Source organism: Pleurodeles waltl, chromosome 6, assembly GCF_031143425.1.
Source record: "Pleurodeles waltl isolate 20211129_DDA chromosome 6, aPleWal1.hap1.20221129, whole genome shotgun sequence".
In the NCBI taxonomy this organism is placed as follows: Eukaryota; Metazoa; Chordata; class Amphibia; order Caudata; family Salamandridae; genus Pleurodeles; species Pleurodeles waltl.
Window position 1 is genome coordinate 309,927,624 of NC_090445.1, and position 72,089 is coordinate 309,999,712.

Consider the following 72,089-nt stretch of genomic DNA (forward strand, 5'->3'; position numbering starts at 1 on the left):
CCTCACTCACACCTGCATGCACTACATCCTCAGCCACTACCTCCATCACCAGCACGCCCATCACCACACACCGCTCACGTGCACTCCCCACCTCCACTACCATTCACACATCCCCTGTGTCCTCTACCAGTGTGTCTGTGAGCCCTCCTCCGAAAGTACACAAACGCAGGCACACACCCACCCAACAGCCATCCACCTCACAGCAGCCTCCAGCCCATGCACCTTCATCCAAATTCAGCAGACGTACACCTCCTACAACCACTACCTCTACCTCCACTCCCAAACCCCCTCCATTTACCCATCCCAGTGTGTCTAAAAATCTTTTCCTGGCTAATATTGACCTCTTCCCTACACCTCCCTCCCCCGTCCTTCCCCTAGGGCCAGGCTTTCCATGTCCCAGCCCAGCACCTCAGCCAATAAATCCCCAGGCATAGTGGTGCCAGCAACTGTGGGGTCATGGAGTGCGCCAACCACCAGGGCTGCCAGTGTGCCATGGAGTGAGGGCAAGGTGAAAAAGGTGTCCACATCCCGGAGGGAGAAGCCGAAAACTCCTGCCACCAAGGTCTCAGGGCAAACGAAAGGGGATAGTGGTAAGACAGATGCACCACCATCAAAGGAGGGGAAGGACCAGAAACTGAGGGGCAGGTCAGGAGAGGGCATGGTGGCATGGTGGCACCGACTGAGGGACCAGTGTCACACCTTCTGTCCACGTCGATGCCAACCTGTACGGCGGAGAAGACCACCACCTGCACCACCACAGACCCGCCACCAGCACCGCTGCCACAGACCCCGCAGCAGGTACAGCCGCCACAGACCCCGCCACCAGCACCGCCACCACAGACCCCGCTGCCAGCACCGCCGCCACAGTGCCCGCCGCCAGCACTGCCGCCACGGAGCCTGCAGCCAGCACCGCCGCCAAAGAGCCTGCAGCCAGCACCGCCGCCACAGAGCCCGCAGTCAGACCCGCTGCCACAGAGCCCGCACCCAGCACCGCTGCCACAGAGCTCGCAGCCAGCACTGCTGCCACAGACCCTGCCGCAAGCACCGCTGGCACAGAGCCCGCCGCAAGCACCACTGCGACTGACACTGCCGCAAGCACCGCCGCGACTGACACCGCTGCAAGCACCGCCAGCGTCCCCGCGACATCTTGAGCCAGTGGCACCACCGCAGACATGGCTGCCATCCCCAGTGGTCAGAAGTCTGAGGCTGATGGTGAGTTCCAGGAGCCTGGGCAGCTTCCATGAAGCATCACTGTCATCTCAGTTGTCACCTGCATATGGAATGCGAAGCCGCAGCAGTGTGGGGTATGTCTCTGTCTCCATGGCGTATCAACCTACCTGTACCTCAGCAATCTCGTGGCACACACACCCAGGTGAGTGTATTGTTGCGGCCACAATTCACGTGGAGCACTCTGGGCACAAAGCTCCCTCCAGAACCAGTGGAGTATCACATCCACTACCTCAGTCCTTGGCAGGATGAAGCAATCTGGGCACAAAGCTCCCTCCAGAACCAGTGGAGAAAGGCATCCACTACCTCAGTCCTTGGCAGGATGAAGTACTCTGGGCACAATGCCCCCTCCAGAACCAGTGGACAAAGGCATTTACTACCTCAGTCCTTGGCAGGGTGAAGCACCCTGGACACAATGCCCCCTCCAGAACCAGTGGACAAAGACATTTACTACCTCAGTTCTTGGCAGGATGAAGCACTCTGGACACAATGCCCCCTCCAGAACCAGTGGAGAAAGGCATTCACTAACTCAGTCCTTGGCAGGATGAAGCACTCTGGGCACAATGCACCCTCCAGAACCAGTTGAGAATGTTATCCACTTGAGAGACTATTTCTTTGCACTCCCCAGGATTAAGCAGTAGGCAACCCACCAACTGGAAAGACTTGGAAGACTGTGGCTATGCACTCCCCAAGACAAAGCAGTGGGCAACCCACCCACTGGAAAGACTTTAGAGACTGTGGCTTTGCACTCCTCAGGATAAAGCAGTGGGTAAACCACCCACTGGAGAGACTTGAGAGACTGTGGCTTTGCACTCCCCAGGATAAAGCAGTAGGAAAACCACCCACTGGAAAGACTTGAGAGACTTGAGAGACTGTGGCTTTGCACTTCCAGGATACATCAATGGGCATGGAGCCCCCTCGTGGAGCAGTGGCGTTGTGCGTTCATCAGGCTGAGCCCCCCCGCTCCCCCTGAGGTGGCTGTATATTTTCTATGTGATGCCCCTCCAGTGTTCTCTTCGTTTGGAGTCAGGTATCTAGTGTGGGCCTCGTCCATGCATTTTGGGCCTAGTGGTCCACGGACAATGATTGGTGCACTATCCGGACTTGTGTAGTTGGTGTACATATTTTTATATACTGGATTTTGAGTTTTGACTAATGGATTTTTCATGATTACAAATGTTCAAATCATTTCCTTTTGTCCTTGCGTTATTCATGGGGGGTGGAGGGGTGTATATGTAATGTTGTTGCATGTGTTTGTGTTTATGGTGTTGTGGGTGAGGGTGGGGGTGTTGCGTGTTACGTGTGTCACTCTCTTTTCCCTCCCACTTCCCCTGTGTTGTACGTGCAGTACTCACCGTGGTCGTCGCCGCTGTCGTTGGAGATCCTGATAGAGGAGCAGGAAGACCATCGCCACAGTATCTGCAGTCCGGGCTCCATGGCGTCCTGGTTCATCGTGGGGTGTGGAGAGATGAAGTGATTTTCCCTTCTGTGTACTGTTTCCGCCGTGTTTTTATTCACATTGGTTCCGCCCTGGAAAAGGTGTCGGATAGCCATGTTGTGATAGGGTGGGCGGTACATTGTCTTCCGCCTGTCTGTTGGCGGTGTCCGACGCGCTGTTTGTTTGTACCGCCGTGGCGGTCGGAGGGTTAAATTGGCTGTCTATGTTGGCGGTTTCTGCCGTGGTCATAATCATATTTTTTTTTCCGTCGGCATGTTGGCGGTATTACCGCCACTTTAACACCGACCGCCAGGGTTGTAATGAGGGCCATTGTCACTAAAATAAAGTACCTTTATTTTTAGTAACTCTGAGTATTGTGTTTTCTTATGATATAGTGCCAAGTGATATAAGTGGTATAGTAGGAGCTTTGCATGTCTCCTAGTTCAGCCTAAGCTGCTCTGCTATAGCTACCTCTATCAGCCTAAGCTCTAAAACGTTTTCTTTCTCTGTCCTAAACCTTTTCTATCATGTCTGCAGTATAACTTACTCCCAAAGTTGTTCAGGCAACCTATGGGAGTTTAAACTTTAAAAGTTTGGGGGGTCTCTGCACAGAAAGAGGTTTAAGCATTGGCAAGAATCCTACCAAGGACTTTCTCTTTAACCTTCTCTGAGAAAGTGACCAGAACCAGTCTGGCCCATCCCAGGAACAGGAGGTAGGAGGGGAGGGTACCCAGTCAGACTCAGAGGAGTTCCCTGAAGAGAATGGGGAGGGTTCTTCCAAATACCTGCCAGCTAGCAGGCCACCTAGTGACACTGGTAGTGGGAGGGGGTCACACATTAGTAGGACACCTTTCACTCCTAAAGTCCAGGTTACTAGGGTTCATCCAGTTAGGTGCAGGTCTCTCTCTGCCAATTCCCAAATTTCCTCTGTGTCTCACAGTTCCCAAGCCTCCCACCCTGAGGATAACTTAATAGAAAGGGAACTCAGAAAGCTGAGGTTGGAAGAAGCCAGGCTGAAGCTTAAATAGCAGCAGCTGGCCTTAGACAGGGAATCTCTGGATGTAGAGAGGGAAAGGCAGAGGTTGGGAATAGTTCCCCATGGTGGCAGCAGCAGTGTTTTTGATAGCAATCCTGTCAGAGAGCAAGATTCCAGAAACCTGCATAAGATAGTGCCCCCCTTACAAGGAGGGGGATGACATTAACAAGTGGTTTGCTGAACTTGAGAGGGCCTGTATGGTACAGTTGGTCCCTCAAAGGCAGTGGGCTGCTATCTTGTGGCTATCTTTCACTGGAAAAGGTAGGGATAGGTGCCTTACTGTCAGAGAATGTGATGCTAACAACTACAAAGTTTTGAAGGATGTATTCTTGGATGGATTTGAATTAACCACTGAACAATTCAGGATTAAGTTCAGAGACACCAGAAAAGAGTCCTCTCAAGACTGGCCAGACTTTGTAGTCTGTTCAGTGAAGGCCTTGGAGGGTTGGTCGCATGACAGTAAGGTGACTGACTATGAAAGCCTGTATAATCTGATCTGAGAGAGCATTTTCTTAACAATTGTGTGTCTGATTTGTTGCACCAATACTTGGTAGACTCAGATCTGACCTCTCCTCAAGAATTGGGAAAGAAGGCAGACAAATGGGTCAGAACAAGAGTGAAAAGAAAAGTTCATACAGGGGGTGACAAGGATGGCAAGAAGAAGGATAGTAAGTCTTCTGACAAGGGTGGGGACAAAGATAAAAAACATTCTGAGTCTTCATCAGGCCCACAAAACTCCTCTGGGGGTGGTGGGTTCAAATCCTCTTCTAACAATCAGAAAAAGCCTTGGTCTTATTTATGTAAATTAAAAGGCCATAGGGGAAGTGATTCCACTTGTCCAAAGAAAAACACCAAACCTCCCACCACCACAACCCCAACTGCAACCGCTAGTGCCCCTAGTAATAGCAGTGGTGGTGGGAAGTCTACTAAAAATAGCCAATCCAAGAGTGTAGCTTGGCTCACTATTGGCAGAATAGGTGGTGTTGGTCTTGGTGGGAGACCACAGAGGATGTTTTAGTCTCTGATGATGGCAGTGACTTTGCCACCTTGGTTGCTTGTCCCCTTAATATGGGTAAGTACAGGCAACGACCCCTAATCAACGGTGTTGAGGTTCAGGCCTACAGGGAAACACAGGAGCCAGTGTAACTATGGTGATAGAGAAACTGGTTCACTCTGATCAACACCTACTTGGTCAGCAGTACTAAGTGACTGATGCTCACAATAACACACTTAGCCACCCCATGGCAGTTGTAAATCTCAACTGGGGGGGGGGGATTACTGGTCCAAGGAAAGTTGTGGTAGCCACTGAATTACCTGTAGATTGCTTACTAGGCAATAATTTGGAGACATCAGCTTGGGCTGAAGTGGAGTTGAAGGCTCATGCAGCAATGCTGGGCATTCCTGGGCATATTTCTGCTTTAACCAGGGCTCATGCCACAAAGCAAAAAGGACAGGGAAACTTGGATCCTGGAACAATGGACCAAGTGCTCCCAAAAGCTAGGGGAAGAAAGGGTAGATCCCTGCCCTCTATCCTTCCCTCTCCAGAAGATTCCTCTTTTGAGGAAGAGGAATCCTCTCCCTGTGCAGAACCTACACCAGAGGAGCTGGCAGCAAACACTGCTGAGCTTTTGGGAGCAGGGGGGCCTGCTAGGGAAGAGCTGAGTGTGGCACAGCAAGGTAGGGGTTAAGACAGCAAGCTGTCAAGCAGCAGAATGGGGATGTCAGTGATAGCCATAAGGTGTATTGGGAAGACAACCTCTTGTATACTGGGTCAAGGGTCCCTAAACCTGGAACAACCAGGAGAGTGGTCATCCCCTTGCAATACAGAAAGTTTCTTCTTACCTTGGCACATGACATTCCTTTGGCTAGGTATTTGGGCCAAAGTAAAACTTGGGACAGGCTTGTTCTCCTGTTTCACTGGCCTCATATGTCAGAGGACACAAAAGAGTTGTGTCACTCTTGTGTGACCTGCCAAGCCAGTGGCAAGACTGGTGGCACTCCAAAGCCCCCCTTAATTCCACTTCCTGTGGTTGGGGCACCCTTTGAAAGGGTAGGGGTTGACATAGTTGGCCCCCTTGACCCTCCAACAGCTTCAGGCAATAGGTTTATCCTGGTGGTAGTGGACCATGCCACTAGGTACCCAGAAGCCATTCCCTTAAGGACACAGCTCCTGCAGTTGTAAAGGCCCTCCTGGGAATCTTTTCCAGAGTGGGACTCCCTAAGGAAGTGGTGTCAGACAGAGGTAGTAACTTCATGTCTGCATACCTCAAGGCAATGTGGAAGGAATGTGGTGTAACTTACAAGTTCACTACCCCTTATCATCCACAAACAAATGGTTTGGTTGAGAGGTTTAATAAAACTCTGAAAGGTATGATAATGGGACTCCCTGAAAAATTCAGAAGGAGATTGGATGTCCTGTTACCTTGCCTCCTTTTTGCTTACAGGGAGGTACCCCAAAAAGGAGTGGGCTTTAGCCCCTTGGAACTCTACTTTGGGCACCCTGTGAGAGGTCCCCTTGCTCTTGTTAAGGAGGGTTGTGGCTGTCTATGTTGGCGGTTTCTGCAATGGTCGTAATCCCATTTTTTTTCCGCCGGCCTGTTGGCGGTATTACCACCGCTTTAACACCGACCGCCAGGGTTGTAAAGAGGGCCAAAGTCCTATATCTTGTGCATGAGGGTCACTTAGGGCGTGATTATGAGTTTGGAGGTCCCAATGTGGGACTGCCAAACTTGCAGGAAGGATGCCACCACAATGGCGATGGTGCCCTCCTGCCCTGTTCAAATGTTCCTGTCAGTCTGACTGACGGGAAGATTGTAATAGAGGGTTCCTGCTGGTCAGACCGGCAGGAACAGTGCTAAGGGACAGCACTTGTTCCCCTTACAGGATCTGAGTGATATCTCATATCACAGAGGGTGCCGACCAGCTCCTTCGGAATGCGCACTGTCTGCAAAACAACCAGTGCACATTCTGATGCTGCTGGGCTTGGGGGACCTTACACTGCCCATGCCAAGGGGAAGGGCAGTGCAGGGGCCCCCATGTGGCTCCCAGCACATCCTCACCGCCAGCCTTTTCATGTCAGTGAAACTATGATGTAAAGGCTGGCAGTGAGGGGAGTTGTAATCAGCCAAGCGGCCCTGAGTTCAACGCCACCCTGGCTGGTTACATCTCTAAACAAATTATGGAACCACAGAACTCAAAGTAATTCCAATACAGTGTTATGAGTAAAAGAAATTTGAGCCAGTCTTTTATTATTAGATAAATTCCACATTCTGTATTGTGTTTCTTTGAGAAGATATCAACAGTTTTAATCAGGAAAAACTGTCTTCATAAATCAAGTAGCATATCGACAACCAACACATGTTTCGTCACAACATGTGACCTTTTCAAGCCTTCAAAATACAGACTATGCATAAGTTATAAATGAGACTATAAAAACTCATAACATACAACATCCTATCATTATCCTATTGATATAAGGTAGGTAAGGGCCAAGATCATAAAGGCTCACCCAAATGGTGCTCTCAAAATTGGCATGTATAGTAACAATACATAACACCAAACACAGGCCCTCATTACAACCCTGGCGGTCGGTGTTAAAGCAGCGGTAATACCGCCAACAGGCCGTCGGGAAAAAAAATGGAATCAAGACCATGGCGGAAACCGCCAACATAGACAGACACTTTAACACTCCGACTGTCATGGCGGTAAAAACAAACACAGCGGCGGTAACCGCCAACAGACAGGTGGAACACAAGGTTCTGCCCACTGTATTACAACACGCCTATCTGCCACTTTTCCGGGAAGGTACCAACGCCATAAAAAGCATGGCGGAAACAGTACTTGGAACGGAAACCACTCACCTTTCGACACTTCACGAACAACCAGGACGCCATGGAGCCCGAGTTACAGGTCCTGCCCATGCTGGTCTACCTCCTCTTGTATCAGGAGCAGCAAAGACGTTGGTGACGACCACAGTGAGTACTGCACCTAGCACACAGGGGAGGGGGGAGGAAAAAGAGAGCGACACAAACACACGCAAAGCACAACACCCCCACCCACAACAACATACACACAAATACATGCAGCAACATTACATATACACCCCTTCACCCCTGGAAGAATGCAAGGACAAAAGGAAATTATTGTAATAAGTGTAATCATTAAAATATCAGATAGGCCAAATTCAAATATCAGTATATATAAATATGTACACGAACTATGCAAGTCCGGATATGAATGAAATCATTGTCTGTGGATCAGTGTCTCAAAATGCATGGGCGAAGGTCACACAAGATACCTGACTCGAAATGGAGAGAACACTGCAGGGGCATCAGATGCAAAATAAACAGGCACCTCAGGGGAAGAGGGAGGGGGGCACCTCAGTTGGATGAACGGACAACGCCACTGCTCCACGAGGGGAGTGCAAAGCCACAGTCTCACAAGTCTCTCCAGTGGGTGGTTTGCCCACTGCTTTATCCTGGGGAGTGCAAAGCCACAGTCTCACAAATCTCTCCAGTGGATGGTTTGCCCACTGCTTTTTCCTGGGTAGTGCAAAGCCACAGTCTCACAAGTCTCTCCAGTGGGTGGTTTTCCCACTGCTTTATCCTGGGGAGTGCAAAGCCACAGTCTCTCAAGTCTCTCCAGTGGGTGGGTTGCCCACTGCTTTATCCTGGGGAGTGCAAAGCCACAGTCTCTCAAGTGGATAACAATCTCCACTGGTTCTGGAGAGGGCATTGTGCCCAGAGTGCATCATCTTGCCAAGGACTGGGGAGTGAATGCTGTTCTCCACTGGTTCTAGAGGGGGCATTGTGCTCAGAGTGCTTCATCCTGCCAAGGACTGAGGTAGTGGATGTGAATCTCCCCTGGTTCTGGAGGCGGCTTTGTGCCCAGAGTGCTTCATCCTGCCAAGGACTGAGGTAGTGGATGTGAATCTCTACTGGTTCTGGAGGGGGCTTTGTGCCTAGGGTGCTTCATCCTGCCAAGGACTGGGGAGTGGATGGTGTTCTCCACTGGTTCTGGAGGGGACATTGTGTCCAGAGTGCTTAATCCTGCAAAGGACTGAGGTAGTGGATGTGAATCTCCACTGGTTCTGGAGGGGGCATTGTGCCTAGAATGCTTCTCATGCAGTGTGGCAGGTCCCATTCCCTCACCTGGGTGTGTGCACCACAAGATTGCATGGGAACAGGTAGCTTGATACTCCATGGAGGCAGAGATACACTCCACCCTGCTGCGACTTTGCTTGCCACCTGCAGGTACAAACAGTGCTGGGAGTCATGCCTCATGTACGCTGGGCAGGGACCAGGACGTCTCCTGCAGCCTCGGACGGCTAGCCACTGGGGATGATTGCCATGTCAGCTGTGGTGGCCCTGTCTGAAGACGTTGCGGGGCTGTTGGTGGTGGTTGAGGCGGTGTCTGTGGCGGAGGTTCTGGCGGTGGTGCATGTGTCTGCACCTGTTGAGTGACACAGCAGGACGTCTCCTGCAGCCTCGGACGGCTACCCACTGGACTGTTGCTGAGGCAGCAGATGTGCAGTTGATGGTGCAGGTGGCGTGCAGGTGGCGGTGCAGCTGGTGGTGTCCACCTCCGTACAGGTTGATGTTCTGGTTGACAGAAGGGGTGACTCTGGTCCCTCAGCTGGAGCCTCCGTGCCCTGTCCTGACCTGCTCTTCAGCTTTTGTCCCTTCCCCACCTTTGACCTGTTTGACCTGTTTCAGGTCCTGAGCTCGTCCCCCACGACCGCAGCACCAACCTGCTGCCTCCTGCCTCTGTCCCCTGACCACGCTGCTGTTTGCGTGTTCGAGGCCCTCCTCCACCCGCAGGCATCCTCCTGCGCCTCATCCCTGGGGTCTAGTGGGCTCTGACTAGCTTCACTTGACCCGTGTGCCGCTTTCCGCCGTCCCGTAAGTGTTTTTCGTTTTTTTTTTGCTTTTTTCAGCGCCTCGCCGCCGGCGCTTCTGCCCCCTTTGTGCCCCCCTGATTGCTGTCTCCCCGATCGTATATTGTGCCATTTTGTTTTTTCTGATTGTGTGCTTTTCTTATTGTAACTGCTGTTTTTTGCTCGTTTTCAGTGTTTTTGCCCCTTGTGCGCTCCCCGTTCCCTGCCGCTGCCTCCCTGCGGCCCCGCCCCCCTCGCGCCCCCATTTGCCGCTCCCTCCCGCCTCCCGCCTCCCAGCTGCTCCTCCCTCCCCCTCCCTTCTTAATGGCTGGCGCTGCGCGTCGCGAGTGAGCGACCTCTGACCTGTTTCAGGTCCTGAGCTCGCCCCCCACGACCGCAGCACCAACCTGCTGCCTCCTGCCTCTGTCCCCTGACCACGCTGCTGTTTGCGTGTTCGAGGCCCTCCTCCACCCGCAGGCATCCTCCTGCGCCTCATCCCTGGGGTCTAGTGGGCTCTGACTAGCTTCACTTGACCCGTGTGCCGCTTTCCGCCGTCCCGTAAGTGTTTTTCGTTTTTTTTCGCTTTTTTCAGCGCCTCGCCGCCGGCGCTTCTGCCCCCTTTGTGCCCCCCTGATTGCTGTCTCCCCGATCGTATATTGTGCCATTTTGTTTTTTCTGATTGTGTGCTTTTCTTATTGTAACTGCTGTTTTTTGCTCGTTTTCAGTGTTTTTGCCCCTTGTGCGCTCCCCGTTCCCTGCCGCTGCCTCCCTGCGGCCCCGCCCCCCTCGCGCCCCCATTTGCCGCTCCCTCCCGCCTCCCAGCTGCTCCTCCCTCCCCCCTCCCCCCTCCCTTCTTAATGGCTGGTGCTGCGCATCCGCGCAGCGGGCGCGCCGCTGGCGCGCCAGAGGCGCGCCAGAGGCAAGCCCGTCTGCGCCCGTCCGCGCCTGGACCGCGCCCAGTGCCACACCCCCTGGCCCTTGCGCCCCCCGCATCCGCTACTCGATCAACGAACTCCGCGCCTTCAACCCCGGCCCCTCCACTGAATGCTACCGGGCATCCCCGAAGCACACTAAAGGACCTTTTTCCTGCCGTACCTGCAACTTCTCCTGCATCAGAACGACCAATCCAACTACGAAAACATCCAACCCCAACCACCTGAACTGCATCCTCATCAACACCCGCTCCGCACGGAAACACGCCATCGAGCTCTGGGATTTGCTCGACACCACTGCTCCTGACGTGGCTTTCCTCACCGAAACCTGGTGGAACGACTCCTCGTCTCCGGACATCGCCATCGCCATACCGGACGGATACAAAATCACCAGACGAGATCGAACCAACGGAATCGGCGGCGGAATAGCCATCGCTCACAAAGCTACCCTCAAAATCCACACCCACTCGGACGACACCCTCAGGACAGCCGAACACCTCCACTTCCAGATCCACACGGACCCCAACACGACCCTCAGAGGAACCCTCATTTACCGCCCTCCAGGACCAAGACCCCCCTTCAACGACACCATCGCCGACTTTGCAAGCACCCACGCCCTCGCTTCCCCGGATTACATCCTCCTGGGAGATCTGAACTACCATCTGGAAAATGCCAACGACGTCAACACCGCGTCACTGACCTCCAACCTCCTCAACCTCGGTCTCCGCCAGCTAGTCAACACACCTACCCACATCGCCGGACACACCCTTGACCCCCTCTTCACCTCTAGCAACCACATTTCCTTCAGCCACACCTCCGAACTCCACTGGACTGACCATCACTGTGTCCATTTCACCTATAAGAAAACCACAGAGCAACACCGCATCCAGCTACCTCCCCACCGCCGCTGGGGCAAAATCACCCAAGAACAACTGACCAACACCCTCGTCAACAACCTTCCACCCGACGCAATCGACCCGAGCACAGCCGCCATCAACCTCCATCAATGGATCCTCGACTGCGCCAACACCCTTGCCCCTCTCAAGAAACCCACCACCACCCAAGGAAAGAGAAAACCAGCCTGGTTCACAGACGATCTCACCACCTCCAAAAGCAACTGCCAGAAACTCAAAAAGAAATGGATCCAAGAACGCACACCCGACAACCTCGCCGCCCTCAAAAACGCCAACCGCGAACACCACCAACGGATCCGCACCGCCAAGCGCGCCCACTTCACCGAACGCATCAACAACAACGCCCACGACTGCAAAGAACTATTCGGCATCGTGAAGGAACTCTCCAATCCGAAAGCCAACTCCAACGACATCCCGCCCTCCCAGAAACTCTGCGACGACCTCTCCACCTTCTTCCACCAGAAAATCACCACCATCCACGACAGCTTCATCACCGGTCCACCGCCAGACCCCACCCCCGACGTCTCCTCCCGCGACTGCCGCCTCACCGCCTGGACCCACGTGGACGAGGCAGTAACCATAGCAACCATGAACACCATCCACTCAGGCTCCCCCACGGACCCCTGCCCCCACCATGTTTTCAACTCAGCAAACGCCACCATCGCCCCCGAACTCCGCAAGATCATCAACCTCTCCTTCACTTCTGCCACCTTCCCGGACAGCTGGAAACACGCAGAAATCCAACCCCTCCTCAAAAAACCCAAGGCTGACCCCAACGACCTCAAAAACTTCCGTCCGATCTCTCTCCTCCCTTTTCCAGCGAAAGTCATCGAGAAGATCGTCAACACTCAGCTCACCCACTTCCTCGAAGACAATTCCATCCTGGACCCCTCACAATCCGGATTCAGACGAAACCACAGCACTGAGACCGCCCTCCTCGCCGCCACAGATGACATCAGACATCAAATGGACAACGGCGAAACCTCAGCCCTCATCCTCCTCGACCTATCAGCCGCTTTTGACACTGTCTGCCACCGCACCCTACTGACCCGCCTCCAGGAAGACCCACGCTCACAAGGCACTTCACAACACCGGACCCTCCTACCTCAACACCAGACTTCACTTCTACACCCCAACACGTCAACTCCGATCCGCCAACCTCGCCCTCGCCATCGTACCCCGAATCCAGCGCAAGACATCCGGCGGCAGATCCTTCTCCTTCCTCGCCGCCAAGACCTGGAACTCTCTCCCCACATCCCTTCGCCAGACCCAGGACCTCCTCGCATTCAGAAGGCTCCTCAAGACCTGGCTCTTCGACCGATAAACCAGCAGCGCTCCCCTCCCCCCCCCCCCCCTCAGCGCCTCGAAACCCTGACGGGTACATAGCGCGCTTTATAAATACTATGATTGATTGATTGATTGATTTGATGTCGCTGCTGGTGCCTTGCCACTGTCCCCTTTTGGCTTGGAGGAGCCTTTGCTTGCTGGTAGGTGTGGCTTCTCCCTCCGCCATGTGGGCACCTTCTTCACCTTGGCAGGTGGAGGGATGACCTGCTCTTTGGTCTCGCTAGGTGGCACACTGGCAGCCCTGATGGGTGCCGGCCGCGATGCGACCGGACTTGCTGAGACCACTGTGCTGGATGATTTGGCGGCTGAGGTGCTGGGCTGGGACCTGGACAGCCTGGCCCTAGGGGAAGGATGGGGGGAGGTGTAGGGAAGAGGTCAATGTTAGCCAGGAAATGTTTTTTAGACACAGTGGGTCGGGAAGATGGAGAGGGTTTGGGAGTGGAGGAAGAGGTAGTGGTTGTAGGAGGTGTACGTCTGCTGAATTTGGGTGAAGGTGCATGGGTCGGAGGCTGTTGTGAGGTGGATGGCTGTTGGGTGGGTGTGTGCCTGCGTTTGTGTACTTTGGGAGGAGGGCTCACAGACACACTGGGAGAGGACACAGGGAATGTGTGAATTGTAGTAGGGGTGGTGAGTGCACCTGAGCGGTGTGTGGTGATGGGCATGCTAGTGATGGAGGTAGTGGCTGAGGATGTAGTGCATGCAGGTATGAGTGGAGACGAGACAGGGAGGGAGGAGAAGGACGTGGAGGCGGGGGACACAGTGGAGGCAGTGGATGTTGGTGTGTTTGCATGGGGATGGTGCTTGTTTGAGTGGCTGTGGGATGTGTGGTGCTTATGTTTGCCATGTCCACTCTTGTGTGTTGATGTGTGTGCATGCTGGTCTGATGATGTGCTTGAGATAGGCTGTGGTACAGGGGATTGGGTCTGGGTAGAGGAAGTTGGAGGGGGGAGGGTGGACACAGGGACAATGGCTGCCATCAGTACTGAGGCCAGAGCCTAAAATGCTCTCTGTTGGGCCGCCACACCAGAATGAATGCCTTCCAGGAATGCATTTGTTTGCTGCAAATGCCTCTCAACACCATGGATGGCATTCAAAATGGTTGGTTGCCCAACAGTGAGTGCTCCCAGGAGGTCTATAGCCTCCTCGATGAGGGCAGCAGGGTTGACTGGGGCAAAGGCTGAGGTTCCTGGGGCGAAGGAGATGCCCACCCTCCTGGGTGAGCAGGCACAGCAAACTCGATGAGGGGCTGCTGGGAGGGCAGTGCTGGTAGGGGGCGTGGCAGCTGTACCTGTTGATGCAGTGGTAACAGAGGTGCCCGCCACCGCAAGGGAGCTCCCATCAGAGGAGGAGTCACTGTTGCTGGTGTCTGCTCCTGTCCCCGTCGTGGAGCTCCCCTCACCCTCCATCCCACTGGTGCCTTCGGACTCCGTTACTTCACCCTCCAGGGCCATGTGGAATGCAGCTCCCTAAAGCTCCGGTGCCACTGCTCCTCCGCCAGATGATTCTAATGCACACAAGGACAGGGTGACAAAACAAAAAGGGGGGGAAGACAGAAGAGACACATGATCAATGCCTGCAACACCACTACCGTTGGCAGACACAACACACACGGAGCAGCCCTATGCACTAAGCCATGCACTGCCAGGGCAGGGTTAAAGCACATGCCCATAGGGGACTCTGTCGAGAACCATTTTATTCACAGTTGGAAGCCATAGGAGCCTAACTAGGTGTAGAGGGCAAATACCACCTTTGGGGTTGGACTTGGAATGAGGCTGCAAATCAATAGATCTACCTTTGCGCATCTGCCCTGGCCTAGGGGAACCCACAGCCCACCTCCCCCACCCAGACACCTCGTCAAGCGCGCAGAGTCAGCTGAATGAGAGTGTACTCACCCCCTTGTGGCTGTTGTGAGGCCCTCAAGCACCCATCCAACTCCGGATATGCCACTGCCAGGATCCGGCACATCAGCGGAGTCATGGTGCGACGGGCACCCCTTCTGCGTTGGGAGGCCATCCCCAGCTGAGCCTCCACCGTCTTCTTGCTCCACTGGCGCAGGTCCTCCCATTCTTTCCGGCAGTGGGTGCTCCGTCTATGGTAGACCCCCAGGGTCTGCACTCCCTTGGCCATGGCACGCCAAATACCCTTTTTCTGGTGGGCGCTGACCTAGAGCAAAAGTGAAGTAAAAGTGGATGTTACCCCCCGTACATTTCTTCTCACACATTGGCCACAAACCTCCCACCCTGGCCCAGAAATACATACACACACCATCCTCACATGCTTGCCTGTCACCCACCCCTGTCTCTTCCATCCACGACACTCCATACGATCATGTGCTATCCACCGTGCACACAGTTTACTCTGGAGGACCGTACAGTTGCATGTACTGGGGGGGACCCCATCCACTAGTCTGTCCAACTCCTCCGAAGTGAAGGCAGGGGCCCTTTCCTGAGACACTGTAGCCATTGTTGCTTCCAGGGTCAGGTCACAGCAGCACGTGCAGTGTAGGTCCTCTCCTTTTGAAGGTCAAGTATCACATGAGTGAACAGATAGAAAATGGCGGTCACGTCCACAGCGGTGCATACCGTCACAGCCGGCGTACATCGTCATTGGCTCCTAGAAACAATAGGGCCCAATGCTAACCAATGCTGAATAGCGCCGCGGTCTTCGACCGCCTACCGCGACGGTGTACAGCACCAGTGCAGTTACCTCATTTCCCCTTGTCCCACTTTACAGGTCAGGCATCTGCCATTTCAGTGGGCCTCATGGCAGGCCAACTAACTGCGTCACACCTATTTAGGCAAGGAATATGGACAGACAATGGCCCATTGAGAACATTTTACGTTTGTGCTAAACAGCCTTGTGAAACCTATGTGGTGTTTGACCCTCTGCTCACTGTTCGCCTCCATAGGGCATGTCCGTTGGGGCAGGTGATGAGATGGCGGCATCCATCTGTTTACAGACCCCTGGTGGACCTGTCGACAATGGAAGACAGACACATAATTATCACTTGTAGACTTGATCGTGCAACAATCCAGGAACTGTGTGCCCAGTTGGAGCCAGACCTGATGTCAGCTATCCCCCATCCCACAGGAATCCCCCCTCTAGTGCAGGTCCTGTCAGTATTCCATTTCCTGGTCAGTGGGTCTTTTCAAACAGTAGCCATGGCATCAGGGATGTCAAAGCCAATGTACGTGTTGTCCAGAGTGTTGTCTGCCCTGCTGAAACACATGCAAAGCTACATCGTTTTCCCTCGGGTGGAGGATATGCCCACAGTGAAAGGTGACTTTTATGGCCTGGGACATATCCCCAACATCATTGGTGCCATTGATGGTACACATGTGGCATTTGTGCCCCCTCGCAGGAATGAACAGGTGTACAAAAACTGCAAAAGCTACCATTCTATGAATGTGCAGATGGTGTGTTTGGTAGACCAGTACATCTACCATGTGAATGCCAAGTATCCTGGCTCAGTGCATGACGCTTACATTTTGAGGAATAGCAGCATCCCTTATGTGATGGGGCAACTCCAGAGGCACCGTGTGTGGCTAATAGGTGAGCCCAAGGTCCCAACACAGTTTTAATAGGTGTCTGGGTATGGGAGATTCTCTAATGTTTGGAGGATGTCTAACAGTTGTCCCTCGATGTTTGCAGGTGACTCTGGTTACCCCAACCTCTCATGGCTACTGACCCCAGTGAGGAATCCCAGGATAAGGGCAGAGGAACGCTACAATGAAGCACATCGGTGAACTAGGAGTATAATAGAGCGCACCTTCGGCCTCCTGAAGGCCAGATTCCGGTGCCTCCATCTGACAGGTGGATCTCTATACTACTCACCGAAGAAGGTGTGCCAGGTCATCGTGGCCTGCTGTATGTTGCACAACCTGGCTTTGCGACGCCAGGTGCCTTTTCTGCAGGAGGATGGGCATGATGGTGGTCTTGTGGCAGCTGTGGAGCCTGTGGACAGTGAAGAAGAGGAGGCAGAAGAAGAAGATTTAGACAACCGAAACAACATCATCATGCAATACTTCCAGTGAGACACAGGTAAGAGGATGGAACTGCTTCCCAAATCTCATACTATTGTAGGACCTAGCATAAATCTGCCTTTTGACCTCTGGGTATGGACCCTGACTTGTCACTTTGGCTTTCCATTTCACATATCTGGGTCCCACTTTGTGACCTCTGCTATGCTTACCGTTGGCCTACAACTGTGTAACATTGGTATGTGAACAAGTACATTGACATTGCTATATTTCAGAGATGTTGCAATTACACATTTGTGAAAGCACAGACTGGCTCCAGATTGTTATGTGATTCAAGGGTATTTATTTCTGTGCTAATAAGTGGAGGGGTGTGTGCAATGGGCTGGGGTGATGGTGGAGGAATGTCCATGGCAGAGTTCAGTCTCTTTGTCTCACAGGTACAATGTCCAATGGGGCATTGGAAGGGGAGCAATGGCAGTTTAAGGTGGACAGGGTGACAAAGTGGGACAGAAGGGTGACATTCAGGAGGGTCTTACTTCCTGGTGGGGTGTTGGCAATGTTCTCTGTCTTGTTCCTGGATCTCAGGGACCATTTGCGGGCTGGTTCTCTTTCTGCAGGGGATGGGATGCTGGTGGCCTGTTGGTCCTGTGGCGGTGCCACCTGTCCACTAGCGCTGGTGGAGGTGGTGGGCTGTTCACCGTCCAGGCTAGTGTCAGGGGCCCGTTTGTGTGCCACTGTGTCCCTCATGGTGTTGACAAGGTCTGCCAGCACCCCTGCAATGGTGACCAGGGTGTTGTTGATGGACTTTAAATCTTCCCTGATCCCAAGGTAGTGTTCCTCCTGCGAGGCCCTCAGGATGCAGTATTGCCAAGACTTGCTCCTCCCATGTTGTTAGTTGTGGGGGAGGAGGTGGGGGTCCACCGCCAGTCCTCTGTACAGCAATCTGGTGTCTTGATACCACTGAACGCATCTTCCCCCATAGGTCGTTCCACCTCTTCCTGATATCATCCCGTGTTCTTGGATGCTGTCCCACTGCGTTGACCCTGTCGTTTATTCTCCGCCATAGCTCCATCTTCCTAGCAATGGAGGTGTGCTGCACCTGTTATCTGGAAAGCTGTGTCTCTACCCGGATAATTTCCTCCACCATGACCCTGAGCTCCTTCTCTGAAAACCTGGGGTGTCTTTGAGGTGCCATGATGTGGTGTGGGTGATGTGTGAGGTGCTGTCTGTTGTGATGTGTGGAGGGATCTGTTGGTGTGTGTTGTTTAAGGTGCGTGGATGTTGTATGAGTTATTGTGTTGTGTGCCTGTGGATGCTGGTGTTGTGTTTGCTAATCTCTCTCTCTGGGCTTCTTCCAAAATTGTTCATTGTAAGGGGTTGTGGGTAATATGGGTGTGTGTTTTATAGTGGTGTGAGTGTGTGGGTGTAGTGTGTGTATGTGTGTCAGGTGTGTGTGTTTTGAATTGTCCAATGTGGTTGTGTTTTGTAAATGTGTGTGTATATTGAGCGCAGTGGTGTGTACCGCCAATGGATTACCACGCTTGTAAGACCACTGCATTGATTCGTGGGTCGTGATAGTGTGGGTGTATTCTTGTTGGCATGACCGTGTAGGTATTGCTATCGCCAGTTTATCACTGACCTTTGGTGTGGCGGACTTGTGTGGGTGTCTGTATTGTGGCGGATTCTGAGATGTGGGTCATAATACCTGTAGCGGAATTCCGCCGCCACAACGGTATGTTGGCATCTTCAGCACAGCGGAAAGCGGGATTTACCACCAGGGTTGTAATGAGGCCCATAGTGTTAACCCATAGTGACATATAGAACACGAACCAAACACCAAAAGCTGTGTGAGCCTTTAGTGAATGGATAAGTGTATAAAAGTGAAGCAAATGACAAAGAGTATCAAAGATGCCCCAGTGTGAAGAGAAGTACATTGAGACTAGTGCCTAATCAAGCCAGAACCTACCAGCAAGTGGCAGAGCGTAGTAACTGCAAACTGCTAATGCAAGGCTATTCCTGTCAAAAATAACTGTACTAGAAAATGAGTAGCTATATCCTTTGCTCAGTCACAACAATCACATACTAGTCAAAACTGAAGAACGAGAGGAAAGGACATAAAATACCTGTTCACAAATGTAAAGATCCCGAGAGTTGTATCCCAGAGGTACAGTAACCAAACATTTCTCAACCAAATACAAAAATGCTCATCAAGTTGATAATCCAAGGCAGTCATGTGCGATGAACGCAGTGTGAACAAAGGACCATGATATACCCTGATCCTGTGATAACACAAAAACGACACGTCACAACAACGTATACGGCTATAGCACATGTGAATACTCATATTGCTGAAGGAACAGACTGCGTGCTTAATATAAGAGTACTCATGTAAAATATACCAATAAGAATTGTGAAAATAGAAAAAATGGCCAGTGAGGTCAGGAATAATGAAATATGATAGTTAAGCTGGCGCAAATCACAAAGGTCAAAAAAGGTTTAGCACTATGAATTGGAAACACTAAAAATGCCTCAGGAGCAAATAAGGCTACAATGCGTTGTGGGAAAAATGCTCATGTGGCCAGAAGGAAACAACTGCATGCTTAGAATAAAGAAGACGGTATGAGATAAAATGCTATGTGGCGTGAGGATAACTAAACTGGTGGTTGTGAGCTATAGTGATCAGCAAAGTTGGCACAGAAAAATAAAGAAAACATGTAGCTCAAGTAACCGTTCTCTTATTCCGCCACATGTTCTATGGATAGACCCACCAAATATCAAATACAAACAGCCAAGGTAGTTAGCTAACAGGTAGTTAGCAGGTAGTTAGCTAACAGTAGTAGGACAGCACGCAAAGTAGCAGAGTTACTGGATTTAATGTCGGAGACGAGTGCAACTTCCAAAATAGAGAAATGACCACTCCAGCTAGTCATCATTATTGTAAACAGTACTCTGGCAGCCATATTAGACAGCCTAAATACCAGAGTCAAGAGAAACACCCAAGCCATAGGTAGTAAGCCAAGCAGAATGCCAAACAGTAGTGAATCAGCACATGAATTGGCAATGTACATACGTATAATACAGTGAAAGTGCAAAGTCATCTAGGAGATAAGCATGTAGTGTGGTCAGTTTTACGTATCCTTTGCGCATTAGCTTCAGGCTTTAGGCCTTTGTGCATTTTGCCCTGGATGTATTTTATTCCTTCGCTCGCAGCTTAGAGCCTCTGTGCACTTTGCTCTAAATGCTTTTAGTCGGCTTCGTACTGTTATTTTTCAAATAACCAGTTCTACGGTCTTGTTTTATTTTTTATATCACACTGTTTAGCCTACTTCAACACTGGAGTTCTCCATAACACATTCCTGTTCACTCTGTGCTTCAGTCAAGGATACAGTCTGGTACATTGCCGATAGACGTGGTAGGAGTTTAGTCTTTGGCATTCCTGCGTAGGGACATTTTGTGATCAAGATGACATGTTAGTTATAAAAACACTTCCTTGTCCCAATACACGCAAGAGGGAGATTCCGACCAGGGAACCACAACTAGACGCTGACTGCCTTGTTGCAGATGCTGAACCAGATCACAGGCCTTTGCTCAGGTATGAGGGCTGATGTCTCCCCAGGGATTCAGAAAGGCAACTTAGAAGCTTAACATGCTGTGCTCGAAATAGAACTAGCTGAGAGAGAGTAGAAATTGTTAAACACCATGATAGCGTTGTTCTTATGTTTCACTCTCCTCGTGACTATTTCAATCCTACTGTGTTGTATGGGTCTGGTTATTGCGGCTCACGCCTTAATATCTAAAATGCAGTCGTTTTATTAAAACATTATATAAAACTTATACTGCCTTTGTCATTTGTATATGAGATCATATTGTAAATGAGAGAGTTGGTTTGGATCTGAGTGACCACGACTTCCCTGAGAAGTTCCAAAGATGTCATGCGCTCGGCTGCCCAATCATCTCTTCCCTTATGGAGAAATGAGGCACTGCTAGTTAGCTGGAGCAAAACCGGGTTTAGGGTGACAGAGGTCCTTCCAAGTGGGTCCGAATCAGTCCCCCACACTGTGAACGATCCTGCTGCCTAGAAATCCAGTAGTCTCATTTAGGATAATGAGAGCCCACGCGACATGGCGCCGCCAACGATTGGTCTGGCTCTAATTTTGGGGTCCGGCTGACTCTCTCGGTCTCATATATATATTGACTACTCGGTTCCGTAAGCGGAGACGTCCGTGGGGCTGAAGATTTCCGCCGCCACGGGATAGGTGCATCCTATTACTTAGTGGTCAGTTGTTCAAGCTTGAACTTTGAAAGGAAAACCCCGATATTGGTGTGCCTTCTCTGCCCTAGTGCTATTTGTATAATGGCGAATCCTCAAGTAGTGAACATAGCGCTTAATATGCACCAACCGCTCACGGGACATCTGATAGCACATGGTTTGACGAACCAGGGGGGTCCGGTCACTTTTGTGGTGGATGCCCATGCAGCCTATAGAACAGAACTTTTTTATTCTTGGGTCGTATTTCCAGCAGTTGATGTAGGGTACAAACACTTTTCACGATTACACTGTTGCGAATGTCCCTGGACAGTACAGGGCTTATGCATACTTAGAGATACCTTTATCTTATCAAGAACACCATAATTGGCTTGATGGCGCCCTCCCACACACTGTAGCACAAGTTAGGTTAGGTCCACTGAGTAATGATGGTCCGACCTGGCCTTTATTGGCTACATATACACCATATCCTGCGGTTGCTAACTTGGCAGTGGCTGACGTTCCTCGTTTATATGTAGAATTAGCTACTACATACAGAAGACTGGTTCTGTTTGTAATGCAGACCTTAAATACTAATGCAGTGCGTGCTGCTCCGGCGCACCCACAGGCAGTGGTTCCGGGTATCAATCCGGCCACTGTACACTCAGTTATGGGTAAAGTACCGGCTAAACGTGAGGAAAATCCATTTTGGCTGGCGCAAAAAATCAATACGCTGGAAGCAGTATTTCCCCATACGGGACCTCAGGATAAACATAGAATATTGACAATGTGTTTGCTGTATGGAATGGTTCCTACTGTGGACCATTGTAATACCTGGGGCACGGTGTTTGCCGCGCTCTACACTACAGCACACGGTACACCGACATTGGCTAATCTACCGGAAGTGCTTAAACAAATTCAAGATGAATATGGGGCTGCCCCAGCCTTAGATTTAGGGATGCAGCTGATGGGCAATTTTGCTGCAGTTTCTTCTATTATTTTGAATAATCTCAAGGGAGAGGAACTGTGCGCTGGCCGTGCGTATGCGTCTTAGAGACGTTCCGCAACTTAATCAGGAGCGGGAACTGCCGAGATTAATAGCAGAAACATATTCCAGTATCGGTCGTGATAGCCTTGGGGCTAGACCGCAAAAACCCCAATTACAGGGTAAAAATAGTAAGGATAATGCTAAACAACAGCAGCCTGAGGGTACTAAGAAGCGCTGGGAGAAAAAACAACAGACACCTAAGAAAGATGGGGGACAGTCTCCGCAGCCAGAGATCCCGCAGAATAGGTATAATCTCAGGAATAGGGATAATTTGAAAACGCCTGATAGATATCAATATACTGATACACGCCAATCTCGTTCCTTTCAGGACTCCTCGGACAAGAGAAGTGAGAGAGGTGGGCGGTCAGAGCGGAGAACTGAGTAAGTGAAACCGAGACAGGAATCACAACGCTCAACTGAGGTTTCTGTTAAACAGGAAGAGAAACCGCTCCAAAAAAAGCAACAATTTAAAAAGAAGAAAGTGGCGGCAGTCTCAGTTAGACATGCCGCTCAAGAAGAGAGTTCTCTTGACGAACAAGACATGGGCATTAGCACTGTTAGACAGCGCGGCAGAGGTCACAATAGTTCGCCGGAGTCTTCTAGAGCATCTGGAGGTGAAAGCAACTGATGACTTCATACAAGTTGAAACGGCAGATATGCGAGTCTCTGATCCCGATAGAGTATATAAAGTAACTTTGCAATTAGAAGGGGACATTGACCGCATTGTACACGCCATCTTTTGGGACCATGTGGTAAAATCGTATGACGTTCTGTTGGCCGAACAAGATTGGCCACCTGACTTTGTTCGCGACTGTCCAGTTGGGGACGAGGTTATTACACCTTCATTCTCACCACTTGTTCCGAGAGAACTAGCGGAGTCCTATATTAAATCATGGGCTCTGACACAGGCCCCCGCCCTATATAGAAATCATGTGGGGTGGGATAGAGAATCACCTTATCATGTCATTCCGATAAAGGGCGAACCTCAGCCGCAGCTGCAGTATCCTATAAAATTTGAGGCAAGGGCATTGGTACGAAAAATTCTTACACAGTTGGAGTACCAGGGAGTAATTGAACCCTGTGTCTCGCCGATGAATAATCCCTTATTTCCAGTTGCTAAACCGGACCATTCATATGGGATAGTGGTGGATTACAGACATTTAAATGGACATACACGCACATATGCAATACAGAATTCACACAGCGCAGCGCTTATGAATAATATTGTGCGTAAAAAATATAAAACAACATTAGATATCTCGAATGGGTTCTTCTGCCAAAATATAGTGCCCGAAAGTCGGGACTTTACCAGCTTCAGGGCGTTTGGCTCTCAAAAAAAGTTTTGTCGTCTGCCTCAGGGGTATAAGAATAGCCCAAGACTATTTTCGGCTTGTGTAACTGAAATTCTGCACGAGTTGGACCCTAAAGCGTTATCATATGTTGATGACATATATTTGACGGACGATGAGATTCTGCAACATCTAAGGCGTGTAGCACGCATTGTTGTGGGGTTTGCTGAAATTGGCTATAAGTTTAATTTTAGGAAATCGAAGATTGCCTTCCTCAGCGTCATTTTCCTGGGATATGTGTTGTCTAATGAGGGCAAGAGATTAGCGCCACATTTTTGGGAGAAATGTGCTCAATTGCAGCCTCCTAATACGGTTCGGAAGCTCCAGTCATTATTGGGTTTTCTGAATTTTGGCAGAACTTACATTCCTGATTATGCTACACATATAAAACCCTTATACGAGTTGATTCTCCCAAATTTTTGGGTAGATTTTGGACAATTGAGCATACACATATTCTTCGAGATCTACAAACTGATCTCTTAGCTGTTAAACATTTACATACTAGGGACAATAAAACGCATCTGGTCATCAGGGTAATACCTGCTGCCGTTAGGTTTACATATGTCACCTTTAATGAGGGTGAGACAGTCCCGATAGCATACAAGTCACACTTGTATTCTGCTGCAGAACAACGATTTGCACAAACTGAGAAAATACTCACTGCTGTACAGATGGCTGTGATTAAAGAAAGACCTCTTGCCCAGGGCCAACGCATCATTGTCGTTTCCCCGATTCCAGCCTTAGAGGCTGTTACAAAAGCGAGTGTTCCTAATTCGAAAGCTTTACACCTGCGATGGATACAATGGGCTACGTCTTTGACAGCCACTGATGTAGATTACATATTTGACCCTAAACTGCAGACTCAAGAATTTCTTCAATATGAAATGGAATACCCAGTTCCCGCTGGCACGTTGCCTATTGACCAGTATCAGGTGGTCATGTATACAGATGGCTCAGCGCAGCTGGCGGTTGGGACTAAACAACAGTATTCTGCTGCATGTGCGGTGGTGAGCGGCACTATGGAGGGGTAAGTGTTCTGCCCCCGACATACTTATACGCAGACCTTGGGAGATTGTACGGCACAGTTGGCTGAGCTGAAAGCTCTTTTGTTAGCCTTAGAACACGCGGATCCGGCGGTACTTACCTTGCTGGTCTGTGACTCATACTACTGTGTTCAGTCTTTCAATGAATATTTGCACTACTGGAGGTTGAATGGGTTCAGAGATTCCAAAGGCAACACCATTAAACACAAATTGCTGTGGGGGAAGGTTGCGAATCTGAAAGAAACGCTTCCTAAAGTCCATGTTGTACATACACCTGGACACCAGCGCGTTGGAATACACGTTGCTGGGAATACTTTGGCTGATGAAGCCGCAAAATCGGCAGTGGCAGTTGCCACTGTGGCCGCAGTAACTCGTTCGAGTTCCAAACCAGACACAGAGATTTTGGCTGCTATAAAAGCTACGGCTGATGGCACGCCATTTCCTAAAGGATTCCCTTCTAAATATAGTTACTGTATGGGTGGTATGCTAAGCACTGTAGTTAAAATACCAGGCGTTGGTGTGCATGAAATGCACAATAAAATTGAGCGACCTCGATTAATTACTGCAGCACATGAGGGGGCGGCTTCTGCCCATGCAGGCGTGGCTGCCACAATTTCACTCTTACAGGCCCGTTACTGGTGGCCTGGTCTCTATAAAGAGACAAAGCAGTATGTCCTTTGTTGTGACATCTGTCAACAAATTAAAGTTTCCACGGCTAGATGCTCGCAGCAGACGCCACTCCTCATATCAAATAAACCTTTACAGTGTGTGTACTTGGATCATTGTGGTCCGCTGACGCCAGATAGTGCATACAAATATATATTGGTTGCTGTAGATTCGTGCTCCAGATTTGTGTGGGTCTGGCCACAGCGCTCGGCTGACGCTCGAACTGTTATTAAAGATTTGCGCATCTTTGTCGATACATATGCAGTTGCGGCTTTTCATTCGGACCAGGGCCCTGCTTTTGCCTCTAAGGCATTCAGGGACACCATGGCTTCGTTGGGGGTCCAACTCCAGTTCTCATCTCCATTTCATCCCGAGGGAAATTCTGTCGTGGAGCGTTTAAATTCTGATTTAAAGCAATCCTTAACGGCCAGAGTTATAGGTACGGGTCGTAGTTGGCTAGCCCACCTGTATGGAGTACAGAGAGCACTTAATAACTTGCCAAGAAGGTCCCTGGGGGGTCGTACTTCATATGAGTGCCTGTTTGGAACACAAATGTATGTTCCTGATCTAGATGGTCCTGGTGTGGAGACGGCAGATACGCCCTTTGACATAAATGATTGTGTCACTGTTTTGCAGGATTTATAACAATTCCGTGAAGATAACTCTTCTGCAAGTGCTGCCTCCACAGGAATTAAGGATGAGCCAGTAACGCCTACTGGTTGGATTCCCAGGATTGGGGATCTTGTGCGTGAAAAGGTCGCAGTAAAGAAAGAATTTGGTCCTTCTTACCGGGTGCCTGTCCCTGTGTTAGGGATTAGCGGCAGGAGAATTGTAATTTTACCTCCGCTGCACGTGGCTAAAGGAAATCGCTTTGTTTCCATTGATAATGTCAAGTTACAACATGTGGCCGATTCTGCACAGCAGACCAAGAGGGACACCCATTAGTTCCGGAATCCCTCTCACTACTGGGGAAGAAGTCCCGCTGCAGGTGATTTGCACTGATGCTATTTCCTCTCCGAGCTTGGGGAGGGTGGAAGCTGATCTTGCAATTGTTCCACAGACGGTGGTTAATTTGGAATGTTTTGATCAGATTGCTGTACGTTCTACTGACACTGCTGAGAATGTGGTTTATAGCGTGCCAAGGCGGGAGCCACCATCTGCTTCTTTGTTTACGGTTGCACCTTTTGCAAGAACTGCCTCTGGCTGCTTCAACGACACTGATGATACAGTGTCAGGCTCCAGGGCCTCTTCATCTTCAGCCCTGGGTTCCACATAAGCTGCTGTGTTGGCTTAAACACACATATTTTGTTTTTCCTTGGAACTATCTGTGGCTTTTTATGACTGTAATGACTCTTTTCTTGTGGTTGGGATTTGTGGTTACCTTTTTTTTGGTAATACATGGTAATACATGGTCTTCCTGAACGATCTGACATTGAGCACGTGGAGACGGTGTTGAAACCACATTTTTCGTATCATATGGTTCGAAGAGACTTGTCCTATGTGAAAATTTCTGCAGTACCGATTCCGGATGGGATTGTGTGGGATAAAGTGATGTTTGATATATATGGTCCCACTGAATTAATTCAAATACCGTATGTTCTCAAGTTATCAATGAATGATATCGTTATACCAGGCATTGTTTCTGATGATTGGGATGTGAAGACAGTAGATTCTATGCTGACAGAATTGCAATATTATACTGTCTATGATGATGAAGACGCTTACCTATTTAGAGATAATCATGGTGACATGTTTTGCTACAATTATTATGGACAACACTTTATTCATAAAGCTAGTAGCCCTAAGTCGATATTTGAATATATGCAATGGGAACATTGCCCGACTCCTCCACAGGGGAGTTCTAAAACGTATTATGATAAATTTGCATATATTTCTGGGCATAATCAACAGAATGCTAAGTCTTACTATTTTAAAGTTACTCCGCATGCTAATAAGCAAATGTTATTGACCGATACTAAATTACTGTATTCAAATTTGTTTGTATCTCAACTTTCAGTTGAGGGGTATGAATATTGGTCCAAGACTGTTGACTGGAAAAGTGTCTGGGGAACGAAAAATTGGTAAATGCGGGGCAGGGACACTTTATTTAGGGCGTGTATTATTCCTTCCAAATGATTTTCCTCAATGACACTGTGCAACAGACTAGCTGTTTGGGCTTAGCAACGATTGAAAATTTGAATTTGCCTAGTATACCTGTCCCTTCCAAATTGAACAATTGGCAGCAATATGTTAATGCCACGTTTAGTGAGCTTACACACTGGGTCCAGAATGGTATGCTTAACACTTCATTGATACATCCGGGCGGGTGGTTATTATGGCCCATAGACACTAATGGGTGTCATCAGAGTTTTGTCACCTCTTCGGGGGGGTTCAGAACTAGTAGGGCAGACCCTCGCTACATATCACCAGACCATGCTGATATCATTACTACATACAGCGTGGGGAAGCTTTGTCAGCAATGGTTGAAGTCATCCACTCTGGATGCAGTTACGTCACATCTCACATTACTGTCTAATGATACTGACTTACAAGATTTTTTGTCAGGACCAAGAATACCGAGGAAGAAACATTTTCTATATGAAGTATATAATGAGATTTGGAAGCTTTCATAACAAGAGGCAGCGGCCCGGTTGAGACAAATTGATCAGGAAAATTTGATACAGGCTTTGTCTGTTGTGGATAATGGGATGCATACCCTTTCAGACCGTGTTTACACAATAGACAACATCGTTTCCTCTGCTATAGATAGACATTATTAAATTGGATATGTCTTCTTTATATCATGGGCAGAGTCAAACGCGGTCCATCATGCAGCTTGGTTGGACTCTACAGACCTTGAAGGCAGGTCGCGTTCCGTGGCAGCACATTCGTGCCAGGGAGATATTTATTTCCTTTAATTTGACTCGTCAACAACAGCTGATGACTAAGAAGGAAGCAACATATGTTATGTTAAATATTGAAAAGTTAGAGAAATTGCCTTTTACTGTTGCTGAGATTCCGCCAGCAGAGTGGTTGATTCATGAGGTTATTAATTTGCCTATCTCTACTTTGCAATTTACTCCTTGTTTGAAGCACATCCGGTGGGTAGATACGAACGGTTGGGTGGCAGTTACATACACGAGGTGTGGGAGCTTCCCTTTCTATACAGATGTATTAATGGCTTGAGGGAGGTTTTTCTTAGCAGAAGCGGATGCAAAACTTCTGTCAGCCATTCCATGGTTTGTAAACAGCTGTCTTGCACGGGGCGTGTATTGCCTCGATTGCTAACTTAGCTTTTTATCTTAAGGGAGTTCCAGTCCCAGTAATTAAAAACACTTTCCAGGTGCTTTCAAACGGCAGTTACGTCCTTCTTAACAGTGAACCCTGTTGTGGCATGCATGCCGGAATAGTTTACGTAGTCGTTGTCACCAAGGCCGTTACGTGCTGCGGGAATGTGTTGTTTCCCCCCATTCAAATTAGGGAGGTAGCGGACATCTGTCCTCATATTGCTACTTCCAAGGTCAATTTCGACAAGTTGAGTCGACTAAAGGCTCTATTGTTTCAAAAGCATGTGGTCCTTACATCTGCTAGCGAGACCTACGCACTTCAGGTGGCAAAGTCATCGGCGGAAATACAGTCCCTTTTGAATACTAACTTTCCGAGTCACTTTGGTGAACTCGTGGGACGTATATTTAATGCGTCCAGCACTGCTGGAATTGCACATTTTTTTAAAGCCGTTGGTGTTGGTTTTGCTCACACCTTCTCTTCCATATTCGGTTTAATACCTTTGGCTATTCACTCTATTTTCGGAAGCATTTTTGGGGGATTCCCGATTACTTTGGCTTTATTGGCTGGGTTTTTGCTGTTGCTGCTATTCTTCCGCAATGGCTGTCCCACCGCAACGAGATTGTGATCCCATATTGGCGCTCCCGTCAGCGCAGCTGTGTCGTGAACGCATGATGCAGCATTTTGGAGCGACACTCCTGGGACAATTGGAGTGTGACTGGTCTTTGTTATTCCGGCCGGTTTTGGATTGTGTGCAACCCATGTTTCGGTGCCTTTGGTGCTCATTTGAACATGCACTGGCTCTCTGTCTCTCACTGCAGCGCCCCCCAGTGGTCGATACTGATCTGTTGATGTTCCCGATTAGGGCTCATTCCCAGACTTGTGCACTACGGTTGCGTTTGCTTCGTGAGGCAGTTTATGAGATTCCCTTCCTGGAGGAAGATGGTATTGTCTCATTCATTGGCCCTGCACGGGGTGCAGTCCTGAATGGTTTTGGGGCTTTGGAACACACCTGCTCCATGATACATTTTGGAGTGGATATTCCGATATTGACATAAGTGCTTTCCATGGCTTCTGTCTGACAATTGGATTTTTTTTTTAAATAAAACGAAAATTTACATTATATTGAATTTGGCTTTATCGTCACATGCTTCCCAAATTTTTGACTTTGTTGTCCTCTGACCTTGTCGAAATATATATTTTGATGTATAGTTTATATCTAGGGCATACTTTTATATTATTGGAACCACTTGCTACCGACAAGGGGAGGGTGTAGTGTGGTCAGTTTTACGTATCCTTTGCGCATTAGCTTCAGGCTTTAGGCCTTTGTGCATTTTGCCCTGGATGTATTTTATTCCTTCGCTCGCAGCTTAGAGCCGCTGTGCACTTTGCTCTAAATGCTTTTATTCGGCTTCGTACTCTTATTTTTCAAATAACCAGTTCTACGGTCTTGTTTTATTTTTTTATATCACACTGTTTAGCCTATTTCAGCACTGGAGTTCTCCATAACACATTCCTGTTCACTCTGTGCTTCAGTCAAGGATACAGTCTGGTACATTGCCGATAGACGTGGTAGGAGTTTAGTCTTTGGCATTCCTGCGTAGGGACATTTTGTGATCACGCTGACATGTTAGTTATAAAAACACTTCCTTGTCCCAATACACGCAAGAGGGAGATTCCGACCAGGGAACCACAACTAGACGCTGACTGCCTCGTTGCAGATGCTGAACCAGATCACAGGCCTTTGCTCAGGCATGAGGGCTGATGTCTCCCCAGGGATTCAGAAAGGCAACTTAGAAGCTTAACATGCTGTGCTCGAAATAGAGCTAGCTGAGAGAGAGTAGAAATTGTTAAACACCATGATAGCGTTGTTCTTATGTTTCACTCTCCTCGTGACTATTTCAATCCTATTGTGTTGTATGGTTCTGGCCACAGCCAGGTTCTGCTCACGCCTTAATATCTAAAATGCAGTCGTTTTATTAAAACATTATATAAAACTTATACTGCCTTTGTCATTTGTATATGAGATCATATTGTAAATGAGAGAGTTGGTTTGGATCTGAGTGACCACAACTTCCCTGAGAAGTTCCAAAGATGTCATGCGCTCAGCTGCCCAATCATCTCTTCCCTTATGGAGAAATGAGGCACTGCTAGTTAGCCGGAGCAAAACCAGGTTTAGGGTGACAGAGGTCCTTCCAAGTGGGTCCGACTCAGTCCCCCACACCATGAACGATCCTGCTGCCTAGAAATCCAGTAGTCTCATTTAGGATAATGAGAGCCCACGCGACAAGCACACTCACATGTTATAGGCCCCATGTGCAGGTAATGAGTCTAAATCTAAAACATGGCCACAATGAGATATACATGACTTCACATAGAATCAAAACAATTTTTAATGAAGGCCAGAAGTACCGCTTCAGGCAAACACTTATTTAGAACCGCACATGAGTCCTCCTAGATAGTAAGCCAAAAAAAGCATTCCAGCCAGAATAAGTTAAGGATAGTAATGTTGTTAAATAGTTGCACTGTAGTGAACATGCAGAGAAAAAACACATATACCTTAAAGAGCATGAAGAATAATCCTTTGTGCATAGAGTATGTCAAAGTCACAAATAGACCGTTCTATAGTCCCCAACCTATATATAAGTAAAACATATATATAATGTAAATCAGGAACAGAGAAAGAAAATAATAAAATGGAAAAAAGGGGGAAAAAAGAGAAAAAAGAAAGAAAGGGGGAGGGGAAGCCCATGTTACTCAATACATTGTGGCAAACAGTGCTTTAGTACAGCAAAACATTGTACAGTGAGCGCAATATTAAAGACCAAGTATAGGAGAAAAGATCCACATTGTAATAAAACTGTTACATTATTGAACTTAAATGTCTAAAATCCAATTAGAACACACAGTACATTTACAGCCACAATATAACAGACTGATTGTTAATTATTACATGGCAACAACAAGTCAACATGACATCAAAGATATGCGTCATACAGCAGATCCAACCAACAAGGCTATAGAAGGCCCAAGTAATATATATGCATGGAGCGTATTTGGACTCCTGGTACTCAGGAGATCATTGCTCCAAGAAAACATGCAGTTCTCTATCAGTATTGAGTCTCTTGTCAACGGACCATAATTTAATAATCCATTTAGCCTCACATTTCATAAGAGCCAAGTTTCTATTGCCTCCTCTTGGATGGCACAAAATCTGGATAATACTATGAAACTTAATGTTCAGTATCTCACAATCTCTATGTAGAGAACTATCGTGTTCAGCGAGTGGGTAGTTGGTATTATTATTTCTAATAGCTCCTATATGTTCCTGAACCCATTCTTTCAGAGGGTAAATGGTGTTCCCTATGTAAAACTTGCCACATATACATATAATGCAATATTCAGTAAACTTAGTATTGCAATTGATAAACTGCCTGGCATGGTAGACCTGTTGGTATTGTAGGAAAACATCAAGTTTCTGTCTAGTGCAAACTGACAAGTTATGCAGCCCCCACATTTGTAGAAACCAATAGGTATATTTGGCAACCACACCCTTGGGTTGTCATATGAGACGGACATAATAGAACTCAGACAAAGTTTATCTTTCAAGGTAAGTACCCTCCTGTGAGTAATTTAAGGTCCCGTCTTCAGCACCTTTCCCAGATTAGTGTCCAGTAAGAGTAAGTGCCAATGACTTTTAAGGATGCGGTATAATACAGAGCTCGCAGTACTGAATCTAGTGATCATAAAGAGCCATATGCCTTCTCCACCCCTGTGTTTTTTACGCATCAATAGGGACTTGCAGTCAATCTGGGTCACATGCTTCCTGGCTCAGGAAATCACCTCTTCTGAAATAGCCTTTACATCGGAAACGATGTTCCAAAAGCTCCAATTCTTCACAAAATATCCTGTCATCACTGCAGTCATGTCTAATTCTAGCCATCTCTCCATAGGGGATGGTGTTAATTGGTGTACTTGGAGGTGAACTCTGAGCATGCAATATGGCATTTGCAAGCGGTGGGTTTTCTGAAAATTCTGGACAAAATTTTACTGGCCACCGTGTAGAGAATGACATCCAAAAATTCGATCTGTTTCTTACCCACATGTGTAAAATGTAGATTGTAAGTATTGTCATTAAGGTGACTAATCAAAGTGCCCAATTCCTTGTGTGTGCCAGTCCAAATGACTAAAATGTAATATATGTACCTTTCCCAGTGCAAAATATGTTGCAAGATAGTTGGTGAACACTCAGATCATAGATGAACCATTTCACAGTGTCTCATATAGAGATTGGCATATGAAGGTGAAAATGTGGCCCCCATGCCAACTCTTTGTGCCTGTTCATACCATTTCATGCATGAAGACATTACGTTCCAGAACCAGTCTACTGAGATTCAGTAACACTTCTGTATGTTCATATAAGGTTGCATCCCTAGAGGAAAAGTAAGAGGCCAGAGTTGTAAGACCCTTTTCTAATGGGATGGAAGTTTAAAGGGAGCTAACATCAAAAGTAACAAACACACAATCTCTCATCAAAAGTAACAAACACACAATCTCCCATCCAGTCAATGTCCTCTAATTGACAAAACAGATCTTTCATGTCTTGAATAAAAGAGGGTAGATTATGAGCCAAGGGTTGCAGAAACGTATTTATATATTCTGAAATGTGTTTGGTTGGTGCATCAATTTCAGAGATGATGGGCCTCCTTGGAGGAAAAGAAAGTCTTGTGTACCTTTTGCAGTATGTAAGTACTGGGCGCTCGAGGTGTAGTAATGAGCATAAACTTGTATTCATAGTCAGAAATAAGACAAAGTTCTCTCCAATAGGAGAGTCTTCTTTCAATCACATGTATAACATCCACAAGCGGATTGGTAGTAAGATGTTCATATGCCTGTTCATCTGAGAGTTGTCTGTTGATTTCTGCAATGTAGTCTGATTTGTTCATAATGACAACATTGTCCCCTTTGTCAGCTTCCCTAATCACAATGTCTTCGTTATTAGCCAATGCTGTCAAGGCTGCCCCTTCCCTAGAACAAAGATTGTTCTTATAGCCTTACCAATTAACAACATGTTTATCCTCACACTTGTATAACTCTGTAATGACAGATCTGTAAAATACATCAGAGTGATTATCAGGGGAGAGGATGGGGTAAAAGAATAATCTGGGTTTAAGTACACTATCTCCAAATTTGGTTCAATATCAAGATGAGCTAATACGTCTTGTACAGATGGCAGAGAGGAGTCCTTTTGTTCAAGAGACTAAATTAATTGAATATTTTGTATGTCCCTGATAGTTCTATTGCATAATGATTTGGAATGTCATCAGAGGTATCCATGCGAGGTTTATGAATAAAAAAAAAATTCTATTTAAAATGGCGTACAAATTTAAACAGATCAATATGCAACTGTGCATAGTCTGGCATCGAATTAGGACAAAAACCCAAACCCTTGCTAAGTACATTTATGTGGACAGTAGACAATGGTAAAGAGGAAAGATTAATCACCTTCAGATAGTAGAGCACTGGTAACCATGCGGCACCATCTCTTAATTCTTTTGATGAAGCAAAACTTAGAATTGTTCAAGACTACTGTTGGACACTTATAGGATGCACGGTTAACATACCATCACTACCCTCTTCTTTTTCTTTGTTTGCTGGTTGCAACTCTGACCACCGTCATGCCGTCAGGAACCATATTCCCAGCGGAGTCGGCAGTCCCCTTGTGGGCCCGCCTGCCAGGGTTGTAATTAGGCAGTTAGACCACCCAGAGTGCAGCGGTCTGACTATCAAGGTGAGTGTGGCAGTCCTCAGACTGCCACACTCGTAATTAGGCCCTTAGGCAGGAGCCTAACCAAGTCTAAACTCAGCAAACACTATTGGTTTGCAATATGGGCTCTATGTTGGAAGTGAAAGCCAAATTCTGCATTATTTGTGCCAAAAGTGATAAATCCAAAGTGGTCCATAAATCACCTTTGCCACCAGTATCTGTACCCAAGAAACCCTTGGAGAAGCTAGCCTTAGACATAATTGGCTCAATGCATCACAAAGGAGTCATCAAATGTTTTGCATTTGTATTGGTTAATTATCATTCCCATTGGGCCGTTTCCAAAATAGCCACTCAAATCACTACAGAAACCCTTATATATTTTTGAAAAGACACATTTTCAACTGAAGTTATACCTTCTCTTCTTATTACAGACAATGGAGTCCAATTTCCATAATCTGCTATCACAGAGTTTTTTACGCAATTAAATAACAACCATCAAAGGACAGCATTATATTGTTTGCGTGCAAATTATCTAGTGGGAAGAATCAATAGAAGGATAAAAGAGTGCTTTTAACTTGCACGCATAAACCATATGAATGTTGTAAGAGCAATATGAGACATGCTATGGGCATATCACACCACACCCAATACTGTTACAAGTATTACTCCTTTCTCTGCCTTGAAGGGCAGAAAACCAAGTAACAAATTATTTCCTACCTGGTTAGAAGGAGGAGTTAGACTAGAAACAATATTTCAGAGATGAGAAAAACATTACGTGCCATCAAGCTAAATACAAAGCATGTTATGACAATAAACATGGAGTAAAACAACAAAACTGGAAAGTACAGGATTGGGCATATGTTAAAAATACAACTGACAGAAATGATCAGGTCTCCAAATATTTTGAACCCATGCAGATTTTCAAAACCAAACAAAACATTGCTTTAATGGGTAATGGACAATGTTGGAGAATTAGCAGACTAGCCAAACATGACACTAATGCGTTTTCCCTCAATCTTAAAACCAACAACAAGCATAACAAGGCTGACTCCTACAAAGTCAAGCGTAGGAGAATTATAAAGCCACTTGCGTAGCATAAGGACTATATAGTGAAAGCATAAAATTCTTTGCATTTTCTCACATGTGTAACCTCAAACATAACCCTAACTCTCAGTCTTGATACCAACAATTAATAACATGTTGTCTCAAGCAAATGTAAGTGTAAGAGAACTATATCGTCACCTATGTGGCATAAGAACTACATTATAAAATCATAAAGGTTCTTTTTAATTTTGTATATATATAATCCCTGCTGGTTAGTTATCTCTGCTCATCATTTATGTTCTAAAAATATAGCTATCTCCATGGTTCAATATTAGGGGGAAAGATGTGTTATATTGTGTTATAGTTTCATTAAATAATAATGTGTAATTAGCATTCCCCCGTTTATTAACTCACACATGCAAAAAATGCTTCTATTCCTTCTATTTCTTATCACATAGAACGTTCAGACAGTTGTTTAGAAGCTTACCTTAGAATGTTGGTGAGGGAATCTGTGAGGCGAGGACTGAGGAGAGTTGGGGGTAGAGGAGTCATGAATAAAGACTGAGTTATTCTACTTCTTCATGTGCGTTGCCTTCATTTAACAATCTGTAATAACAGAAGTGTGTAAAATAGCAATCTTGTGCTGGTCACTTAGTGCAGATGCCTTTTTTGCACTATCTTGCAAGTTAAAAGGTGTTTGGGTGTAAATGTCTAGCCAAATTACATCAGTCACAAATGCTGATTTCGCCAGCTCGTCACCTAATTATTCCGTATCGGTAGTGATAAAAGTACCATTTTCAAAAAATGCAAACTGTTGCAAATGTGTTTAGTGACGTAAAGGCATAATCATATGCAGGATGGAAAGTAATTGCTGCTTAAATACAAATGTGTCTCTATTATTCATACAATGAGAAAAGGGGACCACAGCTTCTGTTGCACCTTTTATTGTCTGAACCTATTATTTCTAGTGAAATGGATATGGCGGACTGCAGCAGACATTTAGCTTTGTTTCCAAGTCACAGAGATGGAGCGTCCACCAAAAATGTGTGTATTTTACAACCTCATTAGTGGTTGGCGTTAAACGTGAATCGGGTAAAAAGTGTGCGTTCCCTACCGCCTATTTTAGAGATGGACACTTTGTGGTGATCCCTATAAGGAACCACGACCAGCTACATTGCCAGAAACACAAAGTGTACCACAAAGTCCTGGCTGTTATGCATCGAGAAAAAAACAGGACGAGCTTTCCGATACGAAGGAGCCATTTTTTTTCTAGCTCAGGACTGCAATATATTGCTTGGGTCGGAACAATGGGCTGGAAATCATATTCCAACAGGTTATTTTACAAAACAAGCTCTCCATTTTCGAGGTTTGTTTTTGGAAAATGACAAGGGTGCTGATTGGGCCAGCCTGCCACCATGGCATGACACACTGCTAGCATTGTCCGTTTTCATGAAAATCATGCCTGCCTTGTCGGCAGAAGTAGCTTTAAAAAAAAAAAAAAAAACGGATAACTCATAACGCCTCACTATACACATGATAAGTTCAAGATCTGTCTGTCAGCTCCATCTGGTTTCTTTTAGGCGTGCCCTACCATCCAGCCTCTTGACAGACAGCCTATGCAACTTTAAATAAGACCCGACGCCTGTTATCAATCCATCAATCAATCCAAAAAATTATAGAGCACGCTACTCACCCGTGAAGGCAGAAAATAGGCGGAGATGCTGTTTTTGCTGTTCAAAAAGCCAAAGGAGGGGGTGAGGATATGGAGGCAGATGACAACATTGTTCTCTGGAGTGACCATTTGAAGCACATTAGTTTCTTCTATTCCCTAGACGTTTCGGTACACCTAGATCTGTGATTTTGACCAAAGGCTCTCATTCATTGCCCACATTCTACAAGTTTCTGATTTTGAAATAGTTATTAATGATTGCCGGTATAGCAAAGTTCAGAGCAACCTTGGAGGAGGTTATTCTCAAAACTATGGGGGTCATTCCGACCCCGACGAGCGACCGCAGCGGCCATTTTGGCTTTCCCGCTGGGCCGGCGGGCGACCGCCAAAAGGCCGCCCGCCTGCCCAGCGGGAAACCCCCTGCAACAATGAAGCCGGCTCCGAATGGAGCCGGCGGAGTTGTAGGGGTGCGACGGGTGCAGTGGCACCCGTCGCAATTTTCACTGTCTGCATAGCAGACAGTGAAAATCTTTGTGGGGCCCTGTTAGGGGGCCCCTGCACTGCCCATGCCAGTGGCATGGGCAGTGCAGGGGCCCCCAGGGGCACCCGTTCCCGCCATCCTGTAAAAACCGGCAGGAACAGGGTGGCGGGAAGGGGGTCGGAATCCCCATGGCGGCGCTGCAAGCAGCGCCGCCATGGAGGATTCCCTGGGCCAGGGGAAAACCGGCGGGAAACCGCCGGTTCCCCTTTTCTGACCGCGGCTTTACCGCCGCGATCAGAATGGCCCAGGAAGCACCGCGGTCCCCGGGCCTGGCGGTCATGGTCCGCCAGGGTCGGAATGACCCCCTATGTTTCGTAAAGGAGGCAGCACATATAGAAAGCTGATGCAAGAAAGACACCTTCATTTTAGGGCATGTGTTGGTAAGCTTAGTAGCTCACACAAGCAGACGGTAAGTATTTGTACATAAATCAATGTGCATATTTTGCCAACAGAAAAACTATATTAGTCATTGCCCTAGTCTTCGTGTCTGATGCCAAAGTGGCATAAACCACATACTTTCAATAGAGATTGGAGGAGAAGAGTAGTTGCTATGTTAGACTACATGTAAATTACCAAACGCATTTCAGTACACCTTCAATCATTTTTGCCTATACATGCATCATGCAGTTTGTATGTAGTTTCACCCTGATCAGGGCTCATCAGTCAGGTATAGCTTGATTGCAGTGGCACAATAAGCACTTGACCCACATCTGATTTATAGGTCAGTTAAATATGTTTTTAAGGGTATCCACATGCCATCATGTTAAAAATAGGAACACGTGCACTTTGCCTCTGGTTAGCAAAGAAAGTGAAGTGGGGGGACAAAGGTTTTACTATCGCCGTGGCCAGGATCTGGAATTCTCTTCCGCTGAATCTTAGGAAAGAGCACAATTACCTTACCTTCAGGAAACGGGTCAAGACCTGGCTCTTTCCTCGATAACCAGCACCTCTTTCTTTTTAGATAGTACAATTGCCTCACCTTAGTTAGCGCTTCGATGCCCTCGGGCCGGAATGCGTTTTATAAATACTCCATACATACATACATACATAAAGTGCAGAGAGTAATATAGTCAACAAAAAAAGATAGGGCCAAAATCTAGAAGTACACCATGAAAAAGATTGTCACTTCCTACCATCACTGAATGAATACTGCATTAATAAGAGAGATTTTCAAAAAGATAAGCAAATGGTTTAAACATTCTTCATTCCATATTTGCTCCATGCTGGACTGGATGGCCTTATAATGTACAACAAAACGCAGCGCGTTGGAAACCAGAATGGAAGTTTTCCTCCATGTTGCATTTCTGTCATTTTTATTAGCATGACAAATTTAAACTGATTCTAAAATAATATAGGGTCTGATTTAGATCTTGATGGAGTTGACTCCAAGCCATGTCATCGGCTGACCCGAAAAGACAGTCAATTCAACGGTGTTCTGCATGCCATATTTAGATGTTACAGCTCTGAAAGCGGTGAACTGGCAACGGTTTTCTGAAGGACGGAGACGGAGGCGGGACCCACTGGACTTTGTACAATGACAGGGACAATGGAGTAGAGTTAAGTGACACACACACTCTGTTCTTTAGCCATATGTGTTCCCCTGCACTACAAACTATACAACAAACCAGATACACACCATCATTGTTGGAAAGTGGATTATTGGTAAGGTCAGGTAGGTACCTACCCCTAGAAATAGGCCACTAGCCCCTACTTAGGTCCAATTAAGTCTCAATATATTAAATCCAGCTCAACTCTTGGTAGCTTGGCAATGAGTGTCAAGGCTTAACTTAGGAGACACGTGTGTAAAGCATTTAAAACACACAAAACAGTAGATAAGTAAAACATAAAACAAAATAAAACTCCAACATCAAATTATAGAAATAGATTATATGTATGTCTTTTACATGAAACCAAAATAATTAAAATCGGATAAGGGGAACCAGAATTATGAATTTTTAAAGAATTAATATTTTCTAGCGCATAGAAACAACTAGCGCTCAAAGGGTTAGAAAGGTCACACTCGACAGGGACAAATTCCAGAGTTTAGGCCACCCTTGAGGTAACACTGTTACACTTACTTTCAGAACGATACAGGAAATTGGTTAACAGCACCAGTCGAGGGATCAGAGGTTCGGGTTTGCCTCTTGGGGTCTGGAACTACAACTCCCACAATGCACCTCTTCAACTTATGGAGCTGTTTACAAACAGTTGCTCCAAATGTCTCAAAACTTCTGGATCTTCCTCCAGATTTCATTTTTGGGTCTTTGAAGTGTCCACAACTTGATGCAAGGTTACAAATGCTCTGAGTTGCTCCTTGGGAATTGGGACTACAATTCCCAGAATGCACCTGGCCAGAATCCTCAAATGGCCACTGTATGCTGATCAGCTGGGGTCTTCTTGCAGGACTTCATGCAGTAGGCTCGGGGCAGCTCCTTTGTACCTGTAGCTTACAGAGGATCCACCTTTGGAGTTGCAGAAGCAAGGCAAAGTCCTTTTTTGTTGCAGCCCAAAGTGTGCAGGTGGTGCAGTCCTTGTGAGTGCAGGTTCCAGGTGCAGCCCACGGGTCCAGCAGGGAAGTCATTCTTCTCCAGTACCTTCTTATAGCAGGTATCTGAAGTGTGGGTGAGGCTCTGCCAAATTTACCCTTGGTCCAGGGATGAAAAGCAGGGGGGTGGCAATTGTCTAATCACAGGCAGGCCACTTTCCTCTTGGACAACCACTTCCCAGGAAATGTGGCAAAAATCAATCCCAGGGAACAATATTCCTTAAAAATAAAAAATGGCAAAAACTGACTTTTGGAGGTGAGGTCTGGCTGAGCCTACCCACTGGTATGTATATAAACCCTTAACACACCACTCTCCTGCACTCTCCGAATCTAATCAAGAGAGCACCTAGTTTTCTGGGTTTGCAGCAAATGGGGGAGGTCCTGAGCTTCTTCAAATGCTCTTCCCTCCTTTGAAGACCAGTTTGGCTGCTCTCCCTTCATCCTGTTTCACTGTCTGCTGAGGCAGATCTCCTCCCCCAGGCACTTCCTTTGTGTTCAGCCCTGGCCACTTCACACCTCTTCAAGGCAGCGTGGCCAGATTGCCAGAGGCTGACCAATCAGAGAAGGCCATTACAGAGCTGAAACTTGTAACTTTTAGAAAGAGTTCTAAAGCTCTTTCCCTGAACTGGTTATATTAAATCCAGCAATGGCAAGATGCTGCATTCATTACAACAATCAGCTTGAGACCAATCCTGTGATATCAAGCTCCTTTGGAGACTTTATTAATTAAAATAAAGTTTCCCCATTTTAGCCTATGGAGCCGATTCACTACAATGAGAGGAAAATGAATGTGGCTTTTTTCCTCACCAGGACTTATAAAACATATTTTATAAGGTACCTGCTTATAGTTACACTGCACCCAACCATGGCTGCACTAAGGGCACATCTTAGGGGTGACATACGTAAAAATAAAGTAGTTTAAGATTTTAGAAGTACTTTTAAATCCAAAGTCGAATTTGCATGCAACTTTAATTTAAAAGCAGCCAGCAAGTCAGGCCTTCCTTTAAAACGACCCTGTGCACCTCAGCAGTGCACCCATGGGTGCACTACCAATGCTGGGGTCCCTAAACCAACATATCCTACCATATACTAGGGACTTATAGGTAGGTTGACATAGTCAATTATAAATAACACAATTTGCATACTCATTTTACACAGAACACAGGTCCTGGGACTAGTTAGCTGTACTCAGGGCTCCATCAGAATCAGGAAAACACCAGCCAAAAGTGAAAAGTGGGAAGAAAAAGTTAGGGGGCCTCTGCAATCAGTCCAGTTTTCTCACAATCATCCATTACATTTCCAACTCAGCCCATACATGCGTAATACACACATTGACATGAACCCATGACACAACACACACACCATTTACACTGCACCCCCACACGACACAACCACAACCAACACAACTACATATTCAGCTACACAATCTCACACAGAAGCACAACTACACACATCATGACAACATCCACCACACAACAACAACACTCACCTGAAAGTGTCAAATGGCAATACAACAACATTGATTTCACATGCAAGTGACAAACATAGAGGCATACCGACATCACCCACTCCAGCCCCTCCACCTCAACCAGCCAATCCACACACACACATACATGCACACATACATGCACTGACTCACATACACAACAGATGTGATAGCACAAACCTACCAGGGCAGGTCCTCTTGCAATGCGCACACATGGACACCATTGTCCAGTGTGAGTGTACCATCATTGTGCTCTCAGCATTCACTTGGCAATGAATAATGACACCACAATGACATGTGTTTGTGTGCGATATGTGTGATGTGCCAGTGTGTGACACATTTATCTCCCTGACATGAGCATGTTACAGTGATTTAAAAAATATAATGTGGCATGTGTATGCCTGAAGTGGTTCCTAACTCCCAAGCAGTGCCCACCCAATGTACCCTTGCAATGTGGCATCCCTACATTCAGGTCCCGTAACGGGAGGTCATGTTTTCTCTGATTGCACCGATGGCAGGAGTTGTTCAGTTCAGTTGAAAATAGAAGTGGAATCAGTAAAAAGGTGAGTTTTCACCCTTTTCTCCTTCCAGTCCGCAAACTCAGAAGTGGAGGTTGGACCCCCACTTTTTGTTTGGCAGTAAGGCGCATCCAAATCTGCATGGCAGAAAGGGTGGCTGGGGTCCCCCAAGCATCCACTTTTCCTTCTCCCACCATTGACACGTTTTTTGGTGAAGATGGCAGTTTAAATGTGGGCTTTCGGCTATGGGACCGCCAACATCAAAATACAGTGGGAGGACCGTCACAGCGGAGGACAAGTTCTCAGTCGGAAACTCGATGGTGGGACCATTAACGCCAACATCTTAATCAGGCCCATAGTGATCTTGTACACTCTGTTAGCGATTATCACCATTCAAGGTATTAGTTTTCTAGGCCATCAGTCTTGTACATGCACACGCTAATGAGTTACTGCATACATATTTGGCATAGAATTAGACCTTATTCGTATGTAATATGCTTGTGCTATTGGAAGAGCCCTGCCACTTATGTTGATCAAATGAGCAGTAGAGGTTCTGTTGCCAGCTGCTGTGCAGGGTGCCTCATTGTAAATCACCTAGTTCAGAATATTTGTTACACTTGAATTGTATTCAAATGCACATTTTAGTTCGTTTTTACTGTAACATTAATTTTTTAGAGGCTTTTGTCAGTGCTTGTGTGAGTCTGTCAATAAAGTGGCCATGCATTACATGTGAAACTTTGCATCAAGACAGCATGACCACAAGTTACCTGTAGTTTGGGAAAGCAGCAACAAAAGATGCAATATCGACTAAGGGCATGCATCATAAGATTAGGCCATCTGTCCTCAGGCAGGGCTCTGCATACCAAGTGGCTCTATCTCATCTGTATACCAGGTCATTGCTGCTCTTGAACATGTCCAGCAGCAGGATAAACAAGTAATTTATAAAACATGGAAGAGGGAAAACATAAAGTGCTGTGTGCCATGCTATAACAACATCATCTAATCTCACTTAACCCTTTCGCTGCCAGGCCTTTTCCCCCGGGTGCTAGGCCTTTTTTTGGCTATTTGGGGAAGTTTGCGCTTGGGCGCTCATAACTTTATGTCCACATAAGCTAACCATACCAAATTTGTGTCCTTTTATTCCAACATTCTAGGGATTTTAGAGGTAAGACTTTGTTGGATCCCTTAAGGAGACCAAGAAATTAGCCAAATTACAGCGAAAATGTTTTTTTTTTTCAAAGAAATTGAAAAAAGGCCTACAGAAGAAGGCTTGTGGTTTTTTCCCTGAACATAGCATCAACAAAAAGTTTGCAGTGCTACAATCACCATCTTCCCAGCTTTCAGGAACAGGCAGAATTGAATCCGAAAACCCCATTTTTCAACACAATTTTGGCATTTTACTGAGACATACCCCATTTTTACTATTTTTTATGCTTTCAGCCTCCTTCCAGTTAGGGACAGAAATGGGTGTGAAACCAATGCAGGATCCCAGAAAGCAAAACATTTCTGAACAGTAGACAAAATTCTGAATTCAGCAAGGGGAATTTGTGTAGCTCCTACAATGGTTTCCTACAGAAAATAACAGCTGAAATAAAAAAATTGTGAAATTGAGGTGAAAAAAGAGCCATTTTTCTAAATGTTTTACTCTCTAACTTTTTCTTGCGATGTCAGATTTTTTAAAGCAATATACTGTTGCTGGACTCTTATGGTTGCTGGAATATATAGGGCTTGTAGGTTCATCAAGAACCCTAGGAACCCAGGGCCAATAAGTGAGCTACACCTTGCAATGGGTTTTCATTCTTTACCGGGTATACAGCAATTCATTTGCTGAAATATAAAGAGTGAAATATGGGTATCAAGAAAACCTTTGTATTTCCAAAATGGGCACAAGATAAGGTATTGAGAAGCAGTGGTTATTTGCACATTTCTGAATTCCGGGGTGCCCATACTAGCATGTGAATTATAGGGCATTTCTCAATTAGACGTTCTTTTTACACACTGTCTTCCATTTGGAAGGAAAAAATGAAGAGAAAGACAATGGGCAATAACACTTGTTTTGCTATTCTGTGTTCCCCCAAGTCTCCCAATAAAAATGGTACCTCACTTGCGTGGGTAGGCTTAATGCTTGCAACAGGAAACACAACGTGGACACATCACATTTTTACATTGAAATCTGACATGCTTTTTTGCAAAGTGCCTAGCTGTAGATTTTGGCTTCTAGCTCAGCCAGCACCTAGGGAAAACTACTAAACCCATACATTTTTTAAAACTAAACACCTAGGGGAAATCCAAGATGGGGTGACTTGTGGGGCTCTCACCAGGTTCTGTTACCCAGAATCCTTCACAAACCTCAAAAGTTGCCTAAAAAACACTTTTTCCTCACATTTCTGTGACATAACGTTCTGGAATCTGAGAGGAGCCACAAATTTCCTTCCACCCAGCGTTTTCCCAAGTCTCTCGATAAAAATGGTACCTCACTTGTGTGGGTAGGCCTAGTGCCCGCAACAGGAATTGCCCCAATACACAACGTGGACGCATCACATTTTTCCAAAGAAAACAGAGCTGTTTTTCGCAAAGTGCCTAGCTGTGGATTTTGGCCTCTAGCTCAGCCGGAACCTAGGGAAACCTACCAAACCTTCACATTTTTGAAAATTAGACACTTAGGGGAATACAAGATGGGGTGACTTGTGGGGCTCTCACCATTTTCTGTTATCCTGAATCCTTTTCAAACCTCAAAATTTGGCTACAAAAACACTTGTTCCTCACATTTCGGTGACAGAAAGTTCTGGAATCTGAGAGGAGCCACAAATTTCCTTCTACCCAGCGTTCTCCCAGGTCTCCTGATAAAAAAGGTACCTCACTTATGTAGGTAGGCCTAGTGCCCGCGACAGAACATGCCCCAAAACACAACATAGACACATTACATTTTTCTAAAGAAAACAGAGCTGTTTTTTGCAAAGTGCCTAGCTGTGGATTTCGGCCTCTAGCTCAGCCGGCACCTAGGGAAACCTACCTAACCTGTGCATGTTTGAAAACTAGACACCTAGGGGAATCCAAGATGGGGTGACTTGTGCTCTCACCAGGTTGTTGTACCCAGAATCCTTTGCAAACCTCAAAATGTGGCCAAAAAAACACTTTTTCCTAAAATTTCGGTGACATAATGTTCTGGAATCTGAGAGGAGCCACAAATTTCCTTCCACCCAGCGTTGCACCAAGTTGCCCGCTAAAAATGTTACCTCACTTGTGTGGGTGGCCCAGGTGCATTCAACAGAAAAAGGCTAAAAACCTGTAGAGATTGAGGGGATAGCACAGCGAGTTGATAAGCACATATTTTTCTTTCATACATCTTTAGGCTGACTGTGCTTTGGGGACCCACACAAGTGAGGTATAATTTTACTTGGAAAACTGAGGGGAACGCTGGGTGGTAGGAAATTTGTCCCGGAGTAGTGATCCTGCAAAGAAAAGTGAGGAAAATATGTTTTTTAAGCAAATTTTGAGGTTTCCAGAGGAGTCTGGGTAAAAAAATGTTGAAGGAATCAGGCAAGCCACACCTCCCTGGACTCCTTGGGGTGTCTAGTTTTAAAAAATGTCTAGGTTTGGTAGGTTTCCCTAGATAAAGGCGGCACCCGGAACCAAAAACATAGGTGCCCCCCCCAAACAAAGGTAGCTTTGCAATAGATCATTTTGATGTGTACATGTACTTCTGTGATGTCCCAAACCCTAAAATTGTGAAAAGTAACACACTTAGGTTATGATAAAAAGACCCCTCACCGACCAATGAAGTTGGTGGCATGCTTCATCATCGGGGTCCCACCCCCGACACCTAGCGTGTCACGGGTGTGCTGCGACGCCTGATTACAGCATAGCAGGATTTGTCATTTTTAGCACACATACTGGTTGGATTTGGCACGAGGGTGAGTGATGAGTCAGTAGATCAAATTTTATTAACAAGAGATTTCACAAAAGTGAAATGCACTGTTTATAACTGAAAGGCCAAAAAACTGAACCAATGACTCATAGCTCGTGAGCTGTAAAGCCGCGTCAAGTCACCAACCGCTTTACAGTCCATTCACACCTTTCATACATGACATGCACAAGACCATTCATGCCGCCAGCCGCGGGCCCAGCAAATTACAACACTTGCATCAACAGACAGCACCATTCAAGGGCCTGTCACTTTCATACACCCACATGCCTCATACAGCAACCATACCAGCTGATGGGAGTGTGTGGACTGGTGTTTGGCTGGCACTGCCAGCCAAGCGCCACCCCATGCACACCGCCAGCCAAGCGCCGCACCATGCACACTTGCAGCCAAGCACCACCCCATGCACACTGCCATCATTTTTCTTTTTGTTTTCAAACAACAAAGAAACCACTAACTAAATATAAGTAAAAAACTACAAACACAAAAGCTCTAACTGAATACATGACGGTAATGCCAACAGTGAAACTGAACATATGAAAATATTAAACAGGCAGTTTACGCTCACAGTATTTCCCAAAAATTATTTTGGGTGTGGTAACTCCTGAAACAGCCTGCCACACACAGCCCAGGCTTTGAAGGACAGTCCAGGCAGTACATCCGGCTTTCCCTCAGGATACCTCTTCGGGCACAAACTCTACATTTCTTGGTGGGGAAGTCTTTTTTGGGAGTGGGAGAAATCTGATCAGGAAAATGCCAATCTTTCAATCTAGCCACATCCTCCACAACTGCTACTCTAGGAACTCTTGCATGATCACCATAAAAAGGTTCTCTATCACTGACTCCTGAAATTTAACAAATTTCATCCTTGACTCAGGGAAACAATCCTTAGACACTATAAAAGCTTTATAAGTTGCCAAATTGAACAAATCGATGGCCATCTTTTTAGACCACACGTAAGACTTACGAACAGCAGTGTAGGGTTCCAACGTCTGATCTACTCTACTTCAGCAACCTGACCCCAAACAGCCACAGGTGAAGTACTCTCATCATGGATGGTAGTTAGCATGCACACATCCCTACTGTCTACAAATTTCAGAGCTAGCAGCTCATCATTCCGCAAGGCACTGCACTGTCCCCTCTCAAGTTTTTTACAGACAAGCTCCCTTGGATAGCCTTTCCGGTTAGAGCGGATTGTGCCACAAGCAACAGTGCCCACTATGAACAACTCCTTGAATAACTGAACTCCAGTGTAGAAGTTATCTACATACAAATGGTGACCTTTGTTAAACAGTCATGTACCAAGTTCCTACATAATTTTCTCGCTAACTCCAAAAGTGGGCGGACAACCAGGGGGGTAAATACTGGAATCCCTACCAGTGTAGACACAGAAATTATAAATATATCCTGTACTATTTTCTGACAGCATATATCATTGAATTCCATGCCGTGCCCTCTTGCTGGGAATGTACTGCCTAAAAACCAAACGACCCTTGAACAGGACCAAAGACTTGTCCACACTTATTTCTTTGCCTGGCACATAGACCTCTGAAAAAAATCTACAAAATGATCAAGGACAGGCCTAATCTTAAAAAGACGGTCACAATCAGGGTGATCGCGTGGCAAGGCTAAAGCATTGTCGACAAAATGCAGCATCCGAAGAAGAAGCAAATACCGATTACGTGTCATTGTTGCAGGAAATTTAGCCGTTGCCATCAAGGGACTAGTAGACCAATAAGAAGCCAGTGACAGCTTCCTTAACAAACCCATCAAAAACAGCAAACCCAAGAACTTTTTAATTTCTTCCAAATTTAGGGGAATCCAATGGGTAGCTCTAAAATGAGGCCTAAGTCTGGCAGTGTTGTCCCTCAAATACTGCTCTGCATACAAATTAGTCTGCTCAACCAACTTCTTTCAAAAATACATTGTCCATAAACAACTCAAAGAAATTGATAGGCAAAAAGTTTTCTGAATTTACTCTACACCCTGGGAGACTAATAAAGGCAGGCAACTGTGGCTGCTCCATGTTTGGGGCTACTCAGGTGTCAGGTCTTCCAACTGGAAGCCTTTCAGTTGCTGGCTGCTGCACCATTGGCACATCGATGTCCTCCTCGAAAACAGGCCCTTCATCTGACTGGGAATGGCTTCCTCCTCAGAAGATTTCCCTCGGACAGAAAACTCACTCACAGATTCTCTCTCTTCCTCTTCTGATTCAGATGCAGAGTCTGTCTCATAATCATGGTCAGAAGACGGCTCTAAAAGCATGCCAACAACCTGCTGATCATTCACTCTGCGGCTAGCCATGATCCTTTCTACAACCAGCACTGTCTAAAATAAGTAATAAACAAAGTGTGGCTTTATCACAGAGAGTTATGTATTCAAAAACTATACCTCTCACTTGCCTACAAAAGCTAGACTCACCAGCAACTAATCTGCACAGACTCAGCAATCACCAATGATATCCCACTAAAAAGACAAAAGAAAAGCATATTAGACATAAGACAACACAAATATTGTGCACAAATCTAAGGAAATTTCACACACAATCCTGCATTTAGTACACCACCTACAAACATGTCATTCATGCATGGCAACAATACTCCTCTTGAGTAAATTTACTTACCTAAAACATGCAACCACGCAAACCGCAGGTCAACCACTGCCAAAACGAGCCACAACAAAAGAAGCAAAAGCTTTGAACTAGAACAAAAAAGAGAAATAAACTGTTATAATCACAAATGCAAACACATTGCCAGTTGAGAAACAGCCCGCAACCAAACAGTTAAAATTTTTCCCTGGTGTCTAGTGGTCTTGGGGGAAGATGGGCCTAAATAAATACTAGGCATAAAATATTATGCCCCCATGCACATAAAACACGCACACAAAAAGAAAATCCCTGGTGCCTAGTAGATTTTGCCCCCTTGGGGGAAGGTGGGCTAAAAAACAAGGCTGATCTGCCCCAAAGGGGGCAGAACTACCTTAAAGTGTTTGTCCTCCTTTGGGGGTTGACCCTTGCCCAAGGGGGCCACACCCCCGCACAAAAAAAAAAAAAAAAACACATCCCTGGTGCCATTGTGGCTTCTACCTCCCCGGGGGTAGATCAGTTGAAAAATAATTAGCCGATCTGCCCCTGGGGGGGCCAGAAGCGGTGTATATCATTATGCCCCCATAGGGGAGTGGCCCTTGCCCAAGGGGCCGCCCTACCACACACAACACACACAACAAATTTCCTGGTGCCTAGTGGGCATTCCTGCTGCCTGATCGCCTCTGCTAAAAGAGGCATCGAGGGAAAGGAAAACCATTTCCTTTCCCCGATGCCTCTTTTGTATCAACCCCCCCCCCACGGCAGGAGAAGAAACTCCCCTTCTTCTCTTTGGACGCGCAGGAAGCAAATGGCTTTTTGCGCGTCCGGCGGCCTCTAATGATGTCAACATGTAATCGCGTGCTGACGTCATTAGATGGGGCGAAGGGGGCGGGAGTGAAAGGGGAAGCGATTCTCCTGCCAGCCCTGCTGGAGTGGGGTGTGAGGGAGGCCCTCAGGGGGAGTGCCAGTGCTTCCCCTGAGGGCCAGGTGCAGAACGTAACAGTTACGTCCTGGGCACATGAGCGGTGCTGCCCAGAACGTAACCGTCACGTCCCAGGCATCCTAGGGGTTAAAAATCTCGACAAAAAACAAATATGTCCTTGTGTAATATAGCTGGTACTTATGTAAGGCCTCCAATACCTTCGGGTGGAGTTTGTGCGGGTCTTTTATTTGATGCGTCTACTTTAAAAGTGTGACCTGTGAATGTGTGTGCAGTTTTGGGCAAGCATCTGTGGTGGTCAAGTACATAGGAGGCTCATGCATGTGAAGTCCTGGTGCCCTACCGTTAAACAATAACAAGTTTGAAAAAGTAATTAAATAAAAAATGGAGGAGGTAAACATAAAGCGTGGCATGCTGAGCTGACACAATGAAAGAAACTGGAATGCCTCATGTGCTCCACTGGGAAACACACTGGGCAGGCCTACTCGACAAACAGTATCCAAACCTAGGAAGTGTGGGAGCCAGTCAGCTGAGAGAGAGCAGGGAAAGAGGGCGCAGACCAGGGAACAACTAATATGACCAAGATAACAGCCTTGTTTACAGCAGAGCAAAGAGCAAGAATACTCATGAAATGAAAAGGGAAGCTTTTCCGAACAGGAGCAGGAAACAAAGAGGAAAGTAATTCTCCCTAAAAACAGATGAATATGACAAAGCTTATTTATACAGTAGTTGGTCCCTGCTCCCAAAGAGAACAAGCATTTGCAATGCAGCACGTCTTGCATTTCTCAGAGTTAGAGCTATTAGCAGTTGTAAACTCCCAACTGGACTTAGCTTGCAACATTAAATGGAAGAGCGTGATCATGCTGCTACCGTTCACTCGTAGTGAAAGCTATTGGCAAAAGTGCAATTATCTACGTAACCGGCAAAAGTGCAATAGACTATGTAACAGGGTCGCTATCATGCAAAGCGCTCGAGTTCTGCCAAGCGAGATCGCGCTGTGAAAAAAGATAAAAAGTAGTCCACAAACCAGACGGAAAACAGCGAGCCTTGTATGTTTTCAGTACATGGTCGCTGCGTTCGAGGAGGGCTAACCACTGGAAAAGGCATGATGTATGCATGCCTTCCACTAATGAAAGCAAGCAGATATTAAAAGGCAAGCCCACGAACTAATGAATGACACTGATGTGACATGGACGGGGCTCCGAGCCCTTTTCTAACTATTAAAGCATCTCGCAAGCGATACGCATGCGCAAGTGCATGCTAGCACATGTTTGACCCTAAAACGTTTTATCCACTGCAAGCAATTGGCTTGAGGTGCGCTAAGTGTGCGTAAGCTACAAATCAAAAACTGCTTGTTAATAGAGAGAATGTAGCCATTGCCAATATGGATACTGAAGGGTCGATGGCAACTTTATAGGCCAACGAGGTGTTACATTTCCTAAATGTCCAGCAGTTATGGTGAGGTATAAAAACTGCTTGCACACTCTTTAAATGTTTTCAATTCTGATCCACCCTTTCTCAAAATCATTCAACCATTAGTATTTCAGGGTCCATAACATGTGTTTGTATTCTTCCGAGTTATTTTTCGCAATATCTTTTGGCCATTTTTTTTGTGTGCAAATTCTTTGATTTATACACACAAGATACACTGCAAAGTCCAAACTGGAGTCTTAATTGCAGAACTGTAAAATGCGACGGATGTTATATAGGTGGGAACGCCTAGTTATTTTCAGAAGCAATTCTTATTACAGGCCCTTATCACTCTTTTGGGGTGCCTATGCATAAGCTGAAAAAATCATGGACGGCAGCAGTGGCGAAGTTATGACTGCGCTATTTCGGCCAACTACAGCAATCACAACATCATCAAGGTTATAAACACACTTTTTTTTTTCACACACCTACAGAAAGTCAAACTTATGAATGCACTCTTTCACATCACCACAGTGGTGTCCAAGTTATGAGCCCCACTTTTCCCTTAACAGCAGTGTCGACATTTTGAATGCACTCTTCCAAATGAAAGCAGTGTTAGTTATGAACGGATAATCAGACAAGAACAGCACTGTTAAAGTTGTGCACTATCACACAATAATTGTGACAAAGTTATGGAGGGACTCTTTCACATGACAGCTGCCAAAGATAAGAATGTACTGCTTCATAAATTGACAGCAGCAAAGGGATGAATGTGCTCTTTCATGCATCAACAGCAGTGTGAAAGATCAGAATGCACGTTTTCACACAATAGCAAGGTTAAAGGTAAGAATGCACTAGTTCATGCTCAAAAGAAGAGTCAAAGGTCAGAATGCACTATTTTACACATCAGCAGCAGTGTCAAAGGTAAGAATGCACTCTTTTACACATGGACAGCAGTGTCGACAGTATGAATTTATTTTATAATTCACCGAGATCAGGATCAAAGTTATGTACTTTTGTTTAACTAGATGACACTCCAGCTATGGAGACACGTGTGTGAGCATGCGAGCTCTGGTGAGCTGACAGTAAGCTTACCTTACCTGATGTTTGCCTCTGTTCCCATACATCTTTAGGGAGTGCGAGTTACACAGTCACAGGTCGGAATGTGTTGAAAACTCTTGTTCTCTTTAAATGCCTGTGATCCCCCTGTGTTCGGAGTGTGAGTTACACAGTCACAAGTCGGAATGTGTTGAAAACTCTGGTTCTCTTTAAATGGTAGTAATTCCGCTGTGTTCGGAGTGCGAGTTACACAGTCACAGGTCGGAATGTGTTGAAAACTCTTGTTCTCTTTAAATGGCTGTAATTCCGCTGTGTTCGGCGCTTTGATATTTGCAGGGTTACCTGCACCCCAGGTGAGCTCGTTTTCCTCGGGGGGCTCTCAATAACCGCTGCCAGGTGGTGGCTCTCACAGAACGAGCTGTCAGCCAAAGTCAGAGGAGTAATTGGAAAGAAATGTGAAGGTGTATTCCATCAGCCGTCAGCGAAGGATGCCCTTTGACTCTTGTCGCCCCCACCACAGTAATCAGCGACGACAGCCTGCTGCAGAAGGCAAAAAAATCTGAAAACACTGGCAGCTATGTCCTGGTAAGGATTGCCTAAACCCCCCATTCTCCTTCCTGGCAGAAATTATTCACCAAAGCACACATCGGGTGTGTCGACGGGTGGCGTGCCTCGCTAAAATAGTTGCGGTTTCACTTAAATAAAGTGAAAAATAGGTGGCAAAACGGCAGTGAATTTAAAGAGGCATATCAGGAACAAAAACAAGCATTTGGAATGCAATAGTCTTGTGTTTCCTCGAGTTAGAACTCACAGCGTTGTAAATTACTGACTGGGCTTTTATTGCCACACAGACTGAAAATAACAAGAGGAAGAGAGCGAGCTGGCCCTGGAAAAGCCCCCTTCTGATGTTGGTTTATGTTTACAGAGGGAGCTGATGGGGAGGAGGGACTGAACACACACACACAGTGCAAGGCAAACAGGCCAATACTGAAAGAAAAAGTCCCCTTCAGAAGAGATAAACAGGACAAAGCGTAATTACACAGTACTTTGTGCTGCTCCCAAAGTGAAAAAAGGCAGGACAAAGAGGCAGAACTGACCACTAGCAAGCAAGGATTTTTGAAGGACACTGCAACTAACAAATCAAAAAGCTGGAACTCACTCTATTGTATACTTTAGTATACTGCAGGCCGAACGCTAACGCTCAACCTAAAAAGGAGAGACGGATAGGCAGGACTGACCACTAGAAAGCCAGGATTTTTAAATGACACAGACATGAACAAATGAAATGACTTAAGCTCACAGTACAAGTATATTTAAAATTATACAAGAGGCATACGCTTACATTCGACCTAAAAGGAGCTGTTGCTGCTGTACAGCACGCCTAATGACTCCTCCTCATCCTCTTACCAGGCTGCTGCTAACAAGCGCTGGCAAAAAAAGAGGGGTTCTGACATAACTTAAAGTGCAACCAGTCTTATCGGCTTGGAAAATACCTGTTCCTGTAATCATATAATTAATTTGTTGCTGTAAAAAAGCAATTCTCCTGGGCACTGTTGCAATAACAGAGTACTTGATATGTTATTTTATTGAGCTTCTTAACCCTACGACATTTGTGCTGTAAAATTAATTGATTGGTCCCATTTAGCAAATGCAGTTCTTGATTAGAAAATCATATAAATCGAGATACAAATCATTTGGTACACTTTGAAGCTGATAACAAAAACATCACTGCATTAACATAGAAGCACTATACAAAACACAGCTGAAACATAAAGCACGATGTAATTGCCCAGCTTCATCCCCCAGGCTTTGACGATCCTAATCCCACAGGTGTGAGTTATAATTCTCGAAAGCCATTAACAAGCAGCTATAAATGTCTGAAGTTGCGCTTCATAGCTTGGTTAGTGTCTTTGAATGACTTAGTGACAAATGAACTGAGTGGGGACAAGGTAAGTGCAAGACCATGTGAAATGTCACTGCTTGCATTTAAATGCAAAGTAGATGCAACCTCTATCCTTTTTCGTACAAGAATGTAAATCTAAAATTTTGCTTAAAAATGTACTATATTTCGAGTCAGAGTATGCTGTTCCTTACGTAAATAAACTGAATATTAATGCTTTATTCTAAAGTAGATGTGATATTTGTTAGTAGAAGGAGAATGTAGCATCAATAATAGATGGTAACTTGGCACATCATTATATGACCTCATGCCAACCCAGCTGTTGTGGTTCGCCGCAAAGGGACGCTAGAAAGGTATTTAATTCTCCCCATATTAGGAATGCATGCTGAGAAATATACAGACTTCTACTGATTTTTGTTCCTTACGGACATTAATTACTTTGAGCTGGTGGTTGCCGGTGGGGGTCACGGGCATTCATTTTTGTGGACCAGAATTTATTTTTCTTCATACATTCCGGGGAGAAAGAGTGGGAAAATACATAAGTGGAAAAGAAGGATAAAGAAAAAAACGGTAAAACAGTATCAACAGGAGAAAGCAGGAACCCTCAAGAGTGAGGTAAAGGGACAGCAATGTCTGGTAGTGGAATAGAAAGCCATGAAGTGGAATGATTTTCAGTGTGCTGACATTCAATTACGCTGACCGCTACGTCTAAGCATAGTTTTGGACACCAACACGCATTCTTTTACAAATTAAGCGCTGCTTACATGTTTGTCTAATATTCTGTGGAGAACAACTCTAAATATCGAAAGGATTACAATAAATTATAACTTTCAAATTTGAGTTGGACTTTTTGAATTCCGAATAACTTGTACTTTTTATACTAGATTCTTAATTATAAATTGAAGGTTTTTGTGTGCTCACAAAAGTAAAAAATAAATGATAAACACTTGAAAAGATGATGCCTTTAGTATGTTACCTCATATTTTGGTTTGCTGTGAGGAAAATAGCTTTGCTTCCAGACAAGAGGACCATAATATTTTCTTCCGCTTAGCAGTTCAGTACTAGTGTACCCAGACGTAGTACTGTAAATAAGAATTAGGATGCAACCAAAATACGTGATGGCCAAATTATCTCTGCACTGCTGCGCGTGTTTTTTTCTACCTTTTAAAATAAAAGTGTAATTAAAATGGAGAATCTAAGTTGTTGACAATTTTTTACCAACAGGAAAATTATTTGAGAGACGTAACCCAGTCATCAGAATGCCCTGCATGGCTTTCTGCACAGTCTTAAATTCGAGTGCCTGTTCAAAAGATTTTTAGGGGCATTTTAGGTTAGTTTCTTGCCAGGAAGATTACGTTTAGGAAAATCGAATTCATCGGTAAGATGTTCCAAAAAATCTAAACATTTGATTAGCCCAAAATAGTAAAACACATAATCCCAATGGTGGAATTTCCAATGAAACAATTTATTGACCATGCAGTCAGCAAAATCTAATAATGTGCACATCGTGGTGTCTCACTGAATTTCTGATTAGATTTCAAAGGAAAAGGAAGAACTCATGAATACAATGTTTAACACACTTAAAAAATAACAATAAAGTACAATACCAAAATGAATTTAGATAACACTCTGGAATACTATTTAGTAGTATATTGATTTTCCTGTTGGTAGTAGCTGGTAAATGAGACCCAGTAGGCAAACATAGCAAAACATATACAGGGAGGTTTACTCATTTATAGTGTGACTCAGCACAGTAACCAAAGTTGCTGTGCTGTATTGCAGTAAAGGCAGAGAGCATAAAAGAAGCATTAAGTTGTGGCTCTGTTGCTCTCTTTCCCAGCACTGGCACTCTTTGAGGTTGCCAAGCACAGTGTACCCTTACAGTACAAAATACTAAGCTTGGAAACTTTTCTTATAGTGCATGCGTGCTCAAGAGTGCAGCACACGTTCAATGTCGGAAATGTTAGTGAAAAGAAAAATATTCCTCATTAGCACCTGCTCCAAAGACGCATTAGTTTTCGGTACAAAGCAATCACTATCATTGTTAGTTGGGCTTTACATCACAAACCATGTGTGGTAGGGTGCCATTGCCCATGTACATACCCTGGGATTCCCCTTTGACACAAAGTAATGCGAACCGGTGCCAAATACTATTTGTGTTAATTTTAGGGATATCATTTTATCACAAAAATGGCTTGCACTGAAAAGCAACTACTTTATCAACAATTTGCACTTGTTTGAATTATTTTTTTGACTTTGCACCAGTGCAAAGTATGAATAAATCTGAGTCCAGATGTATCAAACTATTTTGCATTGGCAAACAGTACGAATCACAAAATTCCACTGTGTGTGAATGCAAAATAGCCTTTCCCGATGTATGAAAGGCATCACAGCAGACCCATTATAGGGAATCACAATTTTTAGCCATTCCACAAAATTGCAACCCCCATCAGAGAATCGCAATTTGAGATTCCTTAAATAGGAAATTGCAAATAGGGAGTTCCTATTTGCGATTTCCTATGCACATGTATTAAGCCTTTCCTAAGTGCGAACTGGGCATTTAGGAAATACAATTACCACCAACTCTAAGTTGGTGGTAACCATGAACAATTTAAAAAAATACATAAGAAATGCACTTTTTAAACTGTCATGTAATGCCTGACACTTTACCGGTACGCACTTTTTCGGGGGGTGCATCAAAGGGGGCCTTAGGCCCTCAGCTCTCTTAGTTTTGCATATCCATAGGAACAAAAGGAGTCTCATTGTCTAATAGCGATTCACTAATAGCGATTGCTAACTTTAAGAAATTGCTATTAGGGAATCACTATTTTGTTACATTCCATTTTGCATTACCTAAGTAGTGATTACCTAAAATTAGCTATTTAGTTAACGCAAAATGGAACCTTAATACATCTGGCCCTCACAGCAGTTGTGACTGGTGTTGGGGCAAGGTGGCAGGGTGGGGGAGGGGCAGGGGACATGGGGGATGGGGAAAAAAATGAAAATGGGAAAAAAAAGAAACTTACCTCCAACAACGCTGGTCTTCAGGCTCCACTGGAGGCACAGGCTCACAGCCTGCCCTGCGGCCAATCCTAATTCTGCTCTCATGCTGCTGGCAGCATGACAGCAGCATCAGGATTGGCCTTATGACCCTGGCTTTGCGCTCCTAGGCAAACTGGGAGCCTGTGTCTGCTGTCTCCAACCCGGCAACGCAGCTCGGGTTAGAGACAGCTCAGTGCACATGTCGGTTTGGCCGTCGTGAGACAGCCGGCCAAACCTACATTCGCACTAAGGGGAGTGCACACCATTTCCTCTCCCTGCCTGTCATCCCTATGGCCCCGTCCCCTTGAAAAATAAAACGATAATAAACGCTGCCTCACAGTCTTCTTATGAGTTGGCCTTAAATAGAAATCCCAGGCGCAGTTTTTTTTTCTCTGTCCTTCTTTTTCAACCTTGCATCCTTACCATAAGACACGGGACCATGTGGTGAGAACGTTTTGTGTGTTGTGCCAGCACCCGAGAGGTCTGTGTGCTTCATTAGATGTCCGTGGTAATGCATGCTTTTTGGCAGCAGAGATAAATAACACAAAGACACAATCTTTGCCCTTAGTTTTGAAGCTCTGCTGTCAGTAGAAAATTAACTCTCAAAGTTTTCAATCTAATATAGGCAGTGAAGATGCCAAAAAAAAGGTGCTCAGATCCTTCTCCGTTGGTGCAGTGCAATAAACGGCATCATGATACCGCTCCTAGAAGAAAAATGCATGAAAAAGTATGTGCACAAAATCTGTTATGAAAAAAATGAATTTGCACTTTATTCCCTATTTTTTAATGCAAATGGAACAATCAAACTCAATGTCCCAGTCAATACCACATCTATGTGCAACTATCACCATGAAACCTCCAGACAACAGGATCATAATATTAGAAATACAACTTAAGGGTCAGACCATGTAAGTCACATTATTGCCAGACATTTTTCTGTGACACTTGCCTCGAGTAAACAGTGGCAAATGTAATTTTGTATGTGTTGGGGGGTATTTAATTTCCTCTCACAAGTTATAAAACATCTCTCAGTTGACTCACAACTTCAGACCTGATAGATGTTTGCTGGATTGTGAGAGATGACAAGAACAGATCCAAATAAATAAAGATAACTAAACATTTTTTTGTGATTTAGAAACCGCTCTTCTAAGATATATTATCTCCCCATTAACTCTGTGAGTCTCGCACTAGAGACTATTGTCTTCTTCATAGATAACTCAGGGCCCTCCCTACCATGACTCGAGCCAGGGATCATCTGAGAGAATGACTCTAACCAGGATGAAATGAGAGGTCAAAACTCATGTTAAGTATTTTCTCAATTTGAGCGTCAATTTTTGGTTTTACTAATTAGAAGAATCAATATTTCCTGGCAATTTACATGAGCACCTGTTTAACCGAATATTTATTGTAGATGTTGAAAAGATATAATGAATGCTTTGAAACTAACTATTTGTTGCCAATTTGTAAACGATTAACAATATAATTGTATTAAAAGTGCTATCTTCGTAGGTCCTCCATAAAAACCAATTTCAAAACGGCGTGGTGTTTTACATTTTTGATTTGAAAAGTGAGAGTATTCCCTAACCTTTAGTCCCTTAATGTAGAATGAGATTATCTTTTTAAATAAGACGTTCCTCTTCACAGAGGCACTTTGGAGTACATAAGGAAGTACCACTGTAGTACTCTTTAAATAATTATACATGTGTTTCTGAAATTACCCCCATCTTCAAACATTGGAATAAAATGAAAGTATTCAGGGAACATTCACATACTTTAGTAGAGACATAAAAAACTGTGCCCTCTTTGCACTTTGCTACGAGGAAAGGTTTGGGAGCTGATTTCCAAAGGCAGAGGAGAGGAAATAAAATGGTATTCCTGCAGTTATATTTCCCATACTAATAACAGCTACTTTCTATGTTTTTCACCTTTTAATTTGAAATGAATTAATCTCACATGAATTTTAGTATGTTCCTGATACTCATCTACTGATTTTGTACACACCTGGATGTTATCTATTTATCTGTGGGTAAAACTTAAAATGTTATTCAAAGCGTGATGTGGCTCTTGAGATTAACATACACATGAAATTATCTCTGTATTATGTATTCTGTAGGCAGTATGATATTATTGCTTAGACATAATCCTGTCATTTTGAAGTGTAGAACACACCCCTATATTAATTATTTCCATAACATAAAAGCTGTCTGTGTTTTAAAGCAAATCATGATGGACCTATGATCTTTTTTTTCACTGTACCAAAAAACAATCTAGCTGTGTCAAAATGGATCGTTTTAACTGAGGTAATATAGATATGACTTGGGCAGCAACATCATATCAGTTTCAGTTTATTTTACCGGTTTGGCAAAACAAAATGTTTTGTGATACACCTTAGCCACCATGGAATTTTTATAATGTAAAAAATAAAGTGATACCAGGAATCACACAAAAACTAACTCAACGATCTCTTGGATTTTTTTTGGATTTGCATAAACCCATTAATCAAATTAAATGAACCATCTGACAAATATAATACTCAGAGAATGTAGTGCGAAAATATGACTTTGTTACCTACTACTCTATGAATCCCTTATTGAACAATTGTCCATGAAAGTGTTTGATTTCTTGTAGTGCTGGGTCATTCACTCCAAAAAACATTGACTGTGAAGTCAGATAGTCAGATTTCAACTCAATTATATAATACATTTCATCAGATTTCTAACATCTTTATCCTATTCACACCGTAGACAACATTGTGTATGGCATCTTTGTTGTAGTTCATGATTGTATTTAGTATGGGTTAGAATTAAGAACATGGATTGTAGATAAAAGTTCCATCTCAGCGCTGTCCGGTGCTCCTAAGTGGCAGTTGACAACATTGGGACGAGCTGTGAGGTGGCTCTTTCTAATGTTGGAATACACACTTAGGGGGTCATTCTGACCTTGGCGGACGGCGGAGGCCATCCGCCAAGGTACCGCCGTCAGAACACCGCACCGCGGTCGAAAGACCGCGGCGGTGATTCTGACATTTGCCCTGTGCTGGCGGGCGGCCGCCAAAAGACCGCCCGCCAGCCCAGGGCAAATCAACCTTCCCACTAGGATGCCGGCTCAGAATTGAGCCGGCGGAGTGGGAAGGTGCGACGGGTGCAGTTGCACCCGTCGCGTATTTCAGTGTCTGCTGGGCAGACACTGAAATACTTTTTGGGGCCCTTTTACGGGGGCCCCTGCCGTGCCCATGCCACTGGCATGGGCACGGCAGGGGCCCCCAGGGGCCCCGCGGCACCCCCTACCGCCATCCTGTTCATGGCGGGAGAGCCGCCATGAACAGGATGGCGGTAGGGGGTGTCAGAATCCCCATGGCGGCGGAGCGCGCTCCGCCGCCATGGAGGATTCAGACGGGCAGCGGAAAGTCGGCGGTACACCGCCGACTTTCCGTTTCTGGCCGCGGCTGAACCGCCGCGGTCAGAATGCCCAGCGGTGCACCGCCAGCCTGTTGGCGGTGCTACCGCCGACCTCCGCCATGGCGGTAATTACCGCCATGGTCAGAATGACCCCCTTAATTTTTTGCACTTACCAGGCGAAGTCTCCTTTGTTCATCACCACCTAAATGTGTCGACGAGAGACTTGAGCCACCTGAAGTACCTGAGTGAAGACATTCCGGTGTGCGACGACTGATTGCAGCAGTCTCGCTATTCAAAGGTAACGGCACAGACACAGTCTGATTCCACGGAGGATTAACCCACAGGTGAGTTATTCCCTGCTCATTTTCAGGTTGAAGGTGTTGATAGAAGGGAGGGGCATTTGTAGGTACATTAATACTAAGGCAGCTCTCGCACTGGCTCATGCACAGCTCAGGCAGGGTTTCAATTAGCTCGCACTATTGCTCACTAGTGGCTCAAGATGATCATCCTTTTGGAACATACGTAAGACGGTGGTGTCAAACAACCCATAAAGCTTTTATCATCATTCGCTAAGCAACGAGCGACGCAAGAATATCCATCCCGTACAGAACAGCGGTTAACACATATATCTTTGGTAACGCTAAACGCACGACCTGCTTATTGTTTCAGCGTGTCAGTAGAAATAGTCAGGAAAGGAAATTACTGTATTAATATTCTGACAATGCACAGCAGCTAAATTAGTTCAGCGTGCGAGGAGCACTAAAACGTCGATACACACACAGCTTGCTTACAGTTTAAGCATGTCAATAGGACATGTTTAAATATGGACTGTATTGACACACTGACACGCACAGCTATTAAAGCATTTCAGCATTCAGGGAGCGCTGATATGCACAGTGGTGATTTGCTAAAAGCACAACACGACTAGGACACATGTTGTGTTTTACTGTGTGTCATGAGGATTTCACAAGGATTCCACTGACACGCACAGCAGGGAATGCTGAAAGTGGGCCACAGAGTGTTACACAGTCTTTTATTTTTAAAGTGTGACGTGTTTCTTTGCGATGCACTACTATTTTATTAGTTATCATATAAGTATCAGGATAAGTGCTGCTATATTGTGGGTTCTATTGGTTCCAATATACTAGTAGTTTATTAGGCTGATTTAGTAAATGATATGCAGTCAGTTAGTGCTCCACCTCCATTTCTAGAATCACCTGGCAACCCTGTGATACCCTGGAAACAATGGTTGGATGCATTTGAGACCTATTTGGGAGCAATATGTGCTTCACATTTCAGGCCTGAGAGGAAAAGATTCTTGCTGTTACACTCTTGGTTTCAAACGCAGAGAGATCTTCAAGCATCTAACAGATGTTTTGTTGGGGAGAGGATGAATATTTGGATGAGTATCAGGAAGCGTCAAAGAACCTGACTATAAGATTTGACAGGCAACCTAGCTTAGTTGTATTACATCACAAGTATTTCAAAAGAGCACAATTACACTATGAAAATGTGGATGACTATATCAGTGCCCTGAGGAAGTTGTGTTCACAGTGTTAATTTGGGGCATTTCATGATCAGTTGCTCAGGGATCAGTTCATTGTTCATTGTATGAACAAACACATTAAACAGAAATTATTGACTATGGGAGATCCTTCCCTTGAAGAGATTATAAGGGTTTCAGAGAGTATTGAATTAGCACAAGTGTCACTCAAAGAATTTGAAAATCAGCTTGAAGTGGATGATAAGGTTAACGCTATTATCAATGTTTCTACATGAAAGGACAATAAAAATGCGGATAAACAATTTTTCAAATGCACTATTATATATTTTAGATATGGCAATGCACCCCATGGGAGAGATTCCAAATGGTGTCCAGCAAGGGCAGTTGTGTGTCACAGATGTGGAAAAACTGGTCTGCAAAAGTGTGTTAAAGTGGGTTTACCAAGAGCCCGAAAGTCAATAGTGTCATAAAAGCTGACAACATTACATACCAGCAATTAGTGATAGAGTTTCAAGACATGATTGTCAAGGTGTCAGATGAAGGGGTATTCACTGGTGATCCGAATGAGTGTGTTGAGCCATAGGTGGATGTTGAGGTTGATGGTAAGTGTTGGAAAGTGGACTCCTGGTAAGGGCAGGTAAGTATCTACAACTAGAAATAGGCCACTAACCCCCACGTAGGTCCAGTTACGTCTCAATAAATTAAACCCAGCTCAACCCTTGGTAGCTTGGCAACGAGCAACAAGGCTTAACTTAGGAGGCAAGTGTGTAAAGCATTTAAAAATCACAAAACAGTAAATAAGTAAAACACAATAAAAATCCAACACCAATTTATAAAAATATATTATACTCTTATCTTTAAAATTTCACCAAAGTGATTAAAATCGGATAAGGGGAGCCCGAGATATGAATTGAATGAAATAATGTTTTCTAGCGCATGGAAGCAGCTAGCGTTCAAAGGATTAAAAAAGGTCACACTGAACAGGGACAAAGTCCAGAGTTCAGGCGACCCATGAGGTAACACTGTCACACTTACTTTCAGAGTGTTTATTGACTCAAGAAAATGGTCCACAGCACCAGCCAAGGGTTCAGAGGCTATGGTTTGCCTCCAGGGTTCTAGGACTGCAACTCCCACAATGCATCTCTTCAACGTATTGAGCTGCTCTGAATGTCTCCAAACTTAAGTCTCCAAATGTCTCCAAACTTCTGTCTCCTTTTTGGGTCCGTGTAGTGTGAACTGTTTGATCCAAGGTTCCAGAAGCTCTGAGTTGCTCCTTGGCAGTTGAGGTTACAATTCCCAGAATGCACTGGATCAGAATCCTCAAATGGCAAATGGATGCTGGTCAGCTGGGCTCTGTTTGCAGGACTTGATGCAGGGGATTCTGGGCAGCTCCTTTGTACCTGTAGCAAACAGGGAGTCCCTTCTTGAAGCGGTAGAAGAAAGTCCTTTTAGTGGTGAAGCCTGAGTGTATAGCTGTTGCAGCCCTTTGTAGTGCAGTTTCCAGGTGAAGGTCTAATGTTGTAGCACGTAAGCGCAATGGGGATATGCGCCTGTGCATTGATCTAAGAAGCCTGAATAAGGAGATTTAGGTCAATTCATTCCCTCTGCCTAGGATTGGTGATCTATTAGAAGAACTTAAGGGGGCTCAATGGTTTTCTATGTTAGAACTAGCATCAGCGTACCACCAAGTGGTGCTTGATGAATGTTTGAGGCATTATACTGCTTTCAGTACACCTTTTGGCAGTTTCCAATTTTGTAGGATGCCTTTTGGGCTGGCATCAGTGGCTTCTGCTTTCCAACGGATTATGTATCAGTTATTAAAGGATATTCAAAGAGTCATGGTATTCCACGATGGCATACTAATTTTTGCAAAATATTTGGAAGAACATGATACTGTTGTGTAGCCATTTTAGTTATAGCTTCTTACACGTTATTTTAGCAAACTAGACCTGCAGCTCTGCACTTTGACCTAGACATATTTTATTCAGCTTTGTTTATTTTTTTAACAATAGCAACATTTTGAGGTCTTGTTTTATTTATCTCTATCTAGCTATTCTTTGCCTAGGTCAGCACTGTGTTCTTAAACAAAACATTTCTTTCACTCTGTGCTTTTCTCAAGGCTGCAGTAAGATAGGTTGCCGTCAAATGTGGTAACGATTTGTCTCTAGTGTTCATTGAAACATACACACTCGTACGTAGGGATCATTTCTTTGAAATCAGCTGTTTTATTATAAAAACACTACTTTGACCCATGTATGTTAGAGGAAGATTCCAGCCAGATGACCACTACTGTATGCTGATCACTGAGTGCTCCGCTGCAGCTGCTTATATAGACTACAGGCCTCTTGCTCAGGTATGAGGGATGATGTCTTCCCTGGGGAACCTGAAGGGCAGAACTAGAGCTTAACATGCTGTGCTCTAACGTATCCTAGGTAGGAATTATTTTACTGATTCTAGTGACAATACGGTAGCGTTTTGTTAATGCTTTACTCTCCTTATCACAATTTTAATCCTGTCATGCTTTGTCGTCCTAGTTATTGCAGTACATGCTTTATTATCTAAGATGCAGTTGCTTCATTAAAACCTTATTGAAACATATACTGCCTCTGATTGTCCTTGTATATGTGAGACTAATGCAACTGAGAGAAACGGATGTGATCTGAGTGACAACAATTTCCCTGAGAGATCAATTGTGTCATGCGCTCGTCTGCCCAATCATCCGTGCTCTTGAGTGGAGATGAGGCACTGCTAGTTAGCCGGAGCAAAACCCAGATTAGTCCGAAAGGTGTCACCTGTAGTGGGTTCAGACTGGTTAAATCAGAAATGACTAATACCAAGGCATTGAGTGCTTATAATCCCCAGTTAACATGTACTATTATGGTAGACGCAAACAAATACCGGTTGTGGGCAGTTTTAACCCAGCAGTCTTCACAACGAGAGGACTCAGAGAAATTTAGCTGAACTACTCAGTGATTGAAAATGAACTTCTAGCATGCTTTTGGGTGTGTGGAAAATTTAGAAGTTATGTGTGGGGCAGAAGGTTTGTGATTCAAACCGACCCTAGACCACTGATATATATGTTGATTGACGACAAAGTCAAATATACCACTCCACGCATAGCCCGGTTAACCACAAAGTTGCAACAGTATGACCTACAAGTTAGGTAAATCCCAGGCAGAGATTATATAAGGGCTGATTTCCTTTCAAGGCTACCAATTTGTGAACTGGATAAGATGGATGTTGCGGAGGATAAGGAAGATTGCTTTGTCACTAGTATGGATTTACCTGAATGTAGTAGGGCATTTAGTGAAACCGATTGGAAGGAAGGTGAGAAAGTAGATACTGTATTAGCTAAAGTGAGGGAGCACATGGTTATTGGCTGGCCGAAATAAAGTAACTTGGAGATGGCATTACAACCATTTTGCAAATTACTGATTACATTTCTACTGAAGATGGGATGCTAATGAGGTGTGAGAAGTGTATTCCTCCATTTGGTGTTTATGCTAGATTAATTAATGCAGCCCATGAAGATCATCTTGAGGCCACAATGACAAAACAGAGACTGAGAGAGCATTATTGGTGGCCTTCCATGGATAAAGATGTTGAGGCAGGGTTAAACAGGTGTGTAGTATGCAGCAGTGCAGAAAAGGGTTTTAAAGTCAGCACACCTCCACTTCAACCTATAGATTCTCCTGAGAAACCCTGGGTGAAACTCATTTAATTTTCTGCCTCGTATTTATGCTATGCATTTGTATTGATGGATTATCATTGTAAAAGGCTGGAAGTATGTTTGTGTGTCCCATCTTCTGTGTCTAATGCTGTTAAGTTCTTGAAAGACATTTTATGACAGTGGGCTCCCCAGAAGCAGTTATCCTATACAATGGAGTACAATTTGTCAGTTTTGAAATGTAAAAATTGTTGAAACACTCAGAAATTAGACACCTGGAGAGTTTTCTTTATCATCCCCAAACCAATGGCTTGATTGAGAGGATGAATAGAGTAGTGGGAAAATGCATAAAATGGGCAAGGAGCAAAGATTATGATAAGGAGGAGGTGGTTAAACCACGTTGTGGTTTTACTAAACCACATTGCATTCATTGACAAAGATATCTACATTTAAAGAACTAAGGAGTTGCAAACCTACTTCTATTCTTTTCTCTGCGTGGTTAAATAAGTCTCTAAAGGAACAGTACCCAAGAGAATAGGTGGGTAATGACAACTTGGACAGGGTGATGTTGGGACAAAGTAGAATGAAGAACAGATATGATACCATGAAAGCAACCAAACAACAAGGTAAACGCCCTGGGGAATTAGTACAGATAAAAAACAGCAAATTTCTATGGGGATCCTGTGAGAGTGAAGATAACAAGTGGCAATGCAAAGATGGTTGAAGGGGGTCGATGGTGGACCATGGCTAAGATTGTAAAGATACAGGAGAAGTTTCCCTCAAGTGTTGATTGTAATGCGGAGTCTGGGTGTCACCCCGTAGAGGGTCTCTCAACAGAAGGTTCCCGGACGGCCCCCAATGTACAAGTAGAAGATTATTGTTCACCAGAAGATCCCAGGATAGATTTTATTGTAATAAAATAAATGGGCTCACACAGCTCTTCCCAGGTAAAATGTATACCTTGGAAACTAAGGCAAGACATGTAGGTTCAGTGATATGTATTTTCTTGTGGTGATGGTTATCTGGTCTTATTGATTGTTTATCTTTTATGTTATTATCATGCTATATGTATTTTTAGTTGGTGTTCATCTTATGGTATAGCAGTTTTTTTGTTGGCACTACTTTATGTTTGTTTTTCATGCCAGCATTATAGTCACTATTATTCACATGTTTTCTCAATGGGAATGTTACGATTATAGGGGAGTATTATTTGTGATTTTTCTTTATTGTTTCTTTGATGGTAAATATATATATTAATGAAAAAAGAAGAAAAGAGATCATGTTGTAGTTCATGATTGTATTTAGGGTGGGTTAGAATTAAGAACATTAATGGTAGATAAAGGTTCCAACTCATCTCTGTCGTGTGTTCTGAAGCAGAAGTTGACGACATTGGGACAGACTATGAGGTGGCTCTTTCTAACATTGGAATAAATGCTTATTTCTTCACTTATCCAATTAAGTCTTCTTTATTCATCACCACAATCTGCATATAGAACTACTATCCTTCGACCTTCCAAATACAGGTGGTAAAGCCAGGTTACAAAACCATTTTCATACACAGTAGTTAAAAAGTTGTTTTAAAGCTTAGTTGAAAAGTCCCATTCCTTGTGTCTTATTTAAAAATGGTGAAAAATAAGCTACTACAATTAAGGGAAGAGTCTGGGAGTCTAACTGCATTCTATTCAAATCCAGTGCATTGCCTAATGTGCTAGAGATCTTCCAAGCACATCTAAGAACTGATGTACAAAAAGAGAAAAATAAAGAATACCATTTTTTTCTCCCTTCTCCTCAAGAAAAAGACAATGATTCACATAGGTAAATGTACGCATGTTTATTTACTCACACGTAGATATATTACTACATTAAATGTACCTCTCCACTTTTTTTCTAATCGCCATTCTGAGTGAAGATTCACACCTAGTTATAGACTTAGATGTCACCACCCCCTCAAAGGAGAAGTTGGAGTCCAACAGAATTTACAGGTTTACAGGTGTAAAGTTGCTAATTGGTCTATTGGTTGAGAGTTTTAAAAAAATATATTAAGACTATTTTTTACAGAATAAATATAAATGTAAAACAATTTAAATGGGTTTATATTAGCTAGGAGGTAATGAAATAAATCTTTACAGAGTGTTAACTCACTAAAATAAATGTGCATTAAATAATGTAATAATTTAAATCCGCTCTGCTTACCTGCCCTTTACATTTCAGTGTTTTTGGCAATGTTAGCCCTGCCCTGAAACCTTCTCACTCTCAGCTGAAGGCACGCAAACGACAGACCACTCTACGCCCAACTCTACGCCCATTCGTACCCTGGCCATGACTATCTCCTGGACCTTTTGTCTACCAGCCCTCTCTCCACACACCCTGGACCCTAGACCCTGGACATCCATCCCCAGCACTCCCCACAGAGTCAGAAGGTGTGCTCTCCTGCCTCACATGCCACTTCTCACCCCATCCTAAGCAACACTCACCACCTTGCTTTGCCACAGCATACCTCACACACATTTGCACAAAGTCTGTTGCCTCCATGCACAACACACACTCACCATCACATGACTCATCCTCAACATCTGCTCACTCACCAAGCATACCATAAAAGTATAAACCCTCCAGAACAGCCTATCCCCATACCTCCTACTTCATATTGAAACCCAGCCTACCCCTAGCATCTGCTCCTGACACAGCACCTGCACTTTAGAAGTGGTACTCAACAATGTTTTTTCTCCCACCATGCCACCTTAGTTTGGACCCAACCATATGCAAATCGGTCTTGACCCTGCTCCAATAAGAACAATCCAGCCCAAACTGCCAAACCAGGTCCTCCTTGAACCAGAATACAAGAAATGTAGGAGAGGTTACACCTTGATAAGAACTCATCAACCAGGTGTAGCTTGATTCTAGTAGCACAGTGAACATTGGGCCCACTTCTGGGCATAACTGGCTTGGCAATTCACGTTGTACTACTCACAACTGGAGCAGGGACAAGACTGATTTGCATATATCTAGGTCTAAACTGAAAAGGAATGGTGTACAAAATAACAATGGACTGGGATGTGACCATGAGTAATAACCAGTCAGCCTGATACCAGATAATAGCAACTGAGGCTTCTTACTGCTAAAGACTACTTCTGTTCAAAACCTTTAAACTTGCACATCTTTGGATCTACTAACTGGATTGTTGTAATTAATAATTTATTCAAGTTTTAGCTATTTTTCTCGATTTTTGTGGAATCATTGAAGTGGTGCCTAAATACTTTACGCATTGCTTCAAAGTGAAGCCTAACTGTTATTCGCCAAGCTACCAGACAGTTAAACACAGGCTAATTTGGGTCAGCTAGATTTGTGATTGTTGCTTGAGGTTGTTTTCAACCTCCACAAACAATAACCAAATTTCTCACACCCTCTTACACCACTGCTTTTTGTACTAGCTTCTGCCATCTAATGGCGTGACACATGCCATTTACCTATAGGCAGATCACTTCTTCATGTACATCAAATATAGTTCTGCCAGCATGGAGGATGTCACACATTTAGTGGGAGCTTTCAAGGAGGCCTCAGGACAGGGAGGGTCAACTGGGCCAAAACATGCCAAAACATGCCTGTTCCCACTGCATCCCACCTGCCCTACACACAACATAATAGTTGCCACCCACTGGATTAAGTGGGAACCCTCCACGTTTCAATATTTGGGCATCAACATCTACCATCAACATATACCATGCCACCCAGATCTCTTGGTAAAGGCGATACCTTTCCTCTGACCCAAAATTACATTCTGGAGCGCTCTCTCTACAGCAGTACAGTGTTTGGTGACTCTCTCAAGATGGTACTGCTGCCATGACTTCTTCATTATTTTGACAATCTGCTAATCTCTGTAGCATGTTCCATACACTGAAAAGCATGTTGCGAGACTTGATCTGGAACAAGCCCTAGCTAAGTTCAAACTCTCCACTGTCCATGGAGGGCTTGGACTCCCAGATTTCAAATACTTCTATCTGGCAGCACAACTTCAGTGGCCAGGTCACTCGCTAATTGGTTGTCATCTGGAGGAAGTGTGTGCAGGAAACAGACTAAGGCCTTCATTTTGACAATGAGCCAATAGATTGTCGCAGCATTCTGCCAAATAATGACCACAGCCGGAATTCTACCACAAGAAGGGTAGAAATCCGACTGTGACCATACTGGCGGACCACCAGTAGCACCATGCCAGTAGACTGCTACCAGCCATATTAGGCAGTGTTCTGCTGGTGGGCGCTGCTGGCGGTAGCAGCGCCTCATCCCGTCCCCTGCCGGAAGACCCCCTGGATTCAGGTAAGCCAAATTTCTGACAGGCGGGTGTTGTGTGTGTGTGTGGAGGTGTGTGCATGAATGTGTGAGCATGTGCGTGAATGCGAATGAGTGCATAGTGTTGTGTGTGTGAGCATGTGTGAGAATGCGTGTCTGAATGCATGTAAATGTGGTACGGATGTGTGCATGAATGAATGGATGCATGCGGGTATAAATGCGTGTATGCCTGTGTGAGTGAGAGTGTGTATGTGTGATGCGTGTGTGTGTATGGGGGTGGAGGATGGGAAGGGGGGATCGTGGATGGAGGGGATTTGGGGGGCATTTGGGGAGTGTTTGGGGGGAGTGGTCCTCCTATCAGTGACAGGGAAGGAGTTCCCTGTCACTGATAGGGCCTACCACCATGGTTTTTGTGGCGTTACGAACACCACGGAAACCATGGTGGTGGCAGTGTCAAAATGCCTGGGGCAGTTCAATAGTGGCCAAAGGGCTGGAGATCATTTTCTCCGGCCTGGCGGCTGCTACCACCATGACGGTCGGAGTGGTACATTGGCTGGTTGGCTTCAGTCAACCCACCAGTGTCATAATGTGGCACCTGTTAGTGGTGCTGCCGCCACATTATCACCAACCTCCAGGGTCATAATAACCCCCCTAAGAGCCCTCAAAACTGTACATTGCTTATTTCAAAACCTTAAATGAGACTTCCAATAATTTCCTGTGTGTTGCCCACAGCTGTTATCATAGAGCACTGAGGGCTTCCCCAGGTGTGATGTGTTATATACTGGAGATCCCCCTGAGATCCATGCTCACCTTCCATACACCTGCAGGCTGGGGTGTGAGATTAAATTGAGAGAGCTCAGGGAGTAGCTCAAAGGGTGACCTGTTCCAAGACAACACCTTGATCCCATTTGTCTTACTATGGGGGCAGCCCGTCCTCACAGTAAGACAATTCTTGATGCATAGCAGACTAGTTCTGGAACTTGGTCATCTTTGGAAAATTGTATCCTCTGAATCCTCCACCGAACCAATTGATCCAAGTCTTGTTTACAATGGGAACAGGCAGGAAACTCATCTATTGGATTCCTAAAACCATACCAAACAAGACAGTGGACCTAATGAACAGATGATGAAGGTTTAGTGACTGGATAAGTGAGCCATTAAAATCATGTGCACTTTTTGGATCAGATCAGTAAAAATAGTAAGGCTGCAGACAATTATCCATGCAGCAGTGTTGTCATTGTTCAATCTATTGAATGCTCTTCACTTATGCACAACTGGTCTTTTCACAGAATTTTCACTACCTCTGCTGGAGTTTTCCAAACAAGGACATACAGAAAAGCGATTAAATAGTGGGTGAGCATTACTTGCATCTATATGTAAATATGCTGCTAAAAGTAAGTGTGACGGTGAAAAGCTCAGTAAAGTTGTACCTCTTGCTAAAACATGGCATCTATTCTCTTTTCATTTACTGTATCATGTTACAGTTTTTTAGATTCATCCTTGTGGGTTCACAAAGCAGTAGCGCCTTGTTCAGTATTAATTGCCCTTCCAATGTGATGTTGCCTATTGGTTGAACACATTGCTATTCACAATCATGCCTTGGAGAGTGACATCAGAGCTCATATACCAATAAGGAATGTCATTGAAATGATATCTTTACTTCCAAAAAGTTGGTTTCCCAGTTAATAGAAATAAGTTGGGAAAGTTCAGTATTATTTGCCAACAAAGAAGTGCTGTATCACTGAATTAGGCTGCACATTATTATATAATATATAATTCATATTATGGGTGTATTACTGGTTGAAGACAATAAAGAAGTTGGAGAAAGAGTGGCATTGCAAATACGTGAAGGGACAGACGTATGCTACAGACTCTAACAGAACCTCTTTTAATTACTTTTATTTTGTGAAAATATGTATATAGTTTAAACTGGTCAATGTTCCATGAATAAATATAACATTTGTTTTTTCAGCTAGACATATTATGAATGTAGAAATGTATCATCTTTTGTGTGCTGTCTGCCAAGAATGTTGCCCTATCTGTTTTGCTGGTTGCAATACTCTGCTTATTTTACCTCCGCTAACCAATAGTAAAGAGCCTGTACTCTCTCTTTTAATGTAGTTGAGCAGGCATACTCATAATTGGCATATTTAACTTTCCTACATGTCCCTAGCATATGGTACAAAGTGTACCTCCGGCCTAAAAGCTAAATGTCACATAATGGACTGCAGTATGTATTGTGCCATCCACTACAGTTGCAGTACAAATACAGCTTCCGACCTACCATTGTGCTCTGATTGAAGCAGGGTAAAAACTGCATTATGACAGACCTAAATATTTTAAACATTAATAAGCCACCCATAGGCAGACCTTGTAGTCCACAAGGTAGAGTAACTGATACTTACCCTGTGGAGCAT